The sequence below is a fragment of the Denticeps clupeoides genome, chromosome 1, assembly GCF_900700375.1.
Source record: "Denticeps clupeoides chromosome 1, fDenClu1.1, whole genome shotgun sequence".
Taxonomy (NCBI): Eukaryota; Metazoa; Chordata; class Actinopteri; order Clupeiformes; family Denticipitidae; genus Denticeps; species Denticeps clupeoides.
This window is the reverse complement of record NC_041707.1, coordinates 18,792,665-18,855,997: the sequence shown is the minus strand read 5'-3', so window position 1 is coordinate 18,855,997 and position 63,333 is coordinate 18,792,665. Positions and strand designations below refer to the sequence as shown.

General features: G+C 42.3%; 2 long non-coding RNA genes across 2 annotated transcripts; both read right to left on the bottom strand.

Moving 5' to 3' along the window:
- Positions 1 to 22,736: 22,736 nt before the first annotated feature.
- On the bottom strand, positions 22,737 to 24,707 carry LOC114799480 (uncharacterized). The gene is made up of 3 exons (XR_003751242.1): positions 24,694 to 24,707; positions 24,570 to 24,614; positions 22,737 to 24,493 (listed from the first exon to the last, which is right to left on the bottom strand). It is a non-coding gene; the product is annotated as an uncharacterized LOC114799480 (long non-coding RNA).
- A 3,406-nt stretch (positions 24,708 to 28,113) lies between these two features.
- On the bottom strand, positions 28,114 to 42,877 carry LOC114799758 (uncharacterized). The gene is made up of 5 exons (XR_003751267.1): positions 42,840 to 42,877; positions 42,628 to 42,763; positions 28,537 to 28,942; positions 28,287 to 28,441; positions 28,114 to 28,199 (listed from the first exon to the last, which is right to left on the bottom strand). It is a non-coding gene; the product is annotated as an uncharacterized LOC114799758 (long non-coding RNA).
- Between the last annotated feature and the right edge of the window lie 20,456 nt (positions 42,878 to 63,333).

The following is a 63,333-nucleotide window of genomic DNA, read 5'->3' as shown; positions in this document are numbered from 1 at the left end:
ACTGTAGGGGGCGAGAACGAGTCTTCGAACTGTGAAATTACCACATCAAACGTGACGTGGTAACATGGATGCAGCTATTTAACTGAATAAACAGTTGGTAAACACAAGTACATCTTATTGAACATAATTTATTTTCATCACCAATTATCATAGTAGAACAGCTTTCTCAAGCAGTTTGTGATGCATTTAGGAAACAGGAGATGAGCCGCTGGTCTACTGCGCCATCTGGCTTGAGAAACCCGTTCTCAAAGACTTTATTTGGGTAGCACACATATTCTGAATGCCTTCAGCAGAATTCAAATTAGTCATTTTAATCTAGATTAATGTAAAATAATGTAGATTAATCTAGTTGTTTACTATGGATTAATCTAGATTAATTTACAAGATTACAGTGAGATTAATCTAGATTAAGAAAATTAATATATGCCCACCTCTACTTTTAAACATGTTTGGCTTTGCTGTCTTACTGGTATCGATGGTGTTGAAAGCTCCACAAGCGTCTCTGCAGTGCTTTACTTCACGCATTATTTAACCATTAACCCCACTGCCATTTTTTATTTATATGTAACTGTTGGAAAATGTATACAATCATGCAATCACCCTTTTTTTATATATTCATGTAATACCCTTTTTATATTTCAGATATATTAAAACTGTATCTAGAATGTTAACCTTTGGAAGACACCAGCTATATTAATCATTAGCCACTTGGAAGAGAAACCGTGGGACAAGGGATGTTTTGCAGAATGAGTTCATCAGGGCGAAGTGACCGCGACCTGGGAAGACAGCGAACGGATGAAGGAAGGCCTGCAGATAGAGAAAGCAGGAAACCATCAACCATGAGCTCAACAACAGCGAAGCAGGAAATAAGCCTATGTGCAAATATTAATTATTATCTTATATGGTATGATTTTTGTGGCAAATGTACCGCCCTGTATTGAATAAAAAGAGGAGACACATCAGAGACCACAGAGCTGTTGGAGGCGTGATGTAAATGTGTGTCTCTGAATACTCTCCTTGCAAGTAAAACGGAACTCAAATGCTTTGTGTCTTTCTTCTCTAGTTAATAAGTGTTGGAACGACGTATAACTAACAGTAACGTTAATATTGTAATCAGTTAGTCGGCAGAACCCAGTCAGCAACATTGTTTTGTTTCTCCTCTGTGGCACCTCCCAGGCTCCATATGGATCGGATCTGGGCCAAAACTTAGGTTGAAGTAAACCGTTTGCACGTATTGCAAAGTGTTAGCCTAAACTGTGTGTTCAGTCAGAAATCTGCTTCAGGCAGTCTTTACGCACTGTCTTATTCTCATACATAGCTGAAGTGTAGTTGCCGAATTCTGTTGGTTGATGAGGATGTGATGGTAAATCACATATTTCTGAATCAAGAGAAATCTAAAGGGTAAAGCCTCTCGGAGACAAAACGTTTTTTTGAATTGAATTGAAGCGTGTGCATCTGCACTCAGCTGTTCGGCTGTCTGCCTCTTGCATGTCAGCGAGCACCGAAATTCAGTCTAACAATGTTATTACCGACCTGTGTTTGCTCACGAGTGTCTGAATAAACCTCCCCAACAAAACTGGACATGGTTCTAATTAATGACATTCAGGTAGCAGATTTCTGTTACATCATGCGAATGAACACACAGTTTAGGCTAACACTTTGGGATGTGACGCTGTAATGTTTGAGATATTGAGTTTATAAAAGTCCTATGGTCAGATGTTGTCCAGTGAGCAGAAACAGTTCACCTGTAAACTATAATGATTATTTGAGCTGCCAGAGAGGAACACAGGATATTTGTAACTTGATTAAGTAATCCTTAATCAACAGCCTTCAGCTGTTAATGTACTTGTGGCTAGCTGTAACTTTTATCCATTACATCAAGGATAATGACACAAAGTTAGCAATACATTGGAAAAATAGTTAATAATAAGAATTGTGAAAACTAAGGGTGGTAGAGACACTGGCAAGCTGGCATTAACATTTACATATTTTTTGCCTTGTAGGCTAAAGTGGATGCAGAGACTGTGAATGTGGTATCCTTTATCCATTTACTTTAAATATTTAACATCTTAACACGTAATCCTGCATTGAATATTTATCTAATTTTGTACAGATCAAGTTAGCAACTGAGTGAAGTATAATAACGTTTTCAGAGTTTACAAAGCAATGTACAAATTGTACAAAACAATGACTGAAACATGCATTGGCTTTGGCCTCATTGGTTGACTTTGTAGCATTTGCCAGATCTAATATATTATAATCATGAAAACTGAAATGCTGGTATTTTTGTTTTCCTGTATAGTCCCCCTGTTATTGTGAAGACCTGATTCAATTCCTGTGTTAAGTTACATAACACAAATGTTAAGGCTAAATTTCTTGGTTTTAAAATGAAAGTTCTCTCCAATTGTAGGGTTAAAAAAAAAAATCAGTGGAGTTGAAGTTCAAGTTGAGTGCTGTCTCCTCAGACATCCGGGCACAGTTATTTTGGCACTACCATTTAAAGCACAGTCATTACTCACCATGCCTCTTTGCTTCTTGCATTTGCACATTTCAGTCATTTAAGGCACTGAAAATTCATTTGTCATGGATTCAAACGATTGATAGTGAAGGATCAAAAACAGGATCTTTATTTTTTTTTTTACCTGTCCCTTGTGTGGCCTTTATATACAGGTACACGTCATTTATACATTTTGTAGGTTTGTGTAGAGTTTCATCACATCAAACACCAATCTTCGAAACCAGTTCTATGCTGAATTGGACAGGCATACACCGCGACTATTTGCCTTGTACGGGCAAAAGGAGTCACATACTGGCTAGGTCTTGGAGGTGCTGCATGACATCCTCAATCCGGCAAGGACTGCTGTTGTGGTGGAAGATGGGGATGTCTCTCAGCACAAACTCATGTTCACTGAGGCTTTTGTGTTTCTCTTTGGGTTAATGTATGCATTGCATTTGGATTACCCAAGAAAATTGATTCACACCTTCACATTCATCCAGAAAATGCTGATGGGGCTTGATGATGGTAAACCTCTGAAACCCTGCTTACTCACTCTGAACTATTACGTACATTGTAGGCAAATTCCATCTTGTCTACAAGTGCTGTTTTTAAGTGCTTGGATGTTTTTATTGGCTTGGTTGTCTCCTGGCCACCAACTCGGTCTTGATTTTACTCTGGGTTTGTTAGTTCCTGCTAAGTAGTTTTGTAAGCATATGCTGTAGAAAATGTAGTTTTTATATTTGGTATGTTGTCTTCTGCACCAAATCTACCTCAGTTGCACTTCTACAACAAAAAAAATTTTGGAATCAGCCAGTGGAGAGAGGTAAGAAGGTGTAACATGGGTGTATTTTGGCTGATTGAAGATGAGATGGGCTGCCATATTTTTGATCATTTGGAGTGGTTTTATGGTGACCCTCTGCAGTTACAATAGTCAAGTTTGGAGATGACCATTGCCTGGACGAGGAGCTGCGTAGCCTGTTGTGAGAGAAAAGGCCTAATCTTGCAAATGTTGTAGAGAGTGAAACTGCAGTATCTGGAGATCGCAGCAACGTGATGGTTCAAACTCAGTTTGTCATCGATCAAAACTACAAGGCTTTTTGCAGACGCCGTGGGTGTTAACAGTAGCGATCCAATTTGAATTGAAAGGTTTTGCTGAGGGGAGTTGTTACCCGGAAAGAACAGAATCTCTGATTTGGATAGGTTGAGTTGGAGGTGTCGCTCAGACATCCATGCCGATATGTCTGAGAGACAGGTTGAAATTTTTGTTGCTATAGTAGCATCTTCTGGTGGGAATGACAAATAGAGCTGGGTGTGATCAGCGTAAGAGTGATAGGAGAAGCCATGTGATTGAATGATGTGACCAAGTGAGCAACAACCCAGTGCAAACGATTCAGAGGGAACATAATCCTTTCTATTTTCTTTTTCAGGACAACCACTGCCATCCCATGGACACCGTATACACGGAAGGTTTCTGGGTCCATATGCATCAAGATAGGACAACGAGTACAGCTCATATACAACTTAGTGTCAGGTGAGCAAGTCAGGTGACTGCGAGGAAGAGAGACGATTGGTTAGGACAGCATATAAACAGGAAGTCCTGGCACCTGCTCCTCGCTCAGACATCGGGTTTCCTTCATGGTCCAAGAGCTCCTACCGGTTTCCTGATATCGTCTCCAGTCCTCTACATCTCCGATACTGTGAGCTCTCTTTCTCTTCAGCTCGTGAGCTACTTTGTCGGCCGGTATATCGTAACGCCGTTTCCCTGGTGGGATTCCGCTTTTAGCGCTCGGGCGTTACAACAACAACTGCGTGTGTTTTCCAACCTCACACGGCTCTGTCCGCGTTTGGGTCAATCCCGCACGTTACAAGGGCATTTCCGATCTCTCGCGATTGTCTGTGTGTTTGACACGCCTGACAGGATGTCTGAGTCTGTAGTCGACCCAGCGGAGTTTGAGCGCGTGAAGGCGGAAGTCACATATCTACGTGGTATTATTGATACGCATGCCACTACCATTAATACTCTCAAGGACACCATTTTGCAGCTCTCAACCTCCATGACAGTGTTACAGCGGCAGCTCTCCGGCACCACCACCGGTCCTCGCATTGCTCTGCCAGATAAGTGGAATGAGGTGGACGGCTGCCCAGCCGGGTTATTAGCCACCTTGGATATGATTTTTGAATGCTACTCCTCCCATTATGGCTTTCTTAACATCTCTCCTGTCCGGGCGTGCACAGGAGTGGGGGGCGGCCCTATACAACGCCAAATCACCCATCTGCAATGATTATTTTCTTTTCTCTGAGGAACTCCGGAAGACTTTCGTCCCAGCCAGCAGCGAGAGGGCTCCGGATTCCCAGCTTCTCCATGTGCGTCAGGGGTCTTTTTCCGTCTGCCACTACGCTTCAGAGTTCCGAACCCTCGCAGCCAAACTCTCTTGGGGAGACAACGCTCTTTGAGCTCTCTTCATAGAGGGACTGGCAGATCACATCCGAGACGAGATGACCGGCAAGGAAGCGCCTCGGACCCTCGACGCGGCGGTGGATCTGGCTCTCCATATAGATCAGCGGATTCTGACATGGCCTCCACCTGTTCAACGTTGGACCAGACCACCTTCCACCCATACGCCGTCTCCGCCTCGTTCTTCTTTTCCTGGCGCTGCCGCTAGCCCAGCGGCCAAGGAACCCATGCAGGGAACGAGACCGCCGCTGGAGAGAGGGCCTATGCGCATACTGCAGCTCTTCGCAACATCGCCAGTGGGCCTCCACCCTGCCTCCGCACCGTCCTTATGACATCGCCATCGACCGCTTACCTGGTGCAGTGCTGCCTTGGAGGTCGGCTGTTCTCTCTGTCCCCCACAGAGAACAGGGCGATGGAGGATTACATCGCGGAGGCCCTCCAACAAAGCTTCATCCGGCCCTCCACCAACCTGCAACGTGTTTTTTTTTCGTGAAGGAGGAGGGAGGCCTCCGCCCCTGCATTGACTACCGGGGGCTGAACAAAGCCACAGTCAAGAACCGGCACCCGCTTCCTCTCCTCTCCACGCCATTGGATTCCCTCTCCCGGGCCTTCATCTTCACCAAGCTGGATCTGCGCAGCGCCTACAACCTCAACCTCCGGGAGGGGGATGAGTGGAAGACTGCCTTCATTACTCCGACAGGACACTGGGAGTACCTAGTGATGCCGTTCGGGTTGCGCAATGCACCCGCCGTGTTCCAGCATTTCATCAACGACATCCTCCGGGACATGCTGGGCCGGTGGGTTTTTGCGTACCTGGACGATATCCTAGTGTACTCCCAGAATGAACAGGATCATGTTCTTCATGTGAGAGCCGTCTTGAAACGTGTGCTTGCCCACCAGCTGTACTGTAAACTGGAAAAGTGCGCCTTCCACCAGCACTCCACCAGCTCTTCACCGCGTTTCTGGGTTATACCATCTCTACCCAGGGCGTGGCCATGGATCCCCAGAAGGTCAAAGCTGTGACCAAGTGGCCCCAACCCACTAGTCTTAAGCAGCTGCAAAGCTTCCTGGGGTTCGCCAATTTCTATCGGCGTTTTATCCGGGGTTTCAGTTCAGTTGAAGCACCCCTGACGACTCTCACTAAACCAGCCCATCAACCCCGGCCATTTCTTCTTCCTCCAGAGGCTCTTCGGGCCTTCCATCGCCTCATCAGTCTCTTCACCTCTGCTCCTATTCTTCGCCACCCGGATCCAGCCGAGCAGTTCATTGTCGAGGTGGACGCGTCCGATGTGGGCGCGGACGCTGTTCTCTCACAACGTGGTCCAGACAGGAAGCTCCATCCATGTTTCTGCTTCTCCCGTAAGTTCTCTCCCACTCAGCAGCGTTACGGGGTTGGGGACCATCAAGTGGGCTCTGGAGGAGTGGCGGCACTGGCTCCAGGGCACTGTTGAGCCATTCCTGATCTGGACCGACCACCAGAACCTGATCCACATCCGCTCGGCCAAACAGCTCAACCCCTGCCAGGCTCGTTGGGCTTTGTTTTTTTTTAATCTTTCGATTTCCAGCTGGCCTACCGTCCCGGATCCAAGAACACTAAGGCAGACGCCCTCTCCCGCCAATTTTCATCTTCTGTCCTGGATCCGGACCCCATCATACCTGCCGAGCGGATCGTTGTGTCTCTTCGTTGGCCTCTGGAGGACTCCATCCGGCGTGCGCTGCCTGGGGAGCCGGCTCCTCCGGAGACGCCCCCTGGTCATCTCTATTTTCCCTTCTGCTGCCGCCAAGAGGCTCTGCTTTGGGCCCACTCCTCTCTGCTCTCGGGGCATCCTGGTCCGGCCAGTACCCTGCGCCTCCTCCAGCGTGCTTTGTGGTGGTCCTCCATGTGGCGAGACGTCCGAGAATTCACCTCCGCTTGTGAGACCTGCGCTCGGTCGAAGTCTTCTCCCTCTCCTCCGGTTGGTGATCTGCGTCCTCTCCCGGTTCCCCGGCACCCATGGTCACATGTGGGCTTGGACTTTGTCACCGGTCTCCCTTCCGTGGACGGGAAGGACACCATCCTCTCCATCGTGGACCGGTTCTCCAAGGCAGTGCACCTGGTGGCTTTGTCTGGACTCCCCTCCGCCAAAATCACCGCGGAGTTACTTCTGGAGCACGTGGTCCGGCTGCATGGGTTTCCGACGGATGTCGTCTCGGACAGGGGGCCCCAATTCGTTGCCGGATTCTGGAAAGCCTTCTGCCGTCTGATCGGTGCCACACGCAGTCTCTCTTCCGGATACCATCCCCAGACCAATGGTCAGACTGAGTGGGCCAATCAGCAGCTCGGCCGCATTCTGCGCTGCTTTGTGTCCTCGCAGCCCCGTCTCTGGCCTCGGTTCAAGATAAGATAAGATAAGATAAACCTTTATTAGTCCCACAAGTGGGAAATTGCACTTGTCACGGCAGAAAGTGGACAGAAGCAGAAGGTAATAGCATCACAAAAAATAAGATAAATATGTATCTGTATATATATATACAAATTTACAATTTAAACAGTTAACAATTTAACAATGTGCCCAAGTGTGTGTGTTTGTCTGTGTATGTGTGGTCAGCTGTGAGGTCTTTGTTTCCTGCTCTCCCACAACCTGCACTCTTCCTCTGCTACAGGCTTGTCTCCTTTTGAGGTCTGTTTCGGCTACTCACCGCCCCTCTTTGCTCACCAGGAAGCAGAGGTCGATGTTCCGGCTGCGCAGGACCTGGTTCGGCAGTGCCGCTCAGCCTGGATGAAGGCCCGGAGGCCCATTGAGCCGTTAACATGGTCGCATCTCCTCAGGGAATTCTTGCATGTTATCATGATAACAACGTATGTCCCCCCTCGGCCAACGCAGAGGCAGCATGTGACTCACCATTCTGTGGTCAGCAGACTGCAGACAATTTTCACAAGCCCTGTTTTTAATATCGGGTGGACTCCACATTGCCACATATTGGGTGAAGGTGCATCTGTCACTGACCTCCGTCACTGACCTCTCTGGTGCAGTCCCCAACATCTGCTGCAGACACCCCCACCCCGTTCCATCTCAGACATCTCAAAAAATTCACACCTCCTCTACACTTCACACTGCTTACACAATCTCTGCTCAGTGCCCCCCCCCCCCAACCACGGCATCCAGCACTCATGCAGCACACGACTCTGTTGGGATGGTTTTTGTTGTATGGGCTGAATTCTGTGTGACACCGGATGTTACGTTTGTTCAACCTGGTAAAGTACAAGCAGGATTATGTTGTTTTCAATAAAGTAGTTTATGCAACTGTAACAGCGTTAACAGTCCATTCTATTAATAGTACGGAATAGAATGAAACAGACTCTAGCCTGTCTCTCTCAACCATGCAGGTTAGGAGAGAGCTGAGGAAAATTAAAGCCAGGAAGGCAGCAGGTCAAGATGGAATCAGCTAAAGGCTAGTCATGTCCAGCGCAGATCAGCTGTGTGGGGTGTTGGTGCACATCTTTAACCTGAGTCTGAAGCTGGGGAGAGAACCACAGCTCTGGAAAACTTCTTGTGTAGTACCAGTGCCAAAGACTCCACATCCCAAGGACCTCAACAGCTACAGGCCGGTGGCTCTGACATCCAATCTGATGAAGACCCTGGAGCAGCTGATCCTGACGCAGCTTCGGCCCCTGGTGAGCTCATCACTAGACCCACTTCAGTTTGCTTACCAGCCTGGCATTGGAGTGATGCCATCATCCACCAGTGTCAAATGCAATTTCCCACTTGTGGGACTAATAAAGGTTTATCTAATCTTATTTACCACACACGTTGTCATGAAACATCCAGTTATGTGATTTGTGTTTGTAACACTTTATATAACAATACTAGACTCAGTGTACAATCATTACATGGTTATTCAGATGCTGTCCACACACACAATGGTGCATCCCTCATATAAAGGTCTAACATGTCCTGCCAACCGCACCTTCTGCCTTGAGATATCTGAGGACTTATTCATGGGACAGCTAAATATTCTTGGCAGAACAGCACTTGGAGGTTGATGTGTCTCCCTGGTGGGACAACACATTCTACGAGCAAGGAATCCATGCCCTGGCAGAGATCATGATCTTGGTACAACAGACGATTCCGAAAACAGAATACCACCTCAATCAGGCACAGAAGACATGGCCAAGAAGACGGCAGAAATCCTGTCAAGCTCCTACACTCATTCGGCAAAGGATACCTACACATGGTGGGACTGGGTGTTTCATGGATGGGTCATTGGCAGTGCATTCATTTTTACCTTCTCACTGGTACAGTGCTGCTACTTTCACAGTGTACTCAGGATGCTAACACTGCCAGACTACCACAGTGACCCCTTGTAGACTATACTTCAATTGCTCCACGGGGTCAGGGCATGACCAGCCTTCCTGGCATGACCAGCCTGTCACAGCAGGGGACATCCAGCCACCTCAGAAGATCCACGAGAACCAGGAAATGTAATCTGTCCCACAAACTATAATTTACAAATGGTCACAAGAACAAAGAACAGGTGACTGACCTCCACAGACCATTATCACCAAATGGTCATGAGAACAAGGGGATAAGATCTCTTCCACAGACTCTTCAGCCCCACTAACTTCTGGGGGAAGCAGAAGCATTCCTTAGGTTTTTGAGTTGAGTACAATATATATGGATGTATTATGACAATACATGCATGTTTAGTCTCCTTCTCATTGGCTCAATGTCCCATCACATAAATTAAATGGATCTAAGATATAACAAATATTTTAGTGCTAAATCCAAACCATAGCAACATCAAAAGGTCTCCAACACTTGCACCTGCCCCCTCCACTTCGAGGATACAAAAGGGAAGGTAACGTGCCACTCAGGGAGTCACTGCATTTAGTTTCTACACATGGTGCAGTTATTAAGAATTCTGCTACCTTTCTTTTTATCCAGTGCTGTGTATAACATCTGTTGGGTACGTTGGATTGATTTTCTATCATTCTATCTTGTATTGGACAGTTAAGGAACCATATTTACTATCTCTGCAAAGCTGTGAAGATTATGCATCATAATAATTGTAAATATTGATATTTTTAATCTTATTATAGAAAATTCTGTCCACTAAAGTTGTTGGTTCTAGGGGGAACTTTCTGATCATATGGCAACAAGCCGGAGTTATTTATGTTTAAAGAACTTCTTGAGCCTATAGCACGTAAGCAGGTATTTTGTGTGAACGATACACAGTTTCTTTAACGATAGACAGAATGATTTAAATTATAGTCTCTATTGTCCTCTTCATTCCAACTACCCGTTTAAGTGAATAATCTTGGTAGCTACATTGGAGTCAGATAATATAGGTCTAAAATTATTTGTCAGGTTGATAAGTAGATTAGCTCTCTATAATTGTTATTTTATTTAGCGTCAAAAACGTCATACACGCTAAACCCTTCACAGTCATATTGTCGTGGAAGTTGTTTCCATCACCAAGCATCTGAGGAGTCACAATGAGAAACAGTTAAATGAATTTAGTCAGGCTTTATTTACATGCGCACATGGGAAGACTCGCTAACCGAATCCCCAAAGGTCTGAACACAGTGATGTGTGTGTGTTTCTGTGCTTGTCTGTACCAGGCGCTGACAATCTCACACACTCCTTCAGAAATAAAACGGTCACTGACTGTTTTGCAGGCTTAGGATGAGAAGCACATAAAAGCAACACTTTTCTTTTACATTAAAACACTTTGATGATCAAAAGGAGGGAAGTGTGAGGGAAATGTTAAAGCAATTATCACAAAGTATGCAGAAAAAAAATTAGGTAAATGTAAAGTGATGAGTAAATAATAAACCAAAGAACAAAAAACAAGGATTACAAAAAAATTGCAAAATATTGAACTAACACAAAATAACTAAAAACATCAAAATATACTATTCTTGCAAGGGTGAAAAGTAACTTATCACAGGCAGTTGTATGAAAAACAGGAATAAGGCACAGAAATTATATATCGTTGTTGTCTTCATCTGAGAAGTCAAAGTCAGGGCATGATACATCATGGTATACAATGACTTTTTTAGTGACATAAGGAGTCTGTTGGGAAATTCAAGAATAGAGAAGATTGTGAACTTTTTTTCCTATAGCGGTGTCAATCTAACTAACAACGCTCTAATACAGGGGATACAACAACAACCACAAAGAATCAAAATAGAAGAGAATACAGCAGGAGCCATAAAAACAGAGACAGCTAGATGTTTGTATTTTCCAAACATGCCGTCCCACATAGAAGTAACTACTCCTGAGTTGTCTTTCATTTTAGCACTAAGGGTTCTGTGGCCATCTACTGTACGAGTCAGCTTCCCAAGGGGAGCAGGGTTGTTGTTAGGGATAAAAGAAAAGCATTCGTCACCAAAAATTGAGCAAACTCCACCCTTCTCTGCTAGTAACATGTCAACTGCGATGCAGTTCTGGAAGGACATAAGTGAGGTGGCTTTTAGCTGTTCATGCACAGCTTCAAACCCATCTCTTGTGAAGTTTGATAAACGTTGCATTGAATGTAATTAATTCTATCAACATTTTTATTAGGAGTTATCCAAATAAAAATCAATACAATGACTGCAGCATTTGTATTCATTTGTATTCATTTGTATAATTTGTATTCATCAGGTACTCCTCTGGGAACACCTATGGTACCTATGTAAGTTGAGTCAAGGGAGTCATAAGTAAAAAATTATCTTTTAACCACAAAAGAGTGAACATGGGAGATTGGTACATCAAATGTAGCTAAAGGAAAAAATATTCACTGGTAGGAGTGCAGACACCTGACCAGCTCCTGGGTAAGGTGGAAATTAGTGATTTACTACCACACCACCACCACCAGCAAACAACTTTTGGGGAATGAGTCAGGCTGTGTATGGATGCAAAATACGAGACATTCACCGATCCAACATGGATATCACAAGGAGTGGAGTTAACAAAACGGAAAATTGTTACTAGCCACTTCAGCATCAAAAATAAGAGAGACAGTAGTTTTTGTTCCTACAGGGAAAGGGAGGTCCCAGGAAGAGCAAGAAGAATCAAGGTTATCTTGAGTCATAAGTTGAAGGAATTGGCACAAGCTTCAACAGTGGACGAGGTCCTAGGCATACAATGCAATCAGATCCTACAGTTTTACCAGTAGTTTCTGCAAGGAGTAACCAGTTATTAGTGTGATCAGATATGCCAGTGATAAATTCAAAATAGTACTGTCTCCAACCTAACCACTGATGACTAACACCACGGGAGGCGGATGTTTGATTCAGAATGGGTTCACTGTTAACACTTGCATCTTGGCATATGATAATAGGAAACGAGACATCGGTACCACCAAAATAAGCCCACAAATAAAACAACCAACAGCCACTACGTCGGGGCATGCGGGGTTGGATAAGGCTTGTCCTTGTTAAGTTCACAGTTATCAGTAGGTTCCTTCCAGAAGGCGTCAGGTTGAGTAGGAGACGTTGATGTCGAGCCCAATCAGTAGTAGTATAGGAGCTCCAATCATATCCGAGGGGATCTGCTACTAGGGTGGACCAAGGTGTTATGTCCCTTATAGGACAAGCCAATTAGAGGAACTGAGATTGTGGCAGAAGAGTTAATGGGAAAGCACACTTGTATGAGGGACCTGTGTGCATGATTAATACCACATTGGGAATTATTAGGAGGCACTTCAGCTAATCTCTTCCTTCTTGACAGGGGAGTCAGGAGATATTGGGTTTAAGAAGTTAGTAGGGGCAGGTGTGGGGCTCAGTGTTATCAAAGTGTTCATGCCATCCTCTCAGGGACCAGCCATATATGCGAGAGGGATGCCAGGGGCAAGGCTGATCCACGATGAGCCGGGTTGGTAGCTTTGCACACTACGTGTTGCAGTAAGGACACAGATTTCCTTACTGATCTTGCTCGGGTGCCTTGTCTGCTCCGGTTGGAGGGCCTTCTGGAGGTGCCGGTACCCTCTTACAGTGGGATGCGTGGATCCACATGGCTCTCTCTGCGACCTTGACTGCAGTGTGGGTTGTCAGCAGGATCTGGAAGGGTCCTGTCCAGCGTTGTTGGTTCCACTTTTGTCTCCGGAAGCTTTTCATTAAAACCACGTCTCCTGGCTGGAAGCGATGGAGTTGGATTTCGGCTGGTCTTCTCAAAGGAAATCTGCAGCAAAATGTGTAGAATGCACGTTTATGTAATTTATGTCAATGTATGTTGGTTCCCAACATGTCAGTGTAGATGTACATAACCTTATGTGGAACTTTCTCCAGGGCTTCAGCCATGCCTTTGTCTAGAACTCTACCTCTCGTCACCCATCAATCCAATTGTAAATGCCCGTGGTGGACTTGTCCTCTTCTCTGTCCACGTGTTCCACCATAGGCGACGCCGCATCCTTTTCCTCTGCTTTTGTTGGGGCATTCTCTCACCCAATGTCCTCTTCGGCCACAGTAAAAGCACACATCATACTGTTTTTCGCTTTGTTGATGAGCCAGGCTGCAATGTGGAGTAGGAGCTGCAGCAGCATGTTGCAGAAGTATAAGTTCTTTGGTCTTTGCTTGGGCGTGGTGCAGAACATCAGCAAGACGCACCAAAACATCAGCCCACATAATGCAGGAATTCTTTGTGGCCTCACCGAGGTGGGGAAGAAGGCCATCAATAAAGGTGATCTTCAGAAGGGCTTCATACGGAGTCATGTGGTTGCCAGAATAATCCTTGGGGCGAGTAAGGCTGCTGTGGTCATCAAAAACAACTTGTAGGCGAAACAGAAAATCTTTCTACCAGTTCCGTGGACAGCTGTATACAAGTGCTGATTGGGGTGCGGGACTGGTGATGGGCGGTGAAATATTCACGTAACTGGCCATATTGGGCAGGGGTCATATAAAGCAACAGGACCCTAGCCATCTCAGTGGGTGTGAACTCTCTGATAAAATAATTTACAGCTCTATAGGGCTGCTCCCCCTTGATCTGCTTTAGGGAGATGCTTAGAAGAGTTCAAGAGGTTATCAGTTGACCACGGCCTATAAACAAAACAGGGCCCCCCCCAGCCACCTGGATCATGGAGAGTGTGGTCACTGTGGGGTCATGGGTGTTGTAAACAGTGTCTAAACATGAATTGGAGGGAGAACATGGATTACACATTTTTTTTACCAGTCCAGAGAGTCCACTACTTGAGCTGGGGCCAACAGTTGTTCTGGCGTTGGATGGCTCTTGTAGAATTGGAACAGGGACATCTTCTGACAGAAGTAGTACTGCAGCAGGAATCGGCTGTAAGTAGTTAGTAAAATATACTTTGTCAAAAATGATTGATGACTTATCAATATAAGGAAAAAGTGCGTGATTTATGACCTCCTTCCCTCTCCCTTTCTCCCCCCTGGACACCAGTGCATTCCATACCATTCTCTCTCACAACCTCTGACCTTTTTCTAACCCCATCCCCTGTGGCTGTGGTGATGTGTGTGTGTGTTTACCACGGTGGCATAGGGTAATAAAAGAGGCGTAGGTAGTCTCTGAACAGAGTACGACAGATTCTGTTACAATGGCCAGCCCGCTTGGTGCAGCTATGAAGAGACGTATTACGCCTACGCCTGTTACAAACAAGATAGTTTGTGATACACCATTTGCGCCAAAAAGGAGAAGGCCTCGATCCTTGGTGAATTTTCTTCAGAACCCTGGTGGCTGTGAAGAATATGAATGGATGTTATCCGATGGACGTGTCGGCGGTTATATTTTTGACAAGGAGCGTCATGTGAGACTGTACTTGGTGGACACGGACCAAAAGTTTACACCGGACAACCAATTGTGTGTGTCGTTTTATGCTGAAGACTGGGGTTTGTTCAAGAATAATGGGTGGAAAAAGATTGAAGATGTAAATACGGGACCGTTCTACATATCGTGGGCCAGGGCTACGGATCAAAACGATTACTACATGTGTGGTGGATGTCAAGAGAGGGAATCTGAGTCTTACATTTACGTATGTAGTGGTAAGAATGTCAGTCGTGTGGTGCCAGACTGTACGCCGTGTGTATGGATCGCCACAGGATGTGAAAGTGATGTATCCGTGGAGAGATGTGGCCATACTCCACAACGTCTTCAAGAAGATTGACAGATTGTTTAAATGGAGCGAGATTTTGGCCGGATACAACGAAATCAGGGTCTGCCTTTTTCATGGAGAGGTGGAGTGTGACAACACCGCGTCACACCCTGAACCACCGCCCACTCCGGCTAACCATTAAAAAGCAGAACAGGCCCTCAGACCCCAACACAAGCTGAGTGATCACAGATTCTGTTAAGCCATGGCTGTAAGACTGAATGGTGCTTCTGGTGCTGATGAAGATGGTTGTTGGATTGACAAACTGGCTGACAGTCTGGGGATGCAGAATTTGACATACATACCAGGACCATCGGTAGACAACCCGTCGTTGCAAACCTCTGATGAGAAGCCACTTAAACCCATGGGGTGGCGACGAAATGGATTGTTAGACACTAAAGGCTTTTAAACTGATAAAGGATTCCTGCACACGCCGACCTGTTATGGCTGTATGGTGGACCATCCGAGTCAGACCCAACACCCATGTCTCTATGAGCCGGAGGGATATTTCTACACGACCAACATGGACAAGATAAAACAGAGATTTTTCCAGCCGGAGACACATCACCTCATCACAAATGTTCTAAGATCATGCGGCATCTATGTACATCCTCAGAAAATCAACGGTGCCGTGGGGGTGCTCGCCTACGAATTAAAAGATGAACCTTTCTTTTTTCAGAGGTTGGATCAGATAACTGAGAGGCTTGCTGACTCACAAAGCGCTGATGTGATTTATGAAGCGCTAAAGAGTTGGGGTGAGAAGTCTGTTCTGTAAACATGGGTTTCGCCCGTCAAAAGATTTTGTTACATCTGAACTAACATTGTTAGTTGAACTAACATTGTTAGTAACAAAATCATCTTTTTGACCAATAATATAACAGGGCAGAGAATGGGTGTTACAATACACGTAGGTTATTACACAAGTATCATGGATATAGTCAAAGAGATCAACGGCTACACAATGGTACACGGTGTTACATTTGGTTATGATGACATTATTAATAAGGTTTATGTCGATTCGGACAAACCTGTCACCATAGTGATATCAGGCAAATTTAAGAACAGCGAATATTTTGACACAAGCATTACCGTGGATCCATTGGGTCGATCATATGTATCGTTCCCGGCCGACCTGTACGGTGGCGAATATAGCCTTTTTGTCTATACAGACTTTATAGAATATCAGGCGGTGGGTGACTATTTTGTACCCCTTCTACGATGTGTACATATAACCGGGAAAAACAGAGTTTGTCACAGTCAAGTATGACAGAGCACACTACGTACGTGTTTCAAAATCACACATCAGCGATATAGCTATAGAAGTGAAATCAGATCAGAATCGTGCCATACCATTTAAGCACGGCAAGGTGGTTACAAAACTACACTTCAGACCCACGAAATAATATCAAAGAATTTGAGAAACTATGAAGGCGTTTAATCCGTACACGATAGACCCTCATTATTATGTGGCGTATTATCAAAACCAAGCCGGCGGTGGGATTCACAGTTTTTACAGCGGGCCTTCCATGTACGGTGCAGGGCTTGGTGGTATTTTTCGAGGTCTTTTTCGAATGTCGCTACCGCTATTGAAAAAAGGTTTCGCTATAGCAAAGCCCCATCTAAAATCGACGGCGAAGAACATTGTTACCGATGTAGTAATGAACGTCATGAGACCTAAACAAAATGGTTTGGGAATGATGGTAATGAACAGAAGATATGGACACAAACCACTGGGTGTAAAACGAATCACACATGGAAAGTAAAGCAAAGAAAAGAAGAAACAAAACTCAGTGTCGAAAAGAAACTTGAGGGGTAAACAACGCCTGCACAAGTATCGGACTAAAAGAAATTTAAAAACCATCTTTTAGTCATGGCGTTAATACATGGGATGTCCGATGAATGCGTAAAGTCAGAGCTGGATTTGTTCACAGTCCCCATGACGCAGCTGTCTATAAAAAAAAAAAAAAGTACATACATCGAAGTACCGCCTATCTCGGCACTGGCTGACTCTGCACCCCTGGAGTTTTTCGTAGCTGGAAACGGTGAAGACTATGTTGATTTAAACAATACACTTTTATACAAAAGGGCTCAAGATCACTAAACCGGATGGCACAGACATAGATGATGGTGCAGCAGTCGGATTGATTAATTATCCCGGAGCTACAATATTTTCGCAGGTCGACGTATACCTGGGGGATCGGTTCAAATACATACCCGTACAGAAGTATCATAGAGTGTTAAATTATGATCGCCACACCCTGGAAACGCTTTTCTCTGCTGGCCTATTTTACAAGGATACTGCGGGTCATATGGATGCTGCAGATCCGACTGGAGCAAACCGGGGATTGAACAAGAGGGTCGCATTCACTAATGCTAGTAGCGTTGTTGAATTATTATCTCCCATACACAGCGACATCTTTTTTCAAGAAAAACTGATGTTGAACGGCGTTGATATAAAAATTCGATTAACATGTGCTAAAGACGAATTTTGCTTAATGCGCAGTGAAAATTTGGGGTATAAAATAAACATACTAGCAGCGTCAATGTTTGTTAAAAAGGTTTCGGTGTCACCAGCTGTCAGGTTGGGACACGCTCAGCCATTACTCACAGCAACAGCTAAATATCCTATCGACAGGGTATACTTCTCCGTGCCCACCGGAACATGCGTCGCTAATCAGGAAAACCTGTTTTTGGGGACAGTACCAAAAGCCATTGTGATTGGGATGGTTGATAATGACTCATTTTCAGGATCTTATGCTAAAAACCCTTCTGCATTCAAACATTATGATTTAAAATTCCTAGCATTGTATGTGGATGGACAGCAATTCCCGGCCAAGCCGTTTCAATCACATTACATAAAACTCTCTTATAGCAGAACCTTCTATCAGTTGGCGTTATCAACCGGCAGACATCTAAAAAACCGGGCATTGTCTATCAAAAGAGAGGATTTCTTGAATGGATAAACACTCTACGCTTTTAACCTCACGCCGGACGAGGAATGTAGCCAACACAAGTCATTAATTAGATCAGGGAACATCAGGTTGGAAATATGTTTTAGACAACCGCTTCGAAAACACTATCAATTTAATAGTCTACGCTATATTTGATAGCATAATCGAAGTGTCCAATCGCAGGCAGATTCTTGTGGACCACTACTGAATTAATGAACACCGTTCAACTATTAAGTATTGTGGACAAAATCTCCACAAACATGGGTTTTTTTAGGCGTCCTGCCGTCCGACCAATTAACCAAAAGACCTGTGTTAACATTACCAGCATCTGTGATAATTAACACACACAGTTCGGACCAACCGGGTGAACACTAGTTAGCAGTGTACATAACTGAAGACCGTGTCGGTTGTTTTTTTGGACAGTTTTGGAAACAAGCCAGACAGCAAAATGTTTCCGTCAACCGTTTATACATTTCTAAGAACTACATGTTACAATGTACAATTTTCAAATAAACACGTTCAGGATTTATCATCGGTTATGTGCGGTGAACACTGTGTATTCTTTCTCTACCACATGTCAAAAGGTTTGAGCTATGAAGATGTTTTATCTAAATATTCCAGCGACTTGACTAAAAATGATAAAAAGGTCTCGTTATTTGTGAAAAACCTACACCCGCATGGCTATAATTGTGATGTGTTTAAAAACTCCCAATGTATACAATCTGGTGAGGTGTTTATGAAAAAATCTTATACTAAATAAATGAGTCGAAAAACAAATACATGTATCATTGAGTTTGTTTATTGTCAACCCCATGTTCAAACCCATTTAAAACAAGACTGTATACACTTTTTTTTTTTAAATGTAACCATGCGCTTGTATCTAAACACGGCAATGAAAACACGGGTGGTTCTGAATCATCATCACGGGTGGTAAAAGTCTTGTTAATGTATTTAAATTAATTGACCTCATCTTTAACATGCCTGTTTGGAACTGTAGAAAGAGGTATGTTCAACATTGCTGTAGCACTCAGGAATTCACACCACCCTTTGGGTCTCCTTTGAGGATTCATAGTTTGAGGGGTGGTAACGTTCTTAACCAAATCGAAAATGTGGGATCCTGGAATGACCATACCATTGAAAACAAATTCACCCTCTCTACCCCATGCAGCAACCCCCTGTGATTTCATAATTTTTTCTAATATATACCGGACATTCCTTTTACTTCTCTGCGGTACATTTTGTAAAACCTCTTTAACCGTTGCATCGTCATCAACGGTCGCTGCATGTGTGTGATGTCTGTACATTTTCAGATGCCTGTGGTAGGTTAAGCATTATCGATTTATTCTCATGATAACCCTGCTTAACCAACGATATATAACTCTGCAAGAGTGGCGAGTATAATTTCACTTTTTCATAATCCCCCAAATCAGACCTATCTGAAACTTTTTATCGATGCATCTAAATCGTTTTCCGCACGCTGTCTCAGAGGCATATGTGCACCATCGTTTTTTTTTTGGTTTTTTTTTTAACCTGTCCAGCTGTCGCTGGGGTACCAAATACATCTTTTAAGCGTGTTCCATTAGCCCCCCCTGTCTGGATGCGATTAGGCTGCTTATAAAGGGGACTGCGACACTTAACAGAGGTAAAAGGAACCCGCCCTCTTGATCACATATTTCTTTCTTAATACACCAATTTTTTTTATCGGCTATGAATTTTATAGCTTTTTTCTTTTTTTCCAAACTTTTTATATTGTGACCTTTTTGTCAATTGTATTGTACCGCTGAGCACGTTCAAAGCCACTTCGTATAAGGTTAGAATTAACTAATTCGGGGATTCTTGTAAAATGAGACGTCTCTGCATCGGCTTAACCTTAAGTAAGAGTTTTAGAAGCGGCAGGTTTCTATAAAGACGATTAGACATGTTAGCGTCTAAACTTTTTTCTTCTGAACATAGACCACCGGATACTCTGAAAGCAGATCGGTTCTGAAACGTGTCAGGTGTTCTAGATTTATAATCAATCATGAGGTAACCAAAGGGTTTTTCAGTAGCGTTTTTAAAACATTCAATGAAAAAAATGGTATTACCAGGATACATCTGTCTCGCTAATACAGCAATCTGTGTATTGTCTCTTGGGTTTTTAAAAAGTATTAGGTGCACGTATTGTGTAAACACTTTTTCAACCTGCCTATTGCCATTCGCAACATTCATTAAGTCGTCGATAATTAATAGCGATGGTTTGGTCGGCGGCAAGAGTTGGTCATCAGCCAATGTGTCAGGGATCCCTTCTATAAATTTGATGCGTCTGATTAACAACTCGTCTTAAAGAGGTTGCCAGCAGTCATAAATGTAGACTATGTTTTCAATCGTCGTAGATATTAAGCGGTCGGCATTGGCTATTAATGTTTTCACAAAAAACGTTTTCCCAGAGTTTGACTGTCCGCTTACTATACACAAGATCTGAGGTCGAATCCTGAGATGATACACAAATTTTTATTGTAGAAAATAACACACAAGCATATAATAGCATTAAAAAAAATACAGATATAAATATACAAATGTTAGACATATTGAAAAATCACACATACATAAATAATAGAAACATTCATATATACAATATGTTACAGACATGTTGGGGGGAAAAAAAAAAAAAAAAAAAAACATACAAATAATAGAAAACTGTACATATATACAGATGTTACAGGCATAATGACTGAAAAAGAAAAGGTTTTATTTACATAGTTACCTGTGACATCTCTCAAAGACATCTTGTGTCAATACCCATAGGGGAGCGTCAAAGTCTGGGAGCAGGACTCGTTTGGTGTACACAACTTTGAACCTATGACATCTGATTTGTAATGTGAGGTGTCTTTTATTCCTGGTGATTGTGCAGGGTAAAATATGTTGCGACTTGTCTATCTGTTACATAGCTGTTAACCAAATCAACCAGAGATCGTAGATTCACAACTTTTGAATTCTCAGCATTGAGAGTGATTCCCTTGGTCTTCATGGATTTCTTACCGTTAGCTGTGATGTAACCATATGTTTTCAGACCGCCTGAACAAAATTCTGTAATGTAATCCCCGTGGCCTACCTCATAAGTAAGATCACCCAGATATGGACCTAGGGGCGGCTCCGAATCACCATCTTTTGAGACAAAGATTAGACTGTCTGTGTCGCTGTACAACAGACGATCCCCCAATTTCTCCATCACAGAATATAATTCTAGGCATGCATAAGCAGTTGTAAACGCTCCGAGAAACACATTAATGTCACTCATTTCACCACTGAACCAATGCCACTTCGTCCGAGACAAATGCAAAATGTGTGATTTTCACGACCACCCCCAAAAATGTAGCGCGCAAAGTCATCAGGATCTTTCAACAGCTCTGTGAATGGAAGGTTTTCCCGCATTGAAAACCGGCCCCAAAGTGAATTCAATAGGAGTTTGTTAATACTTCTCCTTGCAGGGTTTGAGCAGATTTTTTCAGGATTCAGACGTATACCCTGTTTTTTAAAATCTTCGATGTAGGCATGCCTTTCAGCATCAGTCACAACACCCGGCGGGTACTCACTGGCTTCCTGCTTGTATTGTAGAAAGGTTTTCACATAATCTGTAAACAACGTTTCTGATCTTTGTTCAAAATGCCACACTTCATGAATCATAACCCAAAACATAACCCATCTGTACAGCTTTCATCAATTCCATACTAACCCAACAACCCGAAAGAGATCTCTCACAGTCAGTATGAGTACATGGTGAAGATTGATTCTTAAGATGACAACATGTTCTACAAAGCGGTAACATTAGTTTGCCGCCGCATCGGTAAGGCAACACAGGGTGTAAGAGACCCCGTGGCGGGTACACCGTTGCTTTAAATCAACCCGTAGTCATTTTCGACACTATCAAAGTCTTTCAAAATGATCTGCGGGTGGCCGATCGGATATTCCTTTGATTGACAAAATGGGTAGAGACTGGTGAAATCAAAGTAACAGATTTTTTCACCGTCTAATGTTTTGTGATAGTTTGTATGCATTCGTTCGACAGCCAAAGAGACTGTCTCTCGGCTTTAAACGACTGGGATGTGTATATGTTGACATGAACTCTATGACTGATGGATCGACCTGTTTTAAACGACGCCACTGACACTCCCACATAACTTCGATGTTTAAGCTGTACACCTTGGTGAGGGTTCCAATCTTATCAAAACGCCTTCTTAAAACACTGTACGGGAGCCTTGACAAAGGATGAGATTGGGTGGGTGTGTATTTACAATCATGTCCATGATTCATACACCCATTAAATTCAAACAGTGTTTACGACCATTTTTTTCATAATAGCCGTCAAGACAGTATTTCCCAACCACCACCTCACCCTCTGTCAGAGCGTGTAGGATGTCCCCATGCCTGGTTTTGACATATTCCAGCCATTCGATGCTAATGTCTTAAAATGCCTTGTTTTGGCTTGTGTATGCGTTGTTATGAGTAAGAGCGAGTGTATCACGTGGTAGGTAGTGTGTTTTGTATACAGCCATGCAGCATGATGCCAACGTGGTTTGACCAAAAGGGTCTAGACCCGTGCATTCTATGAACTGTTCACGGTATTTCAGACATGCCTCTGAATGTGGAAAAAAAATGTGAAACCGTTGAACCTTGGTCGACGGCGCCAATTCACAAATTCACGCACACACCCGTCACCCTCAGCCGTGAACTCCACACCTGTAAATGTAATTGCGCAAACAAAATTTGCATGATGTTTGCCGTTCTCGAAACGTGTGTTTCAAAATCAAAAAAAATGTAGCGGTTATTTGTCTCCTTCAATCTAATGGGTTGTATGAAGCATTCATGTTTAGCGTCCGGAATCAGTTCTTCGCAACAATGAACACAGTGTGGTGTCGGACACGTGTGTGGTTTGGGGTTTTTAACACTAACGTGGTAACGTCTGTTACAATTCTTACAAAATTTTGTAAGATCGCAATTTGACGCTACAACGCTAGGATCGCTCTTCATAGGACGAGGCTGTTTATGTTTGTCAAAACAAAAATCAGACTTGCAAAACCTCCCACAAGATGAGCAATATCTCGAAACGTCGACCCTTGAAGGGTAGCCGGGGTCGTTACAAACATCACACCTATATTTGCAACCATGGTCTCGGAACGAAGTGTAACCGGCATAGCAGAATTCACAGACGTATGGCACTCCCATGAACGCTTTGTTGAATATTCCGTAGTGATGGTTTTTGTGTATGTATAAGAAGGCGGTTTTTGCATGCGGTACAGTGCTAGTTTGAAATTTCTGAAACACCCTGACGTCTGATCTGTAAAAGATCACAATCTTGATGTCCAATAAGCTCTCAAATTTTGGAACATCATTAAAGCCGACTTTATGGTGAATAGGTAGCCCGCACCGCGTCTGAAATTTGGCAGCCAATATTTCTAAATAAGCTGTTGGTTTCTCAGGGTTTACAAAATTTGCCAGGCATATCGCGAAGCACAAATGGTTTGTAACATTAACGGGCAGAATAGATTAATCCTGTTCTTATTATCTGATCATGAGCCAAATCACACAATTTACGTCGCGCGCCCCCATCACGACCTCTAGCGATTGAAACAGTCAGGTGTAGTGTCTCATCGCACATAATTTTTTTTATTGCTTTGGATTATTTTTTCGATGGCGTCCATCAGAATTTCATACGAATGGTTATTCGCGGGTGAAAGGATCGCATTAACATCTGAAAGCAGGGTATCGCCACTCAGTGTGACATCGAAAACACCACTCTGTCCGGCCAGTGTGTGTGAGAATTTTACGATATCTTTGAATACATCGTGGATGTGTGAAATATATGATATGTCGCTGCTCGAAACGGATCTGAAATTAATATCACGACGCAGTACCACCCCATTGAACCGTGGTTTAGGTGTAACATGGTAACCGTCTATCACACCACCCCTTATAGACAATTCTTCTAAGGATACTGGGTCAGATTCAGCACCACCGCCATTTTGAATTCGTTGTAAAACATCGTTAAACATCTCAATTTCCCCCTATGTCTCGATGTTTAACATATTGTGTAGTGTTTTATTAAATCTGCCACAGCATCATCACCAATACATTGACGTTTAGACAGCGCCATTATGGATGACAACAAGTTTAAAACACCCCCTTACACACGTGAAATACCACTTAAACGCAACAAAACCGTTGATAACGATGAGTAATCGACACGCTTCAGATCTGATGTATGTTCTACAGCTTTGGCTATAACCTCTACAGGCTTAATCAACTTCTCTTGCGAGGCATACACATTAACAATGCTATCTAATACCTGTTTATGGCACACACAGCATTCAGAATGATTAGAAAGCCACTGGTACCTCTGTGGGTTTGTATCTGTAGTTTCAGCGGCCTTATCCGTTTGTGTGCATACGTCTGATCTGCCGAAATCTACAGCATCCCAGGCTTTGTAATCCGTGTTGGTCCAATCCGCGACAAAGTCGAGATCGATGTTTACGGGTTTTCTACCTGTAACAAATCACACGATGTTAAAATTAATATTTTATTAAAATAACGATTGCGTTAAAACCATGTAAATACACACCTTCTGGCTTTTCCGGGAGCTTGAAATCTGTTTTCGTCTTCTTTCCTGATAGTTTTATCAAACCTGATTGTCAATATTTTATTAAAATAATAATAAATTGTGTTAAAACATATGTAATACATACCTTGTGGCTTTTTCACCATACGCCTTAGCGACTCTTCCACACACAGACCTACCACGGGAGCCAGGTGTTTCCGCTTTCGTGTCACCTTCCGACCTGACTGCTTGTTGACTGCCTGTATTATCGAGGCCTGGCTCGGGAATGGTAGCCACAAGCTGTCTGGTGGTTGCTGTACATAACGAGAGATATTACAATCACAACCATATGATGAAAAATTCATAAAACCGTATTAGGTAGTCATAAATATATTACCTAGACTGTCGGCAGAGCATTCAACATCTGCGGTTACAACATTGGAGTTTGGATAATGTTCTGCTATTAGAATGCATACACGGTCAAAAACACTCACAACTATGTAGTGATATTATTATTATTAGTAGTAGTAGTAGTAGTAGAATCTATGGTTTTTACAAATACGTTGGTATGAAATTTGTGGTTCATAATTATACGCACCAAACCGCGCAGTCCATAGGTTTTCGAAGCCTGGTGTTTCAAAACACGCCAGGTTTGATGGTTCTTCCAGTGATTTTCTACAGAAAAGTCACGCCTATTAACAAATAAATACACACATACGTTGTAACATGGCATATAGTTTTATGTATTATGAAAAACTTACTGAGAGTTCATTGTCGGTGATGGTCCTTAGCGGTTCAACAGATGGTCCTGACGAACAGTCGAATGAGGGTCTGAAGGAGATCGCTCTTGTTATATAGGCGTGTGTGTGTGTGTGATGTGCATGTTTATGGCGGTCGTAAAAAAAGAACAATATACCTATGTTTTTAGGTTAGCCATGCCATGTGTTTGTCTTGGGTTAGTAATATAAATGTTCATGTTTCATAAAATAAACATTATTTGTTAAACATGTGTCCTATTCGTATGTAAAGTTGATACCCTCTTAAAATCTTGTTTCTACCAAACAAAAAAAAAAGAAATTGTTAAAAATAGTTAATTCACAGGCTTATCCATATATCTCTCTGTGCACTGTTTAACTAAATAGAAATTATAGTCTGTTAACATATTAGAACCATAGAATAGACAACTTTTGAAGAATGGATTATTCATAAAACAGCATTACAATTCATTTCATTTATTTATCAGTAGTGGTATGAAATTAACTTTGTTTGAAAAGCGGAATAGTTACCAATCACTAGAACTTGAATCCTTTCACATTTTCTTTAACTAGAAACACTTTTAAAACATTTATCATTTAAATACGGTTTCTGTTTTAAAGTTAGTCTGTGTGTGTGCTCAGAACACTTCATTTTGCATGGTGACAGGGAGCATTGAGAGGTCTCGAGAAATGGTGGGGTCACAGACCATGGTGATGACACTATTTGTAAACTAGTGATAAGATTTAGAGTGTTTAAAGATTGGTCAGAGGAAGTGAGAGGATCTGTGTGTGTGTGGGTCAGGGGAAATCATAAAAGGGTTCATTTATTTTAGCAGTAGTGGTATGAAATTAACTTTGTTTGAAAGCGGAATAGTTACCATACTCTAGAACACGAATCCTTCCACATTTTCTTTAACTAGAAATGTGTGTGCGCGAGCGTGTGTGTGACATTTGTAAGGCCACACATTGATTCAGTGTTTGCGAGAAAGAGGTAAAGGTTTACTGGCTTATAACCTCCCCACAACAGCCATAGTTTGTAAACAAGTGATAAGGCATCTTTTTTTTTTTTTTTTTTTTTTTTTTTTTTAAAGCTTGTCTAAGTGGTTATGACATCTATGAATGTGAGAGGACGTGCGGGTGTCCAGGGGGAGAAGGGAAGGAGGTCATAAATTACGCGCTGGGTGTCCGGTGGAGAAGGGGAGAAGGTAGAAGGGTAGGTCATCATAAATCACGTGTTTTTTCCTTATGCCGATAAGTCATTAATCATTTTTGACACAAAGTATATTTTAATCACTACTAAGGATGTCCAGACTGCTCAATAGCACTGACTGGACCTGGAAGCCAAATAAATAAAATCATACACTAATAATAATTTATTTCAGAAAAACCATATCATACTTGCCTTGTCTTGAGTGAGGCTACCAGCATGGTTTTGAAACAGCTGCCATATCGTATTTCTGAACTCATTTGTGTACTGCATAGTGCGTCGGCATCCTTGAACCTTTAAAAAAGAAAAATGTCAGAGCCATTTTTCTTAACTATTTCACATGCAAGTTGCTATATCGTGCCATCACAACATGCCTACCAACAAAGATCTCTGCCTGGGGAGTACACTCACAGGTGACTGGTGAGGAATTGACGTTGGGCAAAGTGTGGGCTACTCTTGGCCTTTATCTCTGGGCTTTTAACAATGACAAAAAGGGCAATTTTAAGCATTTCAAATACACATGCAGACCATACATCACCCCATCACCACTTTCTTGTGTACGCTGTGGGTCCACTGGAGGCGACTCTTCAGGGATTTCTGCACCGTTTTCTGCCTTTTCTCTTTCGTCACCCTCCTCACTGGTCCACGTCATTGCTGGAGTGCCATTGTCCCCTGGTGTGGCACCCCCCCCAAGGCCCAGTGCAGAGTGCAATTTGAAGCGAGCTTCGTGTGCCTTGATTATGGACCGTTCACCGCATCCTCTGAGTGGCACATGAGATTTGCCCGCCGGTCTGCTGTCTCACACAAGTGGCAACAGCGCTTTGGATGGCAGTCACAGAAATGTTATGGCTGAAGCTGAGCTTCCGACACGTCTCAGCGACCACCTGGCTAATCCTGGAAAAGGGCTGACCGTTTGACGTGAAGAAAAACGTCATCACCTCTTGTAGCCTGGCAGCATGGAAAGAATTTTCGGAGCCGGGCCATTTCTGCTGATGCCAAGGGTATTTTTGCCATGCCAAAGGCTGTGCAAGTCTTGTGATCTTTCACCTAAATGTGGACAGATAATCTATTTCTATGTTCAAAAATAATTAGAGCTCTTTTTGTATTGTTAGGTCCCAAAAAGAATAACACGTTTATTACGTATTATCTACAGTGCTCTTCAGCATCCAGGATCTCCTGGACTGTCCTGTTGGCCACCACAGTGCTACGATGGCCCGTGCAGGTGAAAAGGTACGTCGCCAGAAGGCCAAAGCACGAGCACAGAGCGTCCGAATCCCTGTTTTCTAGGCCATCTGAGAAACACTGTTTTAAAGGCTTGATTTTACTAAAATGGATAATAACTCACAACTAATATTAGTATTAATAATAATATTATTGTTATTAATAATACAAAGAGAAACTATATATGCAAAGCCTCTTGGATTTGCTCTGACGTCATCCAGATCAGTTTTTCTAACGTCGTCTGGCTCAGCATGGTGTTGGCTTTTTCATGACTCTTTCAGTCGGTGATTTCCTTACCTGACCGACCAAAGTGTCATTCAAATGCCTTAATGCAACCAAAGTAGCCCGCAATCAGCTGATCCCAATCTTTGTACCACGTGGGCGGTCAAATATTCGATGAATTTGGACACGTCTCCTAGGCAAACCTTTACGGTGGTGGGCCTAAATTGGCTTGTGATGTTGGAGACCAAGCTGGTGAGGGAAAATTTAAATCAGTTTCAATAAGCATGGTGTTAGATAAATGAATTAAAAACAAACGAATGGTTTAACTAAATGTACCTATAGATCATTGTGCAGGCCTTCAGAAAGCTTAAGTTGAGTGTGGGTGGAGACTTCTTTCCCCACATGTGCTGGAGATTTTCGTATGGTGACCACCTGCTGAGCTGTGTTGGATTCAGCCTGAGCACGTGGGTACTGTACTGGTCCATGAGGTCCTTTTTTTACAACACAAGCACAAGTTATTGCAAAACCAATAATCCAATACATACATGCACACATTTGCTCATTTAATACATCAGAATATATTAACCCAAGGTTGAGGAGCATGTCTCTGGCTGAACTTCGTTCTCACGCCGTTAGTCCTCCAGCCGTTTGACTCGCTCCTCCAGCCTCTGGACTGTGACTCTGAGGTCAGATTTGGGGTCTGGTTCATGCTGGAGCTTTCTCAAGGCACGTTGCGCCGCTTTTTGCTTTGCGATGAGGCGAGATGACTCGTCGGTCGTCAGGTCATGCTGGGTTCTGACGTGAGAGTCCAGGCACAAAAGACCCCGGGCGTTAGTCTACAATGGGGCAGTCCAGTCTGCCTTTGTACCGCCCAGACTTTGTCGCAAGGAGTTTCCGCTCAACTCGGACACGTTGTGCACCTGCATTAGATGCTGGTGAACATTCCAGTACACGCAGTGGCAAATTGGGCAGTTGGTTTTTCGGTTTGGCATCTGAGAAATAAAAATAAAGAAGAGTGTAGTCAGAGCGGACCTGTGAGCCCCTGGCACGTTTCTTATTTGAAATCTTGCTTGGGACAACATGGTTCAAATGTTCATAAAAAGGGAGGTGTGTGGTGGTGTGTTTTTTTTTTTTTTGTGGGATGAAAGCCTGATCAATGACTGAAGGAACGGTTCTTCTGACTCATGCTGTTGCACCCCTTTATGGACACCAGTCAAGTCAAGTCAGCTTTATTGTCAATTCTGCCACATGTACAGGACATGCAGAGAATTGAAATTACGTTACTCTCTGACCCATACAAGTAACATATTAAATACAAAAACAGTAACATTGAATACAAAGTATAAATACAATTTAAAAAAAAAAAAAAAAAAAAAAAAAAAAACACAATATACAATTTTAAAAACACCATATACAAATAAGGGCACATGGTGGAGAGTGCAAAACCATGTAAGTAGTCATTAAAATATACTTTGTCAAAAATGATTGATGACATCTGCATGAGGAAAAAGCGCGTTATTCATGACCATCTACCCTTCTACCTTCTCCCCTTCTCCACTGGACACTGGACACCGTGCGCGTAATTTATGACCTCCTAGCCTTCTCCCCTTCTGCCTTCTCCACCGGACACCCTGCGCGTAATTTATGACCTCCTTCCTTCCTTCCCCCTCCAGACATCTGTTATGTAAGACAAAGCATGCTCCCGCGATGTCCATTCTTACATAAACACTTAGACAGGCTTTAAAAAAACAGATGTCTTATCACCCTGCGCGTAATTTATGACCTCCTTCCCTTCTCCCTGACCCTTCTCTAACCCCAACCCATACATATGGCTAAGGTGTTGTGTGTATGTGTGTGTGTGTGTGTGTGTGTTTACCACGGTGGCATAGGGTAATAAAAGAGGCGTAGGATGTCTCTGAACAGAGTACAACAGATTCTGTTACAATGGGCAGCCCGCTTGGTGCAGCTATGAAGAGACGTATTACGCCTACGCCTGTTACAAACAAGATAGTTTGTGATACACCATTTGCGCCAAAAAGGAGAAGGCCTCGATCCTTGGTGAATTTTCTTCAGAACCCTGGTGGCTGTGAAGAATATGAATGGATGTTATCCGATGGACGTGTCGGCGGTTATATTTTTGACAAGGAGCATCATGTGAGACTGTACTCGGTGGACACGGACCAGGAGTTTACACCGGACGACCAATTGTGTGTGTCGTTTTATGCTGAAGACTGGTGTTTGTTCAAGAATAACGGGTGGAAAAAGATTGAAGATGTAAATACGGGGCCTTTCTACATATCGTGGACCGGTGCTACGGATCAAAACCACTACTACGTGTGTGGTGGATGTCAAGAGCGGAAATCAGAGTCTTACATTTACGTGTGTAGTGGTAAGAATGTCAGTCGTGTGGTGCCAGACTGTGAACGCCGTGTGTATGGATCGCCAAAGGATGTGAAAGTGATGTACCCGTGGTGTGATGTGGCCATACTCCACAACGTCTTCAAGAAGATTGACAGATTGTTTAAATGGAGCGAGATTTTGGCCGGATACAACGAAATCAGGGTGTGCCTTTTTCATGGGGAGGTGGAGTGTGACAATGCCACGTCACACCCTGAACCACCCCCTACACCGGCTAACCATTAAAAAGCTGAACAGGACCTCAGACCCCTAACACAATCTGAGTGATCACAGGTTCTGTTAAGTCATGGCTGTTAGACTGAATGGTGCAGCTGATGCTGCTGAAGACTGTTGTTGGATCGACAAACTGGGTGACAGTCTGGGGTTGCAGAATTTGACATACATGCCTGGACCATTGGTAGACATCCCGTCGCTGCAAACCTCTGATGAGAAGCCACCACCGGTGGCGGCACATGCGGGCGATGTCTCAAACCCGTGGGATGGCGACGAATTGGCTTGTTCCACACTAAAAGCTTTTAAAATCATAAAGTTTTGCGTGTGCAGAATCCTCCAAAACATCGTCGGACGACTGCTACGGGAGACCTGTTACGGCTGCATGGTGGACCATCCGAGTCAGACCCAACACCCGTGTCTCTATGAGCCGGAGGGATATTTCTACATGACCAACATGGACAAGATAAAGCAGAGACTTTTCCAGCCTGAGACACACCACCTCATCACAAACGTTCTAACAGCGTGCGGCCTCTATGTACATCCTCAGAAAATCAACGGTGCTGTGGGGGCGCTGGCCTACGAATTAGAAGATGAACCATTCTTTTTCCAGAGGCTGGATCAGATGACTGAGAGGCTTGCTGACTCACAAAGTGCTGGTGTAATTTATGAAGCGCTAAAGAGCTGGGGTGAGAAGGCTGTTCTGTAAACATGGGTTTCAGTCTGTCAAAAGATTTTGTTAAATCTGAACTAACATCATTGTTGTGAAATGTTATTGCAGATGAAGTGATTGATTTTAACAGTATTTATGTGACATCTAGCATACGTTTGGACAATCTCAAAAAACACATGACGTTAGCCAGAAGAAATTCTATAGTATGGTGTAATCTTGTACACATGTGTGTAAATGGTGACTGGTGTTGTCATGCATCTATATGTAGGATCATAGAAAGCATGTTGTGTAATCATAGTTTTAAAATAGGCCACATCATAACGCTGTGTGCTTACGTAACCGATGTCTGTATTGTTAAACTGCGTGAAAATGTTATAATGAATGTTTATACCATCGTCGAGACGCTGGTTTCATACCTTATTGAGAGAGATTTAGATATATGTGTGAAATTTTTACAATACCTCGACAACGCATAATTTGAAAATAAATGATGTGTAACCAAAATAGATTGTGTCATTATTTCACGAAGCAACCCATCATGATGGACCTTTTAAAAACATACTACATACTACTATACGCCAGACAGCGAGGGCTCCTTCTGTGGTAAAACAAGGTTAAAAGATGCCGTGTTTAAAAATACAGGGGTCAGGTTGTCTAATAAGACGGTTTCTGACTGGTTATCAGGGGAGGATGCATACACGTTACACAAACCAGCGCGTTTAAAATACAAGCGGAATAGAGTCGTGGTGTATGGTATAGACAAACAATTCCAAGCAGATCTTGTTGACATGTCTATGTATTCAAAGGAAAATGATGGTTATAAATTCATGTTAACGTGTATAGATGTTTTTAGTAAACATGCGTGGGCTCGTATTTTAAAAAACAAGACCGGAGCCGAGGTGACTAGAGCATTTGAAACTATTCTAAAGGAAGGACGAGTACCTCAAAAATTACAGACCGATCGAGGAAAGGAGTTTTTCAACAAAGGATTTCAAAATCTAATGAGAACACTGTATCACCCATTTTGCCACAGGTAGCGAATTAAAGGCAAGCGTTATCGAACGTTTTAACAGGACTATTAAGGGTAGAATGTGGCGATATCTGACATCGGTCAATTCTAAAAGGTATATAGACGTACTTCCTGATTTAATAAAATCATACAATGCCAGCTACCATCGTAGCATTAAAATGAAACCTGCACAGGTCTGCTCTACAAATGAAGCACGAGTGTTTCAGTCATTGTACGGTGTGAACGATGCGAAGCAGAAAAATGTTACGTTCAATTACAAAACAGGCGACATTGTAAGAATTTCTAAAGCAAGAGGTGCATTCACAAAAGGATATGAACAAAACTTCACAGATGAATTCTTTACTATATCAGCATGTATCCCGCGTCATCCACCGGTCTACAAATTGGTAGATTATGATGGCGATATAATAGACGGTACCTTTTATGAAGAATTGCAAAAGATCAAACTAATCAGTAATAAACCGTTTAAAGTTGAGAATTTTGGAAAGGAAGAACATGGGGAAAAGACGTATGGTCTTTGTGAAGTGGTTGGGGTGGCCTGAAAAATGTAACTCTTGGGTTGATGAAAAAGACGTAGTAGATGTTTAAATAGTTTGTTCCAGAATCAGTCTTTCATTCACGATAAAACAACACCATGGGGGACGAAGGCTTTTATGTAACCCTGCCGTGTAATGCCTCACAGAGCGTATATCCTGATAATACCATATCAAAGTATAGGACCAAACTCGCGAAACCTATTATTTTAAAGGGCGATTGGGAAGTAGCGCTGATTGAATTCCAGTACCCGCGATCATGGCCGACTTTTGGAGAGGATGACAAAATCATCTTTTTGACAAATAATATAACAGGGGAGAGATTGGATGTTACAATATGTCTGTAATGCTTGTGTAATAACCTACGCGTAGTCAAAGAGATAAGCGGCTATACCAGGGTACACAGCGTTACATTTGGTTATGATGACCTTATTAATAAGGTTTATGTCTATTCGAACAAACCTGTCACCATAGCGATATCAGGCAAGCTTAGGATTATTTTAGGATTTAAGAATAACGAATTTTTTGACGCAAGCATTACTGTGGATCCGTTGAGTCGATCATATGCATCATATCCGGCCGACCTGTATGGTGGCGAATATAGCCTTTTTGTCTATACAGACTTTATAGAATATCAGGCGGTGGGTGACTATTTTGTACCCCTTCTACGATGTGTACATATAACCGGGAAAAACAAAGAGTTTGTCACAGTCAAGTATGACAGAGCGCACTACGTACGTGTTTCAAAATCACACATCAGCGATATAGCTATAAAAGTGAAATCAGATCAGAATTGTCATACCATTTAAGTACGGCAAGGTGGTTACAAAACTACACTTCAGACCCACGAAACAATATCAAAGAATTTGAGAAACTATGAAGGCTTTTAATCCGTACACGATAGACCCTCATCGTTATGTGACGTATTATCAAAACCAAGCGGGGGGTGGGATTCCAGGTTTTTATGGCGCCCCTTCCATGTACGGCGCAGGGCTTGGCGGTATTTTCCGAGGTCTTTTCCGAATGGCACTACCGCTATTGAAAAAAGGTTTCGCTATAGCAAAACCCCATCTAAAATCGGCGGCAAAGAACATTGTTACCGATGTAGTAACGAATGTCATGAGACCTAGACAAAATGATGTTGGACAAGATGGTTCAGGTATGATGGTAATGAACAGGCGATATGAACACAAACCACCGGGTGTAAAATGAATCACGCATGGCAAGAAAAGCAAAGTAAAGAAGAAACAAAACTCAGTGTCTAAAAGAAACTCGAGGGGTAAACAACGCATGCATGAGTATCGGACTAAAAGAAATTTAAAAAACATCTTTTAGTCATGGCGTTAATACACGGGATGTCCGATGAATGCGTAAAGTCAGAGTTGGATTTGTTTACAGTCCCCATGACGCAGCTGTCTATAGAAAAAAGTACATACATCGAAGTACCGCCTATCTCGGCACTGACTGACTCTGCACCCCTGGAGTTTTTCATAGCTGGAAACGGTGAAGACTATGTTGATTTAAACAATACACTTTTATACACAAGACTCAAGATCACTAAACCGGATGGCACCGATATAGATGAGGGTGCACCAGTCGGCTTGGTTAATTACCCCGGAGCTACAATATTTTCACAGGTCGACGTATCCCTGGGGGATCGGTTCAAATACATACCCGTACAGAAGTATTTTTGAGTGTTTGATAAATTATGATCGTCATGCGCTCGAAACGCTTTTCTCAGCAGGCCTATTTTACAAGGATACTGCGGGTCATATGGATACTGCGGATCCGGCTGGAGCAAACCGGGGGTTGAACAAGAGGGCCGCATTCACTAATGCTAGTAGCGTTGTTGAATTTATTATCTCCCATACACAGTGATATCTTTTTTCAAGAAAAACTGATGTTGAACGGCGTTGATATAAAAATTCGATTAACATGTGCTAAAGATGAATTTTGCTTAATGCGCAGTGACAATTTGGGTTATAAAATAAACATACTGGCAGCGTCCATGTTTGTTAAAAAGGTTTCAGTGTCACCAGCTGTCAGGTTAGGACACGCGCAGGCATTACTCACAGCAACAGCTAAATATCCTATCGACAGGGTATACTTAAAAAATTTCTCCGTGCCCACCGGAACACGCGGCGCTAATCAGGAAAACCTGTTTTTGGGGACACTACCAAAAGCCATTGTGATTGGGATGGTTGATAATGACTCATTTTCAGGATCTTATGCTAAAAACCCTTTTGCATTCAAACATTATGATTTAGAATTCCTAGCAGTGTATGTGGACGGACAGCAATTCCCTGCCAAGCCGTTTCAACCACAGTACATAGAAGGTTCTGCTATAAGAGTTTTATCAGTTGGCGTTATCAACCGGCAGACATCTAAAAACCCGGGCGTTGTCTATAGACAGAGGATTTCTTGAACGGTTACACACTCTACGCTTTTAACCTCACACCGGATGAAGAATGCAACCAACACATGTCGTTAATTAGATCAGGGAACATCAGATTGGAAATGCGTTTTAGACAACCGCTTCGAAACACTATCAATTTAATAGTCTACGCTATATTTGATAGCATAATCGAAGTGTCCAATCGCAGGCAGATTCTTGTGGACCACTACTGAATTAATGAACACCGTACAACTATTAAATATTATGGACAAAATCTCCACAAACACGTGTTTTTTAGGCGTACTGCCGTCCGACCAATTACCCAAAAGACCTGTGGCAACATTACCAGCATCTGTGATAATTAACACACACAGTTCGGACCAACCGGGTGAACACTGGTTAGCTGTGTACATAACTGAAGACCGTGTCGGTTGTTTTTTTGACAGTTTTGGAAACAGGCCAGACAGCAAGATGTTTCAGTCAACCGTTTATACATTTCTAAGAACTACATGTTACAATGTACAATTTTCAAATAAACAGGTTCAGGATTTATCATCGGTTACGTGCGGCGAACACTGTGTATTCTTTCTCTACCACATGTCAAAGGGTTTGAGCTATGAAGATGTTTTATCTAAATATTCCAACGACTTGACTAAAAATGATAAAAAGGTCTCGCTATTTGTGAAAAAACTACACCCGCATGTCTATAATTGTGATATGTTTAAAAACTCCCAATGTATACAATCTGGTGAGGTGTTTATGAAAAAATCTTATTCTAAATAAATGAGCCGAAAAACAAATATATGTATCAAGTTTGTTTATTGTCATCACATGTTCAAACACGTTTTAAAACAAGACTGTATACACTTTTTAAAAATGTAACCATGCGCTTGTATCTAAACGTGGCGATGAAAACGCAGGTGGTTCTGAATCACCATCATCATCACGGGTGGTAAAAGTCTTGTTAATGTTTTTAAATGAATTGACCTCATCTTTAACACGTCTGTTTGGAACCGTAGAAAGAGGTATGTTCAACATTGCTATAGCACTCAGGAATTCACGCCACCCCTTGGGTCTCCTATGAGGATTCATAGTTTGAGGGGTGGTAACGTTCTTAACCAAATCGAAAATGTGAGATCCTGGACTGGTCGTACCGTTGAAAACAAATTCGCCCTCTCTACCCCATGCAGCAACCCCCTGTGATTTCATCATTTTTTCTAATATATACCGGACATTCCTTTTACTTCTCTGCGGTACATTTTGTAAAACCTCTAACCGTAGCGTCGTCATCAACGGTCGCTGCTTCTGTGGGTGATGTCTGTACATTTTCAGATGCCTGTGGTAGGTTAAGCGTTATCGATTTAGTCTCATGATCACCCTGCTTAACCACCGATATATACCTCTGCAAGAGCGTCGAGTATAATTTGGCTTTTTCATAATCCCCCAAATCAGTTCTGTCCAAAACACTTTTATATCGATGCATCCAAATCATTTTCCGTGCGCTGTCTCAGAGGTATAGGTGCACCATCGTTTTTTAACCTGTCCAGCTGTCGCGGGGGTACCAAATACATCCTTTCAGCGTGTTCCATTAGCCCCCCTGTCTTGATGCGATTAGACTACTTATAAAGGGGACTGCGACGCTTAACAGAGGTAAAAGGAACCCGCCCTCTTGATTGATCACATATTTCTTTCTTAACACACCAATTTTTTTATCGGCTATGAATTTTATAGCTTTTTTCTTTTTTTCCAACTTTTTATATTGTGACTTTGTCAATGGTATTGTACCGCTGAGCACATTCAAAGCCACTTCGCATAAGGTTAGAATCAGCTCATTCGAAGATTCTTGTAAAATGAGACGTCTCTGTATCGGCTTAGCCTTAAGTAAGAGTTTTAGAAGCGGCAGATTTCTATAAAGACGATTAGACATGTCAGCGTCTAAACTCTTTTTTTTCTGAACATAGACCACCGGATACTCTGAAAGCAGATCCGTTCTGAGACGAAACGTGTCAGGTGTTCTAGATTTATAATCAATCATGAGGTAGCCAAAGGGTTTTTCAGTAGCGTTTTTAAAACATTCAAGGAAGAATTTGGTATTACCAGGATACATCTGTCTCGCTAATACAGCAATCTGTGTATAGTCTCTTGGGTTTTTGAAAAGTATTAGGTAATTTGTGTTTAAACTGATTGATCTGTTGGATTTCCCCTGAAAAAACAAATTCTGAACCATGTAGATAGCACTGAGATTTCTATGATGCACGTATTGTGTAAACACTTTTTCAACCTGCTTATTGCCGCTCGCAACATCCATTAAGTCATCGATAATTAATAGCGATGGTTTGGTTGGCGGCAAGAGTTGGTCGTCCGATAGTGTCAGGAATACCTTGTATAAAATTAATATTCCTAATTTTTAACAACTAGTCATAAAGAGGTTGCCAGCAGTCGTAAATGTAGACAATGTTTTCAATCGTTGTAGATATTAAGCGGTCTGCATCGGCTATTAACGCTTTCACAAAAAACGTTTTTCCAGAGTTTGACGGTCCGCTTACTATACACGAGAACGGATGTTGCAATCTGAGATCGAATCCTGAGATGATACACATAAATTGTAGAAAATAACACACATGCATATAATAGCATAAAAATACAAATATAAATATACAAATGTCACAGACATATTGAAAAAATCACACATATGCAAATAATGCAAACATCCATATATACAATATGTTACAAACATGTTGAAAATCACACAGATACAAATAATAGAAAACTGTACATATATACAGATGTTACAGACGTAATGATAAAAAAAGAAAAATGTTTTATTTACATATTTACCTGTGACATCTCATCTTGTGTCAATACCCATAGGGGAGCGTCGTAAAGTCTGGGAGCAGGACTCGTTTGTTGTACACAACTTTGAACCTTTTGACATCTGATTTGTTATGTAATGTGAGGTGTCTTTTATTCCTGGTAATTGTGTCTGTGCGTGTTAAAACATGTTGCGACCGGTCTCTATCTATTACATAGCTGTTAACCAAATCAACCAGAGCGCGTAGATTTACAGCTTTTGAATTTTCAGCATTGAGAGTGATACCCTTGGCCTTCATGGATGTCTTACCGTTAGCAGTGATGTAACCATATGTTTTCGGACCGCCTGAACAAAATTCTGTAATGTAATCCCCGGGGCCTACCTAGTCAGTAATATCACCCAGATATGGACCTAGGGGAGCTCCCAGTCACCATCTTTTGAGACGAAGATTAGACTGTGTCGCTGTACAGCAGACGATCCCCCAATTTCTCCATCACAGAATATAATTCTAGGCGTGCATGAGCAGTTGTAAACGCTCCAAGAAACACATTAATGTCACGCATTTGAGCGCCATAACCGTCTGCATAACGCCACTGAACCAATGCCACTTCGTCCGAGACAAATGCAAAATGTGTGATTTCACGACCGCCCCCAAAAATGTAGCGCGCAAAATCATCAGGATCTTTCAACAACTCTGTGAATGGAAGGTTTTCCCGCATTGAAAATCGGCCCCAAAGTGAATTCAATAGGAGTTTGTTAATATTTCTCCTTGCAGGGTTTGAACAGATTTTTTCAGGATTCAGACGGATACCCTGTTTTTGAAAATAATCTTCGATGTAGGCATGCTTTTCAGCATCCGTCACAACCCCCGGCGGGTACCCACTGGCTTCCTGCTTGTATTGTAGAAACGTTTTCACATAATCTGCAAACAACGTTTCTGATCTTTGTTCAAAATGCCACACTTCATGAATCTCAGCCAAAACATAACCCATCTGTACAGCTTTCAACAATTCAATGCTAACCCAACAACCCGAAAGAGATCTCTCGCCGTCAGTATGAGTACATGGTGACGCTTGATTCTCAAGATGACAACATGTTCTACAAAGCGGGAACATTAGTTTGCCGCCGCATCGGTAAGGCAACACAGGGTGTAAGAGACCACGTGGCGGGTACACCGTTGCTTTAATCAACCCATAGTAATTTTCGAGACTATCAAAGTCTTTCAAAATGATCTGTGGGTGGCCGATCGGAAATTCCTTTGATGATTGATTTCACCAGTCTCTACCCGTTTTGTCAAAGTAACGAATTTTTTCACCGTCCGATGTTTTGTGATAGTTTGTACGCATTCGTTCGACCGCCAAAGAGGCTGTCTCTCGGCTTTAGACGACTGGGATGTGTATATGTTGACATGAACTTTATGACTGATGGATCGACCTGTTTTAAACGACGCCACTGACACTCCCACATAAGTTCGACTTTTAAGCCGTACACCTTGGTGAGGGTTTCGATCTTATCATCAAAACGCCTTCTTAAAACACTGTACGGGAGCCTTGACAAAGGATGAGTTTGGGTGGGTGTGTATTTACAATCATGTCCATGATGCATACACCCATTAAATTCTAAACCGTATTTACGACCATTTTTTTCATAATAGCCGTCAAGACAGTATTTCCCAACCACAACCTCACCCTCTGTCAGAGCGTGTTGGATGTTCACATGCCTGGTTGTTTTGACATATTCCAGCCATTCGATGCTAATGTCTGAAAATGCCTTGTTTTGGCTTGTGTACGCGTTGTTATGTGTAAGAGCAAGTGTATCACGTGGTAGGTAGTGTGTTTTGTATACAGCCATGCAGCACGATGCCAACGTGGTTTGACCAAAAGGGTCTAGACCCGTGCATTCTATGAACTCATCACGGTATTTCAGACACGCCTCTCTTAACAGCACGACGTCGTTTCGACCGTAGAAACGGAGTTCCTTCTGAAAATCAAAAACACCGCACGCTGATTCGTTGTACCAGTCATCAAATTCACGTCTGCCAGCATTGGACATGTTGTCATATCCATAAAAGGTCTTATCCGGATATGGGCTGAAGGAATAAATTTGTGAGATTATTGGTCTTCTCCGCGGGTCCTTCAACCCAGGTTCTTTGTTGGAGGATGCATTGCTCAAGGCTGAGAAAGAATGAAGACTCAAGACTCAGTCTGCGCAGAAGGGGGAATCTTTAATGTTCACAGAAGACAACCACTAGCACTCTGTGTACAGATTCCGATGTTTCAGTGCGTGCTCAGCTCTTTTATAGGTACTGACAAACAAAGTCTTTTGGGGTGGGGTCTTCTTTTGGGGTCTTCTGGTTGTTTGTACTGTCTTCTGGCAGGGGCAGATAACCCCTTCAGCAGGGTCAAACCACAAGGTGCGAAGTTGACAGTTTTAACACGGTCGGGTACGGTTGTCTTGTTTCACTTCCTCTTTGAGTGATATGTTCCACTTCCTCTTTGAGTGAGTCTTTTGTTCCTTTGTTTGCACGACATCTGATAACAGATGTTTTACCAGTCTTTAGCAAAGTAACATATGTCAAAGCAGTATATTTCTACAGGGCCTATGTAATGGTTGTTTGAGCGTGTGATACTTTTGTGTGGGAAATAACCCTTTTCTGTGGTGGTGAGATTTAACGCAGCTGTTGTTTTTGCCAGACTCATCGGTAGAAAAGAATAGCTGTCGATAAAACGCTGTTTAAAACATGCATCAAACATGAATATCAGACGGCATCCAGTCATTGTCACATCTAGTTTGATCCCGTTTTTGGAATAATATTCCAAAAGTATGAAATTGTCAAACCCTGCAGCGTTGTGTGCTAAAAATGTGAAACCGTTGAACCTTGGTCGACGGGTGTGTGCGTGAATTTGTGAATTGGCTCCGTCACCCTCAGCCGTGAACTCCACACCTGTAAATGTAATTGCGCAAACAAAGTTTGCATGATGTTTGCTGTTCTCGAAACGTGTTTCAAAATAAAAAAAAATGTAGCGGTTATTTGTCTCCTTCAATCTAATGGGTTGTATGAAGCATTCATGCTTAGCGTCTGGAATCAGTTCTTCACGACAATGAACACAGTGTGGTGTCGGACACGTGTGTGGTTTGAGTTTTTTAACACTAACGTGGTAACGCCTGTTACAATTCTTACAAAATTTTGTAAGATCACAATTTGACGCTACCACGCTAGGATCGCTCTTCATAGGACGGGGCTGTTTATGTTTGTCAAAACAAAAATCAGACTTGCAAAACCTCCCACAAGACGAGCAATATCTCGAACCTGTGACCTTTTGAAGGGCAGCCGGGGTCGTTACAAACATCACACCTGTATTTGCAACCATGGTCTCGGAACGAAGTGTAACCGGCATAGCAGAATTCACAGACATACGGCACCCCCATGAACGCCTTGAGGTTTAATATTCCGTAGTAATGGCTGTCGTGTATGTATAAAAAGGCTGTTTTTGCATGCGGTACAGTGCTAGTTTGTGATCTTTTACAGATCAGACGTAGGGGTGTTGCAGAAATTTCAATCTTGATGTCCAATAAGCTCTCAAATTTTGGAACATCATTAAAGCCGACTTTATGGTGAATAGGTAGCCCGCACCGTGTCTGAAATGTGGCAGCCAATTTTTCTAAATAAGCTGTTGGTTTCTCAGGGTTTACAAAATTTGCCAGGCATATCGCGAAGCACAAATGGTTTGTAACATTAACGGGGCAGAATAGATTCATCCTGTTCTTGCTTATTATCTGATCATGAGCCAAATCACGCAATTTACGTCGCGCGCCCCCATCACGACCTCTAGCGATTGAAACAGTCAGGTGTAGTGTCTCATCGCACATAATTTTTTTTATTGCTTTGGATTATTTTTTCGATGGCGTCCATCAGAATTTCATACGAATGGTTATTCGCGGGTGAAAGGATCGCATTAACATCTGAAAGCAGGGTATCGCCACTCAGTGTGACATCGAAAACACCACTCTGTCCGGCCAGTGTGTGTGAGAATTTTACGATATATTTCACACATCCACAATGTATTCAAAGATATGATATGTCGCTGCTCGAAACGGATCTGAAATTAATATCACGACGCAGTACCACCCCATTGAACCGTGGTTTAGGTGTAACATGGTAACCGTCTATCACACCACCCCTTATAGACAATTCTTCTAAGGATACTGGATCAGATTCAGCACCACAACCATTTTGAATTTGATGTAAAACAATATTAAACATCTCAATTTCCCCCCATGTCTCGATGTTTAACATTTCGTTTAGTGTTTTATTAAAATCTTCCACAGCATCACCACCAATACATTGACGTTTAGACGGCTCCATTATGGATGACAACAAGTTTAAAACACCCCTTACACACGTGAAATGCCACTTAAACGCAACAAAACCACTGATAATGATGACCAATCGACACGCTTCAGATCTGATGTATGTTCTACAGCTTTGGCTATAATCCCTACAGTCCTAATCAACTTTTCTTGCAAGTCATACACCTTAACAATGTTATCTAATACCTGTTTATGGCACACACAGCATTCAGAATGATTAGAAAACCGCCGGTACCTCTGTGGGTCGATGTGGTTTGGTTCTGTTTGCGTGGCGATGTCTGATCTGGCAAAATCTACCGCATCCCACGCTTTGTAATCCGTGTTGGTCCAATCGGTGACAAAGTCGAGATCAACGTTTACAGGGTTTCTACCTGTAACAAATCACACGATGTTAAAATTAATATTTTATTAAAATAACGATTGCGTTAAAACCATGTAAATACACACCTTCTGGCTTTTCCGGGAGCTTGAAATCTGTTTTCGTCTTCTTTCCTGATAGTTTTATCAAACCTGATTTTATTATTATTTTAATAAAATATTGACATTGTGTTAAAACATATGTAATACATACCTTGCGGCTTTTTCACCATACGCTTTTGTGACTTTTCCACGCACAGATCTACCACAGGAGCCAGGTGCTTTCGCTTGCGTGTGGCTTTCCGACCTGACTGCTTGTCGACCCCTGTATTATCAACGCCTGGCTCAGGAATGGTGGCCACGAGCTGTCTGATGGTTGCTGTACAGAACGAGAGATATTACAATCACAACCATATGATGAAAAATTCATAAAACCGTATTAGATAGTCATAAATATATTACCTAAACTGTCGGCAGAGCATCCAACATCAGCGGTTACAACATTGGAGTTTGGATAATGTTCTGCTATTAGAATGCATACACGGTCAAAAACACACACACAACTATGTAGTGATATTATTATTATTATTAGTAGGATCTGTGGTTTTTACAATTACCTTGGTATGAAATTTGTGGTTCAGAATCACCCGCACCAAAACCCTCGGTCCATAGACTTTCGAACCCCGGTGTTTCAAAACACGCCAGGTTTGATGGTCCTTCGAGTGATTCTACAGAAAAGTCACACCTATTAACAAATAAATAAATAAACACACACATACGTTGTAACAAGACTTATAGTTTGTGTTATGAAAAACTTACTGAGAGTTCATCGTCGGTGATGGTCGATCAGTCGAATGAAAGACCTAAAGGGTCTCTCTTGTTATATAGACCTGTTTGTGTGTGTGTGTGTGTGTGTGTGTGTGTGTGCGTGTGTGTGACATTTGTAAGGTCACACGTTGATTCAGTGTTTGCGAGAATGGTGGAACCAGATGACCCTAGTTGTAAACAATGGTACGATTAGGTGTTAAAGATTTGTTAGAGGATGTGCTAGGATCTGCGTGTGTGTGGGTCAGGGAAATCATAAAACGGTTTCATTTATTTTAGCAGTAGGGGTATGAAATTAACTTTTGTTTGTTTCTAGTTAAAGAAAAACTATTTTGCTTTCAGTTTTAAAACATATATCATTTAAATAAGGTTTCTGTTTTGGTCTGTGTGTGTGTGTGTGTGTGTGTGTGTGTGTGATTTGTAAGGCCACACATTGATTCAGTGTTTGAGAGAAAGAGGTTATGGTATGCTGGCTTATAACCTCCCCACAACAGCCATAGTTTGTAAACAAGTGATAAGACATCTGTTTTTTAAAGCCTGTCTAAGTGTTTATGTAAGAATGGACATCGCGGGAGCATGCTTTGTCTTACATAACAGATGTCTGGAGGGGGAAGGAAGGAAGGAGGTCATAAATTACGCGCAGGGTGTCCGGTGGAGAAGGCAGAAGGGGAGAAGGCTAGGAGGTCATAAATTACGCGCACGGTGTCCAGTGTCCCGTGGAGAAGGGGAGAAGGTAGAAGGGTAGATGGTCATAAATAACGCGCTTTTTCCTCATACAGATATGTCATCAATCATTTTTGACATAAAGTATATTTTAATCACTACTCATGTAGTGCAAGTTTAAAGTGACGAAGTGACAAGTGAGGTAGTTGGCAGACCAGAGGTGCACAGAGTGACTGGTGCATGGTCAGTTTGTGTGTGTTAGGGTTCAGAAAGTTTGTGGAGCTGAAGAGGGGAGTGGGGGCAGAGCTGGGAGGGAGTTGAGTTTCCTGACAGCCTGATGGGTGAAGCTGTCCTTCAGTCTGCTGGTCCTGGCCTGGAGAATCCGCAGTCTCCTCCCTGATGGCAGCAGGCTGAAGAAGGTTTGCATTGGGTGGGTGGGATCAGCTGCTATGCCGAGGGCTTTCTTGGTGAGGCGTGTACAGTAGATGTCTTGGAGGGAGGGGAGAGGGACACCGATGATTCTCTCAGCTGCTCTGACTATGCGTTGGAGAGTTTTTTGGCAGGACTCATTGCAGGCTCCAAACCACACAGTGATGCAGCTAGACAGGATGCTCTCGATGGTTCTTCGGTAGAATGGTGCTCTTGCTCTTCTAAGTTTGCGGAGGAAGTAGAGACGCTGCTGTGCTTTCTTGGCCAATGCAGTGGTGTTTTTTTTGTCCAGGAGAGATCCTCAGTAATGTGCACACCCAGGAACTTGGTGCTGCTCACTCTCTCCACAGATGCACCGTTGATGGTCAGAGGAGCATGCTGAGTTTCCTCTCCTGAAGTCAACAACAATCTCTTTCGTCTTCTCCACATTCAGGGAGAGATTGTTGTCTCCGCACCACTTGGCCAGGCGGCTCACCTCGCTTCTGTAGTTAGACTCATCCCTGTTATTAATGAGTCCCACCACAGTCGTGTCATCCGCAAACTTGATGAAGAGGTTGGAGCAGTGTGACTGAGTGCAGTCATGGGTCAGCAGAGTGAAGAGAAGGGGGCTCAGCACACATCCCTGAGGAGCCCCCGTGTTAAGGACGATGGTGCTGGATGTGCTACTGCCAACCCGTACTGCTTGTGGTCTTGCTGTGAGGAAGTCCAACAGCCAGTTACACCAACAGCCAGTTACAATCTCAGAACAGAGCCGGACTGGAATTTGGCAGTTAATGAACAATGGAGCTCACCAGGATGCCAGGAGGTGTGAGGTCCAGGGAATTTACGCAAATTTGCGCAGCCTTAGTAAATCTAGTGTTAATGCTTACCCCCTGGGGCAAGTGCATGCACTCAGGTATTTAAAATTTTTTATTTATTTATTTATTATTTCTAGGCATGTGATTGAACTCCCACCAGCCATGCGTGGAGGGTTGTCAACATTTTTTCTGTTTTCATTCCTGCCTAAATACAGTAACTTACCTCTCTGAGAAGATCCACACATCCAGCTCACTCCGTTGACCACTGACAGCCAGGAGAAGATGCAAAGGTCTCTTGCTCTCGCACTCTCTCTCGCTGACTGGCTGCCACTTAGTTGATGTGTAGCATGGCTGGTGGGAGTTCAATCACATGCCTAGAAATAATAAATAAATAAAAAATCTTAAATACCTGAGTGCATGCACTTGCCCCAGGGGGTAAGCATTAACACTAGATTTACTAGGGCTGCGTAAATTTGCGTAAATTCCCTGGACCTCACACCTCCTGGCATCCTGGTGAGCTCCATTGTTCATTAACTGCCAAATTCCAGTCCGGCTCTGTTCCGAGCTTTAAATGAACCTCACTCTAAATGAACCTCACTCTAAATGGGTTTATATAAATATCATATGTACTATGACAATGGCAAACCTTAGCAGACATTGTGGGTCCAGCTTACGCAGTGAAGCACGAGTGCTTCAGATTCTTCTGAGGAGGGATCAGTGGCCTGCTGGACAAAGGAAATCTCTCCTCCATCAGAGTCTGCTTTGTCCATTTCCTGAAGCAAGACCAAAGCCTGTTGCATGGAGAGGTTCTTCCTGCGTTGCCGTGATATGGAGGCCATCCTGATGTGCATTCTTTAGAAAAGCGCAATCAGAGGGCAAATGCAAATGTGCCAGGCATCACGGGTAATAGGTGGTTTGCACAACAAAAGATTGAGGAGTTTTGTAGTTCAATGCTCATGTTGATTTGAGGAAGCGATGTGTAATTAAACTTCCACTTGTCTGACTCATCTCACGACATCACTGTAGAATAGTGTCATGTCAAATAAAGCTTGATCTCTTCACAGACTGATCGAAATGATTCCAGCCTGGTGGTCTAGTAGAATGCCAGGGGCCAAAATGTCCCTGTTAATGACAGTCACCATATAGATTGTGCAGATCTAATAAAATGAGAAATAAATGTAAGAGCATGAGGGTTATTTTTATATTTAAAAGAAAGTTCTAGATGTATACCTAAACGTAATATGAACTTTTACGGTCTGTTGTCATTCAGTAATTGAAACAGTAAAAACTTGCCTAAAAGGGAAAACAAGCTGCCTCCCACGTCATCACCAGCTTGCCAGTCCCTGGATTTTGGAAAGACTGCTGTGTAGCACGCATCGTGCAACTCAGGAGGTACTGGCATATCAGCTCTGGCAAAAACTACAGTACTTGTCCCCTCCATATTTAGACGTTATGTTTGAATTTTTTATATATAATATGACCTGCCCTCACTGATTCTGTTAGTCAATTTTTGAGATGTGCCACTAAACATCTCGTGCCATCACTCAACCCACACGTCGCAAACGCTTCCGTTTTAGTGGAAACCACCACCCCATCTTTTAGTTCAAATTCGGTGGTGCGAGTGCCCTCTCACTTGGCAATGCACTTCACCCTCACAGGTGCTGGGCATGAATAAGATGAGTACCTTGAACATTTCTTGAGAGAAAACAAAAACCGTTATTCATTTGGACAATGCAACAAATTTGTATTTGTGTAAACTTATTGTTACAACAATGCATTTTGAATATAACCAGGATTTAGCAGCACACAAATACTGAGAGACAATACACAAAAGTTTCTATTCTTTTTCAGAGAGAAGGAGCTGGCTCTTTTTGGGAGACAGGAGCTGGGTCACTGAAAAGTGCCAAACTTCCAATCACTAATTTCTAGTGTAATGGCTCCCAAACAGCTCTTGTCACAATGGATTCATATTTGCCAAGTGAGGCAAAATAACTCTTTTTGAAAAGAGCTGAACTAAAATATTGCATTTACATTTCTGGCATTTATCAGATGTCCATATCCAGAACAACTTACAATCAGCAGTTACAGGGACAGTCTGCCTGGAGCTATTTTAGGGTTAAGGGTCTTGCTCAGGGCCAAAGTCCCACTTACTATCATTGTGTTCCTTGAGCAAGACCCTTAACCCTAGGTTCCTCCAGGGGTACTTTCCCTGTAACTACTGATTTGTAAGTCACTCTGGAAAAGGGCACCTGATGAAATGCTGTAAATGTAAACATTACAAATTTTTACTTGACTTATAGAATACAATAGGTTCTCACTCTGGGTACATTCAGGGAACTTGTTCTGCTACCCAACAAATCCTTATAACCAGGCTCCAGCCATGTATTAGCCACACCTGCCCAAGCAGATTGGGTGTAGCTGGAGACGCACCTGGCACCAATCGTGACAAGGTATAGGTAACATTTCTCATTCAAATTAGAGATTTGTTGTAAAAATGTAGTAACATACGTTTGAAGTGACAATCACTGCACTTTATAAACACCTTGAAAATACCTTTCATGGAAAGAAAATCAAATAGCAAGTGTACCCGGCTCGGATGGTTACCAGAGTCCCACCCTGCTCAGTTCCAACTATAGGAGGATCAGCCTCCCTGGAAAGGTCTACTCCAATGTACTGGAGAGGAGAGTCCGGTCGATAGTTGAATCTCAGATTGAGGAGATTTAGTCCTGACTGTGGATCAGCTCTTCAACCTTGCTTGGGTGATGAAGGGGGCATGGGAGTCTGCCCAACCAATCCACATGTGTTTTTTGGATTTGGAGAAGGCTTATGACAGTGTCCCCAGGGGCACCCTATGGGGAGCGCTCCAGGAGTATGGTGGTGGATGGCCTTTTGTTACGGACCATTCAGTCCCTGTACCAGAACAGCGTGAGTTTGGTCCACTTCTAGCTGGCAGGAAGTCGGACATGTTCCCGGTGAAGGTTGGACTCCGCCAGGGCTGCCCTTTGTTGCCGGTTCTGTTTGTAGCCTATATGGACAATTTCTAGGCGCAGCCATGGTGTCTAATTTAGTGGCAGGAAAATAAAATTTTTGCTTTTTGCAGATGTGGTCCTCTTAGTTTAATCAGGCTCTGACCTTCATGTCTTGCTGGGTAGGTTCGCAGCCGAGTATGAAGCGGCTGGAATGAGGATCAGCACTTCCAAATCTGAGACCACTGTTCTCGACCGGAAAAGGGTGGCTTGCCAACTCCGGGTTGTGAGAGAGGTCCTGCCTCAAGTGGAGGAGTTGAAGTATCTCGGTCTTGTTCACGAGTGAGGGAAGAGGGGAGCTGGAGATCTACTTCCCAATCTTCACCTATGGTCATGAGCTTTTGGTAATACCAAAAAGTGGCCAAAATTAGTTTCCTTCGTAGGGTGGCCGGGCGCAGCCTTAGCGATAGGGTGAGGAGCTTGTACATTCGGGAGGGACTCAGAGTAGATCCACTGCTGCTCCACATCGAAAGGAGCCAGTTGAGATGGTTTGGGCATCTAGTCAGGGTGCCTCTGGTCCACCCAGGGTCCTGCTGGTGGAGGTGGCTGGGGGAGAGGGCTGTCTGGGATTCCCTACTTGGGATGCTACACCCGTGACCCGGACCTGGATAAGTGGAGGAGGATGAGGATCTAGATTAAAATTGCGTTTAATCGGCTGATCTGGCAACCATTTCTCTGCACTGAAGTCACAGACGTTTCTGCACAGGTGCGCGTTCAGCTCGTTTGCCACAGTTGGAAGGTAAGGTCTACCTGTACACATGAATTAATTTCAGTACTTTTAAGCCACACAATATTTATATAGAAAATACTTGTATGACAAGATATCACTGCTGTAAAAATGTTACAAAAGTAACATTTGGACTGTACATATTTTTTTTACTCGTAAGACAGAACATTTGTTAGCACATTGTTAGCCAGTTAGCATTTTCTGACCAAGCATTTTTTTGCTATGTCTCTGCTAGCCACTTTGTGTATTTTTGTAGTGCTTTGAAAGAAAATAGATATCTATTAACATCTTGGTAGGCAGTTTGTGGCTTTTTATGATTTGGCAGAAAATATTTAGTTTGTGGTATTTTGGGCAGAAAATAGGTGTAACACCTCGCTTGCTAGTTTGTGGTTTGTGGAGGTTGGTGGTTGTGATCGAGGCAGGGGGAGTCATGCACAGTATAACGCTGCTGTTACACCTCAGCAACTTGTGAGCTGGATAGCAGCTTTATTTATCACACACCAGGAGTTCTCTGCAAAATGACACCTGATCTCTGTGTGCACTCATAATTTTAAACTTTTTTTCAATTTTAAATCCTTGGAACTTTCCTGGCACACATATAAATAATATATTTAGGCATTTCGAGGCAGGGATAATATTTCTAGTTTGTCAAAATATGATACCATATTATTCATTTATATAGCACTTTAAAGCCATGAGTGTGCATTTTAAAGTAATGTCAATATACGCTTACAAGATGTTCTGAAAATCTGTCACCAACTCCATTAGTATCAGTCTGTCTTTTTGTAGGGATTTATGTGCATGCTGAACCATAGTTTGAATATATATGGAGTAATTGAACAATGTGAACTTGTCGTTTCAGACAGGGATTCATAGTGTGGAAAACATAGAAATTAGATATTTAATATAACACACAACAAAGGACTCATAATACAGTGCAGGTTGAGACAAACCAGTAGCAGTAATTTGAATATCATTATGTTGGTATATTGAGTGGTATATTGGTATAAATCGTTTATAAATATAGTGTAATAGTAATAATAATAGTAACAATATTACAATAGTACAAATAATACAGCAGCACAGTGTGGAGTGCTAAAGGTCAGTAGTGTTTTTTTATTTTTTTATTTTTTTCTCCCCCTTTTCCCCATTTTGTGCAGTGTGCAGAAAAGTGGCTAAAAGTCAGTTCTGGATAGTTTAAGGCTTCAGAGGTCGTTGAGGTGATGTGGATCCAGAGGACAGCATGGTAGACTGAGGATAAAAGCTGTCTCTCAACCTGATAATTTTTTTTCAGGGCAGGAATGTAAATAGACCTCCTGCACAATGCTGCAGGCTGTGTTTTTTAGAATGTGTCATTATTGGGGGTCCTCTCCCCCAATTTTAGTCTTCACATTCCTCTGTAGGCTCTTGCCTACACAAGTCTTGCAGTTGTCGTACCAGACAGTGATGCAGCTGGTCAGGATGCTCTCGAAAGTGACTTTGTAGAATGTGGTGAGGATAAGTGTGTGGAGGCTTACCTCTTTCAGCCTTTGTTTAAAAAAAAAAAATAAAAAAAAAATGCAGTCTCTGGCTGTCCACTTGGTTCTCAGTGATGTGCACACAGAGGAACGTGGTGCTCTTTACAATATCCACTGCTGAAACATTGATGCTGAGTGGGCTGTGGGCAGGACATGATTTTCACAATAATCTCCTTTTGCTCTTTGTTAAAGTAGTAATTGATTATGATTATCGTTATCATGGAAAATGATTATCCTGTTAATTTGTGTACCTGTCTATTAGTGTCTTTGCTTATGTTCATGCTGAAGGGAATATGGAGTATGTAATTCACACAGGCATGCACTCGTACAATATCCTGAGACATTCCTTTAAGATTGGGAGCTTGGTAAATGCTCCCCCATTTGGAATGGATGAGTATGTGAATCTAGCAACAAAATCTTTCAGAGATAATGACTGACGCACTGTTATGTGGCAGCCTCTGCATTGCTGTTTTCAAAGATGGCAATTTTGGATTTTTTGATCCACACTTTAGAACTCCTGGTGACAATGACGGTGTTTCTGCTGTGATGCTGATATTTTCTGATTTAAATGAAATGAGACCGGTTGCTGTTTTGTATAGAAGCCTTGGACTAGGGCATCATGTACAATATGATTTACTGCATGTCTCCTTTGTGAACAACAGTTTCAGATTATGAAGTGCGTGATTTTCTTGCCAGGTGGTCCTGAACTATATAACAATCAAATTGCGTTTTCTAACAATTGTGAAGTCCTATGTCATGCCAGTTAACCTGCCCTGACAGTGATGGAGCCAACATGCAAGAAAATACAATGGCATCCATACTAGAATCTGTGGCCAAGCTGAACAAAGCACGGCAGCAGAGAAAATATAATCAACAAAGGTATGACAGCAAAAAAGTAACACAAACAACGTACCACACAAACATGACATGAGAAACAAACAAAAATATGCACATGATCCTCATTTCAGAGATGAAGAGAAAAAATGTCAACGTTTCAGTTATTCTGAAAATGAACTTTACAGGTTGAAAAAGAAAATATCTATAAAAACAGTATAGCAATGTGGTATTTCAACAACTGCACAAAAAGAGACAGAAACAACATTATAACGATAATTTGGCATACAGAGAGAAACGCAGACTTAATGTGATCAACAAATACAGGAACAATTCTGCATTTAGACAAACAGAAGCAGTATGGAAGTGATAATTACAGGGATAACGCTATTTTCCGAGAAAGAACGAAACGAGACCTGGAACAGATATCAGTTTGATACCTTGTTCTAAAGTATAATCACAAAGAACAATGTCTCAGTCGAGTTAAAGTATACTCAAATCTACTGAAAAAGCTTCAAACAATTAGGTGTGCAAGACAGAAGTATGGGGTTTTATCAACTACAAAGGGAACATTATTACATAGTGCAAACACTTCACTAAATTGAGCTAATGCTTCATGTACAGAAGGGTTCTCATTCTCAGTACAGTCTGTCACAGAGCTCTTTTTTTTTTTTTTTTTTTTTTTTTTTTTTTTCTCTCTCTCTCTAATCAAGTCTGCCCATGTTATGGCAAGAATTCAGAAGGATCGAAGACTTGCCTTAACTTTTCTGTCTGGAGAATATGTTGATGAAAATAAGTGGATCTGCCACCTGAATTGAATGTTCTTGAAGGACATGTGATTGCGAAGTACATCCCTTTTGCTAAAATTGCTTTTTGCTGACCATTGGGAAGTGTCACAATTAAAGGAGCTGTTGTCTCTGTTTTGTCAGAAGTTGAAACATCTGTGAGGGTCCTTCCTCGCCCAGCAAGTGAGTCACAGTTACTTACCGTGAAACTTAAAAGAAGACTGTTACCAAGGTCATCAATTTTAGACACTTAATATGCATCAAGTCTAGTCTAAACAAACTAAGAGCTTCATTCAGAGTACTGAGACATTATACTTAGCCTATTGAAATGCTTTCCGTGAATCCACGTCATGAAGAAATGGACACTGAGGAGAACACCTGAGGAAAACAATGTGCCACAACAAAACCCTGACAATGAGAATGAAGAACACAGAAAACACTGGTGGCTGAAGGCATGTGTCCAAAAAAGGCCAGACATTGGACAGCAGCTTCTAAGTTTTGACGATGGTATCTTCTGCATTGCCCCCCCCCCCTGAGGGAAACAAACCTGTAAGCATTTATAAGGTTCCAAAAGTTGAAGCTATGGCATTTCCTGTACTGTTCCCTGATGGCAAGAATACATTTGATGAACCAAACAGACAGGTCTTTCTCCCAGCTGATATTTTAATGCAAGACACTTCTCTGTCGATAATTGCTTTGCCCATGACACCAATTAAATTTTTCTTTGCACAGTTTGTGACTGGAGTCCATCAAGCCAATTCAAGCATGTCAATTCAAATGAGAAAAGCGAAGTCCAGGACACGTGATGGCCGCAGAATAAATAGCTCAATGTTACAAGACAAACGGGAGCTAGAAAAACCTCTTAGAGGGACACCTGCTTACTGGGGAAGTAAGCGAGATTTGTTTGCAATGCTGGGATGTCCAACAAATTTATTTTAGTTTTTATTTATTTTATTTTTTTTGCACATTCACTGCAGCTGAGATGAGATGGCCAGAAGTGATAACTGCCATTTAAAACGCAACAGGGTGAATGTGTGAATTTCTCTGAATTGGATTGGTCTCAAAAGTGTGACCATACTGCAAAGCAACCCTGTCACTGCAATGTGAATGTTTGGGGGTGGCGGCACTGATAACTAATCATGTCTCCTGCACAACCTATTGGAGAGGTACTGGACTTTTATAGTGGAATTTTAGCAAAGAGGATCACCACACATCCATGCATTGTTTTGGGTTAAGGATGCACCTGAGTTTGACAATCCAGACCAAGAGATATGTGACGTCATTGATCAATTCATCTTGTGTAAGTTGCCAGACCAAAAAAAATTATCCACAGCTCCACAGAGTACAAAGTACAAACAGTCGAAACCACTCAATCTTGTAAAAAAAAAAAAAAAAAAAATAACATTGCCAATTTGGATTTCCTAAACCACCCATTCCAACAACCATGATCACCCATCCAAGGCCCCCCACCAATGAGGACAGTGAAACTGATTCAAGGCACAGTATAAAAAAAGCTTCAAATTAAATGAGTAAACACAAAATTTTGTAAACATAACAGAGCTGCTTCAGAAGGCTGGTATAACTTATGATTACTATGAGGAATGTTTGCACTCTCTCTAAGTCAAGACAAATTCTGATTGAACGTGAACCAAAAGATTGTTGGGTGAATGGTTAACCCCTTGCTGTTGAGAGCCTGGGATGCCAACATGGACGTTCAATTCATTTTAAGCCCATATTCCTGCATTATGTACATTCTTTTCAAATAATCACTTAGTTCATGCTCAGCCTTTGAAATATGAATCATGAAAGATACATGTCAAAACACAAGTGAACATGACCGCATGAAGCAAGTCATGCAAGCTTACTCCAAAAACCGAGAAGTGTGTGCACAAGAAGCTGCGGCACGTACTTGCAGTCTGAAACTGAAATAGTAATCACGTGCTGTAATATTCATACCTACAGATGACAATGCTGTAAAGATGAGTTTACCAATGAAATACTTGCAAAATAAAGATCCTGTTACAGAGGATGTGTGGATGACTAGGCTACCAGAGAAGTACAAAGCCAGACAGTCCTTGCCAGAATTTGATAACATGTGTCTGGCTGAATTTGCTAGCAATTACAGAATTGTATATGGAAGACAAAGATGGAAAAATGTTTTGCCACTATAAAATGATATTGGATTCTTACAAAAGAGATCCAGAGGAAAACCAGCTGTCATACGATATGCACGATTCTCACCAGAAAAAAAATGCAGAAAAGTTCTATGGAACATTTCTGAAGTTGTATCTACCTTATTGGAGGGACTCACAGCTGAAATCAACATGCATTTCCATGCATTTGCTTCCGTACGGCTGACTCACTCAGAGACTCTTGAGCATGTGTCACATATTGTGAAGGAGAATAGAAAGAAATATGAAAAGCACAGTGAGGTTATTGAACAAGACTTTGTGCAAAATGGTCTGGTTGAAGACTCATGGACAACATTAGCTCCAAACAATGAACTCATCCATTTGGAAAGTGTGATGGAACTTTAATCTACTGATCCCAATTTTGAAAAGAACAGGATGACATCCCTGACTTCAATATATTAGCTGCTACAAACAGTCATGCTGCATTAGCAATTGAGAGTCTAGAGCTTAATGGGGAAGTGGTGGCCTAGTGGTTAAGGAAGCAGCCCCGTAATCAGAAGGTTGCTGGTTCGAATCCCGATCTGCCAAGGTACCACTGAGGTGCCACTGAGCAAAGCACAGTCCCCACACACTGCTCCCCGGGTGCCTGTCATGGCTGCCCACTGCTCACTCAGGGTGATGGGTTAAATGCAGAGGACAAATTTCACTGTGTGCACTGTGTGCTGTGCTGCTGTGTATCACATGTGACAATCACTTCACTTTCACTAATCCGGCACAGATGTGCAAAATGTACCAGAGCCTGAATCAGACAGAAGCTGCCATTTTCTATGCAATTCGAGATTGGTGCAAGAAAATAGTTGGTGGAAATCCTGATCAAATGTGTGTATACTGAAGCAACAAAGCTCTTATCAAAGCTGCCAAGTATAAGTGAGGAGATGGACATGTCTCAGTCCACAGTTCTATTAACTGCACTCACTGGCACAGAAGCCTCCATATCAGGGTCTTGGAAATTCTTTGGATGAAATCCGAGCAAAGTGGTCACGGGTACAAATTTGTATCTTGGATCATTTCTATGGTGTCAACCTTTTTTTTTTTTTTTTTTTTTTTTTTCCCCATATGTGAACTGGAGCAAAAAACCTTTTAGTGGAATCTCTTTACTGGCCGTGGGTTTTTTTTTTTTTTTTTTTTTTTTGTGTCTCTCCCTACAGTTACCACTGCTTGTAAAGGCAAGGCCTCTCTGTGTACTTGAACCTCAAAGTTATGACTTTAAAACTGTCCTTCCAAAAGTCCAAAATAGAAATAATGCATCAGAAGGATGACATGCCCTATGCTGAACTGTTGAACAGACTGCGTTTGAAGCAGAGGCATGAACCCTTGTCAGATGCAGACAGAGAAGTGCTGAAAATGGTCACAAGATCAATGAACAATGTCCCTCAGATGCATTATACATTTTCGAGACCAACAAAGTAGATGATCACAATTCTTCTATCAAGTCTTCACACTTCAGATATTATCTATGTGCATGCCAATTATTATAAGAAAGATCTATGGTCAGGTCAAATGCAGAGGCAACCTGTGTCTTTTAAGGGTGAAACACTGCCACTTGCCATTTGAGCACGAGTGATGCTTACCAGAAACATTGATGTAGAGGATGGTCTAGTTAATGGCACATTTGGTAAATTGGCAACGATCCTAACAAAACCACACATGGGTGAGTCATTTGTGCAAATGATTGGTCTAGAGCTTGACAATGCAACAGCAGGTCGGAAATATTGAAACAGAGTACCTGGTGAATCCAACAATACTGTGTACATAGAGAGAGCAGAATAACCTTTTGTGTGTACATGTCACAAGGTCCAAGGGATGACACAAGGGATGTACTGTTGTGTCTCTGAAAAAGATATTTGAACCATGACTTATGTAGTGAGTGAGGTTGTTCTGCTAAGTGCAACATATCAATATGGTGACAGGTTTGACCGAATCGACAAACCTTATTAATGATGTAGATTTTTATCTTCATTAAAATCCATGATATCAGGCAAACTCAGGATTATTTTAGGTTTGAAGAACAGCGAATATTTTGACAAGCATTACCATGGATCCATTGGGTCGATCATACGAATCATTCCCGGCTGACCTGTACGGTGGCGAATATAGTCTTTTTGTCTACAGACTTTTATAGAACACCAGGTAGTGGGTGACTATTTTGTACCCATTCTATGATGCGTACGTATAACTGTGAAAAACAAAGAGATTGTGACAGTCATGTATGACAGAGCACACTACGTACGTGTTTCAAAATCACACATCAGCGATATAGCTGTAGAAGTGAAATCAGATCAGAATCGTGCCATACCATTTAAGCACGGCAAGGTGGTTACAAAACTACACTTCAGACCCACGAAACAAGCTCAAAGAATGAGAAACTATGAAGGCGTTTAATCCATACACAATAGACCCGCATCGTTTTGTGGCATATTATCAAAACCAAGCGAGCGGTGGGATTCCTGGTTTTTATGGCGCACCTTTGTACGGCGCTGGGCTTGGTGTTATTTATTTATTTATTTATTTATTTTTATTTTTTTAAGGTCTTTTTCAAATGGCGCTACAGTTATTGAGTTTCGCTATAGCAAAGCCTCATCTAAAATTGGCGACAAAGAACATTGTTACCGATGTACACGCATCGCTAATCAGGAAAACCTGTTTTTTGGGGACACTACCAAAAGCCATTGTGATTGGGATGGTTGATAATGACTCATTTTCAGGGTCTTATGCTAAAAATCCTTTTGCATTCAAACATTATGATTTAGAATTCCTAGCAGTATATGTGGATGGACTGCAATTCCCGGCCAAGCCGTTTCAACCACAGTACATAGAAGGTTTTGCTATAAGAGTTTTATCAGCTGGCGTAATCAACCGGCAGACATCTAAAAAACCGGGCATTGTCTATCGACAGAGGATTTCTTGAATGGATACACTATGCTTTTAACCTCACGCCAGATGAGGAATGCAGCCAACAAAAGTCGTTGATTAGATCAGGGACCATCAGGTTGGAAATGCGTTTTAGACAACCGCTTCGAAACGCTATTAATTTTAATAGTCTACGCTATATTTGAAAGCATAATCGAAGTGTCCAATCGCATGCAGATTCTTGTGGACCACTACTGAATTAATGAACACCGTTCAACTATTAAATATTATGGACTATCTCCACAAACATTTTTTTAGGAGTCCTGCTGTCAGACCAATTACCCAAAAGGCCTGTGTTAACATAATTATCACAGATGCTGGTAAACACACACAGTTCGGACCAACCGGGTGAACGCTGGTTAGCTGGGTACATAACTGAAGACAGTGTTTGTCCGGTTTGTTTCCAAAACTGTCAAAAAAAAAAAAGATGTTTCAGTCATCCGTTTGTAACATGTAGTTTTTAGACATTTTATAATGTACAATTTCCAAATAAACAGGTTCTGGATTTATCATCGGTTACATGCGGTGAACACTGTATTCTTTCTTTACCACATGTCAAAGGGGTTGCGCTATGAAGATGTTTTATCTAAATATTCCAACGACTTGACCTAAAAATGATGAAAAGGTCTTGTTATTTGTGAAAAAACTACATCCACATGCCTATAATTGTGATTGTATACATTGGGAGTTTTTAAACAATCTGGTCAGGTGTTTATGAAAAAATCTTATTCTAAATAAATGAGTCGAAAAACAAATACAGAGTTTGTTTATTGTCATGTTCAAACACATTTAAAACAAGACTGTGTGTTATTTTAAGTGTATACAAACATATAATAGAATAAACAAAAAAAAGTTACAGGCATATTGAAAAATCGCACATATATACAATATGTTACACATGTTGGGGGGGGAAAAAACACAGATACAAAAAACTGTGTATATATACAAATGTTACTGGCATAATGATGAAAAAGAAAAGGTTTTATTTACATAGTTACCTGTGACATCTCTCAAAGTCAAAGGGGAGCGTCATAAAGTCTGGGAGCAGGACTCGTTTGGTGTACACAACTTTGAACCTTTTGACATCTCATTTGTAATGTGAGGTGTCTTTTATTCCTGGTAATTGTGTTTCAGGGTTTGAGCAGATTTTTTCAGGATTCAGACGGATACCCTGTTTTTGAAAATAATCTTCGATGTAGGCATGCTTTTCAGCATTATTCACAACCCCCGCTGGGTACCCACTGGCTTCCTGCTTGTATAGTAGAAAAGTTTTCACATAATCTGTAAACTACGTTTCTGACCTATGTTCAAAATGCCCCACTTCCATGAATCTCGGCCAAAACATAACCCATCTGTACAGCTTTCAACAATTCAGCACTAACCCAACAACCCGAAAGAGATCTCTCACAGTCAGTATGAGCACATGGTGACATTTGATTCTCAAGATGACATGTTCTACAAAGGGGAACATCAGTTTACCGCCACATCGGTAAGGCAACACAGGGTGCAAGAGACCCCATGGCGACCACAGACATATGGCACTCCCATGAACGCTTTGTTTAATATTCCGTAGTGATAGTTTTCGTGTATGTATAAGAAGGCTGTTTTTGCATGCGGTACAGTGCTAGTTTGAAATTTCTGCAATACCCCGGCGTCTGATCTGTGAAATCACAATCTTGATGTCCAGTAAACTCAAATTTTGGAACATCATTAAAGCCGACTTTAATACTGAATAGGTAGACCACACCACTTCTGAAATATGGCAGCCAATTTTTCTAAATAAGCTGTTTCTCCAGATTTACAAAATTTGCCATTTATCGTGAAGCATAAATGGTTTGCAATGTTAACGGGGCAGAATAGATTCATCCTGTTGCTTATTATCTGATCATGAGCCAGATCACACAATTTACGTCGCACGCCCCCATCATGACCTCTAGCGATCGAAACAGTCAGGTGCAATGTCTCATCGCTCATTATTTTTCTATTGCTTTGGATTATTTTTTCGACAGCATCCATCAGAATGTCATACGAATAGTTATTCACAGGTGAAAGGATCGCATTAATGTTTGAAAGAAGGGAATCACAGCTCAATGTGACATCAAAAACACTGTCAAATTCTCACACACTGGCTGGTCAGAGCGATGTCTTTGAAAATATCATGGATATGTGAAATGTATGATGCTATGTCACTGATCTGAAATTAATATCACTATGTACAATCACCCCATTGAAACGTGGTCTAGGTGTGACTTGGTAGCCGTCTATGACACCACCCCTTATAGACAACTCTTCTAAGGACGCTGGGTCAGATTCAGCACCACCACCATTTTGAATTTGTTGTAAAACATTGTTAAACATGTCAATTTCCCCCACACCTCGATGTTTGTTTGTGTTTTATTAAAGTCCGACACCGCATCCCCACATGTACATCGACACTTAGACGACTCCATTATGGATGACACAACAAGTTTGAAACCACCACTTACACACGTGAAATATGACTTGGACGTAACAATACCTTTTTGCTAACGACGTCCAATCAACACGCTTCAGATCTGATATGTGATCTACAGCCTTGGTTAAGATCTCTACAGCCTTAATCACCTTCTCTTGCGATGCGTACACTTTAACAATGTTATCTAACACCTGTTTGACACACGCAGCATTCAGAATATTAGAATATCGCTGGTACCTCTGTGGGGTGATAGTCTGTGTATCTGTAGTTTCATCCACTTTATCCGTCTGTGTGGATGTCTGATTTCTTGAAATCTACTGCATCCCACGCTTTGTAATCAGTCTTTGTCCAATCCGCGACAAAGTTGAGATCAGCATTTACGGGTTATCTACCTGTAACAAAATCACACAATGTTAAAATCAACATTTTTATTAAAATGCGTTAAAACCTGTGTAAATACATACCTTGCATATTTTCCGTTTGCTCAATCCGTTCTCGTCGTCTTTCCTGATTTTGTCAATATTTTATTGAAAATAATAAAAATCACATATGTAATACATACCTTGTGGCTTTTTCACCATACGCTTTGGTGACTTTTCCACACACAGATCTATCACGGGGGCCAGGTGTTTCCGCTTTCGCGTCACCTTCCGACCTGACTGCTTGTTGACCCCTGTATTATCGAGGCCTGGCTCGGGAATGGTAGCCACAAGATGGTTGCTGTACATAACGAGAGATATTACAATCACAACCATATGATGATAACCTAAACGGTTTTGTAAATTTATCATAAATATATTACCTAGACTGTCGGCTGAGCATCCAACACCAGCGGTTACAACATCGGAGGTTGGATAATGTCTTGCTAATATAATACATAAACGGTCAAAAACAAACACACAACTATGGAGTGATATTATTATTAGTAGTAGAATCTATGTTCTTTACAAATACCTTGGTGTGAATTTTGTGGTTCAGAATTATCCGCACCGAACCCCACATTCCAAGTCAGAACAATTGTTGTAGAACACATGACTAATGGACCATGGACCAGTAGATGCTACATGATACCCACTCCGTTCAGCAGAGAACAAGTTTGCACACACACAAAAACTATTCAAAAGTCAGTCAGCTTTATTGTTAATTCTGCCACATGTACAGGTCATACAGAGATTTGAAATTGCGTTACTCTCAGACCCATGGTGCTTACAAGTAACATTAAAATTTTATTTATACCTTTGTATTTAATGTTACTGTTTGTATTTAAAAACACAATATACAAATAAGGGCACATGGTGGAGAGTGCAAACCATGTAAACAATGTAGTGCAACAGAGCTTGTAAGTGTAAAAGTGACAGAGAGGTAGTTGGCAGACCAATGCTGCACAGAGTGACTGGTGCATGGTCAGTTTGTGTGTGTTACGGTTCAGAAAGTTTGTAGAGCAGAAGAGGGGAGTGAGGGGAGTGGGGGCAGAGCCAGGAGGGAGTTGAGTTTCCTGACAGCCTGATGGGTGAAGCTGTCCTTCAGTCTGCTGGTCCTGGCCTGGAGACTCCGCAGTCTCCTCCCTGATGGCAGCAGGCTGAAGAAGGTTTGCATTGGGTGGGTGGGATCGGCTGCTATGCAGAGGGCTTTCTTGGTGAGGCGTGTGCTGTAGATGTCTTGGAGGGAGGGGAGAGGGACACCGATGATTCTCTCTCCTGCTCTGACTAGCTGCATCACTGTGTGGTTTGGAGCCTGCAATGAGTCCTGCCAAAAAACTCTCCAATGCATAGACAGGATGCTCTCGATGGTTCCTCAGTAGAATGTGTACATGATTGGGGCTGGTGCTCTTGCTCTTCTAAGTTTGCTGAGGAAGTAGAGACGCTGCTGTGCTTTCTTGGCCAATGCAGTTGTGTTTTTTTTGTCCAGGAGAGATCCTCAGTGATGTGCACACCCAGGAACTTGGTGCTGCTCACTCTCTCATTTACATTTACATTTACGGCATTTGGCAGACGCCCTTATCCAGAGCGACTTACAACGTGCTTAAATTACCATCGATGAAGAGATCAATTCCGGTTCACTAGGACCCCAACTATGAATACATCTATTTTATTCACTCTGTTGTCGAACTTTGTGTACAGAATCTACAACAAGAAAATTACAATTTAATCTAAATATTCTTTAAAGAGGTCTTGAGCTGTCGTTTGAAGGTGCTCAGTGACTGAGCTGTTCTGACCTCGAGGGGAAGTTCATTCCACCACCGAGGGGCCAAGATGGAGAAGAGTCTAGATGAATGTTTTCCTTTTACCTTCAGAGATGGAGGGACCAGGCGAGCAATACTGGAGGCTCGGAGTAAACGAGGTGCAGTGTGGGGTGTAATAAGGGCTGTGAGGTAGGATGGTGCTGCTCCATGTTTGGCTTTGTAGGCCAGCATCAGTATTTTGAACCTGATGCGTGCAGCTACTGGGAGCCAGTGAAGGGAACGTAGCAGAGGGGTGGTATGGGAGAATTTGGGAAGGTTGAAGATCAGTCGTGCTGCTGCATTTTGTATGAGTTGAAGAGGTCGGATGGTACATAGTGGTAGACCAGCTAGAAGGGAGTTGCAGTAGTCCAGTCGTGAGATTACTAAGGACTGAACCAGTAGTTGGGTGGCCTGGGTTGACAGGTAAGGGCGGATTCGTCTGATATTGTAGAGAAGGAATCTACATGAGCGGGAAAGATTGCTGATGTGAGTTGAGAAGGAGAGATGGTTGTCTATTGTTACGCCAAGGTTGCGGGCTGTTGCAGAAGGAGAGAGCTGCGAGTTGTCTAGGTAAATAGCAAGATCCTGATGTGGTGAAGAATCTGTTGGAATGAATATTAGTTCAGTTTTGGTGGGATTGAGTTGGAGGTGATGGGCTGCCATCCAAGACGAGATGTCGGTTAGACATGCAGAGATTTTGGAAGCAGCATGAAGATCAGAGGGAGGAAAGGAGAAGAGGAGTTGTGTGTCGTCAGCATAGCAGTGGTAGGATAATCCATGTGAGGAAATGACCTCACCAAGTGATCTCGTGTAGATGCACCGTTGATGGTCAGAGGAGCATGCTGAGTGTTGTTGACTTCAGGAGAGGAAACAATCTCTTTCGTCTTCTCCACATTCAGAGAGAGATTGTTGTCTCCGCACCACGTGACCAGGCGGCTCACCACGCTTCTGTAGTTTGATTCATCCCTGTTATTAATGAGACCCACCACAGTCGTGTCATCCTCAAACTTGATGAAGAGGTTGGAGCAGTGTGACTGAGTGCAGTCATGGGTCAGCAGAGTGAAGAGAAGGGGGCTCAGCACACATCCCTGAGGGCCCCCTATGTTTAGAATGCAGTAACACATCCAGCACCATCAAACCCGTACTGCTTGTGGTCTTCCTGTGAGGAAGTCCAACAGCCAGTTACACAGTGAGGTGTCGAGG